Source organism: Triticum urartu, chromosome 4A, assembly GCF_056163025.1.
Source record: "Triticum urartu cultivar PI428250 chromosome 4A, HENAU_Tu73, whole genome shotgun sequence".
NCBI classification, from domain to species: Eukaryota; Viridiplantae; Streptophyta; class Magnoliopsida; order Poales; family Poaceae; genus Triticum; species Triticum urartu.
In genome coordinates this window covers 456,361,323-456,433,411 of record NC_141876.1, presented here as the reverse complement: position 1 = coordinate 456,433,411, position 72,089 = coordinate 456,361,323, and the positions used below count along the sequence as shown (strand labels likewise).

The window sequence follows — 72,089 nt, the reverse complement described above, 5'->3', positions numbered from 1 at the left end:
TGAGCTGTTTTCCGGACGACTCGTACAAGTGTTGAGTTTCTTTTTGTGACAGTGGCCCTTTGCTCTGAGCTGCTTTTCGGACGTCTTAGGGAACTACCACGTTCTTCTTATCAACACGGTCTCATGCTCTGAGCTGATTTTCGGCTGTCTTGAGCCGTGGTTGAGTTACTTCAGCAATGTCCCAGATCTGAGTTGTAAAGACCGTTCTGGTGGCTACTGATTTATTTGCCGATTTCTTGCAAAGGGTTCGGATGATCATTTTCCTACGGTCAGAACTGGAGAGGTGCTGAACCTGCCAGTTAAACAATATTACCATGTCAGAAGATGCGGATAAGAGTACGCCTGTCAGAATATTGCACCCATGGTCACACGGAGAAACCATATGACCCTGCTCCTTCAACCAAGGATCCAGACAAGAAAAACAGTAACGGAGTAGCAAGACCGGTAATGCAGGTATGAAAATGGTTGCAAGACCCACATGGTGTAGATACCCGAACAGTCTGAGTCAGTATGGATCACCATGGATATTCACCTAAGGGGGTCTACTCAATTTTGGTAAGGAACCCATATCCAGACAACCCGCTCAATCAACAGCATATGCTCAGAATTGTCAGTACCGAATATCTGAGTCTGTCAAGTCGGACTAAGGATCCATTCAACAGTTTGGCCCTGGCAACTATGATTAAGCATCACACAGCCTACCGTCCCCAATATGAGTGCTCAGTATGTGGAATAATAGTCTGGAAGCATGTGCCCTCAACTATGAGAAACACCAAAGGATAGCTTGGCATGAATAAAATTTCGTCTGTCAGACCCACCATCAGTCGAGTCTGCGGATATTATCATATAAGATCATACCCCTTCATGTTGGCCCCGGCAAGCGATAGTCAAATATTTGGAATGGATCTGATACTCCAGAAGGTGGAGCCAGTTAAGATGATTCAGAAACTTTTGTTTTGAGTCAAAATCTGTCAGGAAACGGTTATGCCGCAACTCACAGTGTGGAACCCAAAGGACCTGCATTCAGTGAAGAAACCCAATGCAAGGAGTCAGAGCTTGGGTGTTCATCATGAAAATCTAATCACCACTTCATGGAAGGATGTCAGTGCAGACACAACAATCAGAAATCACTCTCGGGTTTGTGAGACATGCTTATATTGTAGTCATGATAAACTATCACATTCAGCTAAGGCAGTAGATATGAAAATAATTGGAACCTGTATAAGCATGAACAAGCCAGGTAAGAACTGTCAGAATGTGGATACAGTGCGTCAAACCACCGAGAGCCAGTCAGATAAAAATTTAGTGGGAACAACAATAAAGTAAAAAGGATACCCGAGTTGGAAAAGGTTTCCTTAAGTCAGTATATTCATACTTGTTCCCTGAGCAACCAAATCTCGAGGATGAGATTTCTTTAAGGGGGTAAGAGTTGTAACAACCTGGTTTTTGGCCCCTTCTTTTTCTTTTGATTTTCTGAGGTTTTTGCCTGAGTTTTCTTTCTTCATGGTTGTGTGGTCTGGAAATTGAAGAAGATGAACTCTTCTTTGCTTCCAGAGTGGCTTGTCATCCTTAAACCCTTCCCAAGACCTTGCCATTTCCATCTTGGACCAAACCCCAATATTCTTTTCTTTGGGAATATTCCTTTTATATTAAGGAATAACCCAATTTGCCCTAGGTTGTGAAGCAACCTATATTTCCATCACTCCTAAAATTCCCAAATAATTATAATAAATTTTTTGGGTCATATCTTCCCCAAATATGGCCAAATATTTCATTTGACATGTTCCTCATCATGCTCAATTAATTCCTTTACTATTCTGTACTGAATGGCAGCTTGTGAAGCAAGTGCTATTTTCCTTTGCCCAATTGACCTCAAACCCCTTGGACATCTTTTCATGTCCATATCATTGACACCTGCCAAAATGCAACCACATTTGCCTAGTAATTATTTATTTATGATTTTCCAAAGTTTTTGTCCAAACAGGAACTTTGTGAAGGAGGTACAAGCTAGGCATATCCAAATGAGTTGCAATTTTGCGAGGTCCTTCATATTATCAAATCCTCAATCTCCACAAAATTTGAGCCCATGTAACTCATCTATGTGAGCCCAGCTCCAAATCCTAGTTTCTTCTCAGATTTTCAGTTTGTGAAGCAACCATATTTTATCTTGCTTCAGCTGAAAATTTTCCAGGGCATTCTCCTATCCATATAAACACTCTCCACCAAAATTTGGCTCAATCCATTACATCATTTTCCCTGTGCAATTTTTCCAAGTTTCTGTCCAGAGCAAAGCTATATGAAGCAAGTGCTATTTTGGTTCATCCAAATGGTATGAAACTTTTTGGACATCTTCATATCTTCAAATCATTGGGCCATAACTAGTTTTAGCTCATGAAAATCATTTATCTGAGTGCTGCTTCATCATCTCTAATTCTGACCAGTGGAGCCAGTTCTACAGCAACTACCCTCTAGAGAGCTCCTCTTCGTCTGATTCTTGGCCAACACAGTCACCTTGGCATGTGATCAAGCCATGCCAAAGCTCAGCCTCTGCCTCATCCTGTGTTTGTCTCCCCGCAGCACAAACACCTTGCTGTCACAATGTTTTGGCCCCTCCTGCTTTTCTCTTCTTTACCCCTGGACCGAGTAGTTGCCGTCGTTGAACTCAGGGCACTAAGGTCAATGCACTGAACATGGTCGGTTCGTCCAGAACGCACCGAGCATGCCAGCTCACGCGGTGACCACGAGTCATGCCAGCCAAACGCGTGCTCTGGCGCCTCTGTCTCCTCCTCCCATCTGTGCACTCGTCCCCTCATCGCCTCGCCATGTCTAGCATGTTCCCCGCATCGTCGCCGTCCTCCTGGAGCCAACTCCCCCTCCGTTTCCTTCCCCGGTGAGCCGTCACCGTCGCCGCACAGTTCCGGCCCGTGACCACATCGTCTTCCTCGGCCGTGTCCTGTTCCTCCTCGTATCCTCGAGCGCTGCTCGGCTCCGTGAGCTCTGCCACTCGTCCTCTTCCCCCTCGTTGCCTTCACGTGCAACCCCATGCTCGCTGGCCGTCTCCAGAGCTTGGCCAGACGTGCACGACGGCACTCGGCTTGAACCGCCTTACCCCACCTATTTAAGCCAGCCCCGACCCCCTCCAAGCTCACCACTCGCCCCACCTCACTCCCAGTGCCCCGCCTAGCTACTTCCTCGAGCTCGAGAAGCTCTCCTAGCCTCTCACCGCCGTCAGGGCCGCCGCCGGTGCCCGGCTAAATTTGGCCGACCCGAGCCCTTCCCCTCCTCCTGGCTGCCACCAGAAGCCCCTCACTCCGGCGACCCTCCCTGCCCCCTCTTCTTCCAGCCGAAGCCTGTGTGACCGCGACCCCACAGATCGGCTGCACCGCCCGAAGCCCTCCTCCGATGCGGCCGATGTCCCTCACGGCTCGGTGCTCCCCGGTGTCTTCTACCACCTGGATGGGATCCGCCTCGCCACCCTGAGCTCGCCAGTAGGTCGCACGCTCCATATGGTGGTCAGGATCACCGGCGAGCATCGTCGGGGTGAGCTCCCCTGCTCGGCCCGATGCGTCCAGGCGGGAGGAAGAAGAAGACCTGCCAGGCAGGCCCCACGTCACCCCCGTCCCCACCAGTCAGCCGCACGGCATTGACCCCGCCCCGCCACGTCACTTAAGTGGAGGCGTATTCCCTGGAAACGTTTTCGGCCAAAAATACGTTTTCACTTCTCAAAAACGTATTCCCTTCTAATGCGCTTTAAACTTTTCTGTCCAGGCCCTGTTTGCAAATATTTTCATTACAGATAGGTCCCTAGCAGAAAACACTTCACAACTTTTTGCTCGAGACTCCGAATGAGGTGAATCCAACACCCACGTCTTTGTCTTGTCGAGCCCATTCCGTTCCCACCATTTTCACTATGGTTTAACATACTAGAAAGTTTTTCCCTTGCCCCTAATCAGCCCCCTCCGAGAGAGAACCCTTTCCAGCGATTCTTTTCGCGGGTTCACTGCACATCTTTCCGGAGCCTTCTTCATCCCCAGGCAAGCCACAACACACACTTGCATGATGGCCATGCAATAGTCATGGTTTTCAACTTGAATATTTAATAAATTTCTGATTGCTTTGATAGGGTTATCGTTGTTTCGGTGATGCCTATGGATTTGTGTTCACTTTCATGATATGCTTTTATGCACCTGGTTATCATGTACTGGTTGCTAGAATTTCTATCGTATGTCATGCTTGGTAGAATTACATGTTGATAATGGCCTTCGGTGCATGACTGTCGTCGGTTCCGAGTACCACTGTTATGCATGCTCCGTTGCATTTAGTTGGTTAAATGATTGCATGGTAGTATTATCGTTATGTTATTGCCATGGTATTTATTTCTGATGCTAGTGGTCATGCTATGCTTATGGTAGAGTTATGCTTGTGTTATTCATGTTTGTTCATGCTCTTTCGGACATATGATTTATGGTTGGAGATTATGTTGCACATCCCTGCTCATGTTGGTATCATGCATTGTAGTTGCATCATGTTATTTTCATATGACTCAGCTAATTAATATGCAAGTTAAACCAAACTGTAATCGAACTTGAACATCTGTTGGTTGAGTCATAGTGCCATCATATCAAGCTGACCAGTGCAGCCACACTTGCCTTTATGGGAGGGTCCTAACTGGGTCTATTGTCATGCCTCTCGCCGGTGCCTCCAATGAGGGAAGGTTATGCGCGGACCTTGGCCGGGTAGAACGGCATAAGCCTTGTGTGACCATGTTTGGTTTTGAGCTCATGTCCCCGTTTGGGACCGTTTTGCCACGATGGTGGCCGTTGATGCCTTTGGTAGGCACCGGGGTACCCATGACTTAGCCCAGAGGGAGTTAGTTGGAGTGGCCGGGAGAGTGTCATGGTAGTAGGATGGTTTTGTCGGAACGCCGTTGGTCCACCCGAATGGGAGTGCGAGTCCATGGGTTCTGTGGTGTGGGTACAGTGTGCTAACCTCTGCAGAGTGTGTGTTAAATCTATCGATAGCCGCGCCTGCGGATATGGGCCCAGTTCGTAGTCGGTCACACTATGGGTCAACAGTAATAATAATGATGATGTGCTTAATAACAACCCTGGTTCTATGATGAAATAAGTTGTTTGATCTTTATGTGATCGTGAGAGGATCACCGTGGTATCGAGGATACCGAGTTGTTGGATATTTGTGGTGTTATGCGAGAATCACAGGTAAAGATCAAGCTCCTTGTGGTCATGTATTGATTACTACGGTATGGTTTATACCAAGCTTGATTTTATCCTGAGATGATCGGGTGATGTCCGAGGATGGTAAGTGATGCATGTGATGGTTACGCAGTAACCCCGAGCAGAGTAAGTTGATGCGTGATAGTGTCATCATGTTACATGTTAGTATCATCATGTTTATATGTTCATGCCATGCTTATATTGTGCTATTGGTATCATGTTGTTCATGCCATGTTGTTTAGATGATATCATGTTAATCCTGGTTAACCTGTAATTGCCATGTTGTTGTTTGTCTTGAATGCTTCTGGTTATTGTGAGCTTGCAAGTACATTTAAAGTACTGGCCTGGCGTGTCATGCTAGCTTGTAGGTCAAGCCAGATTTGATTGCTTGTTTGCCGTGGATTCTTTGTTTGCGAGCTAGGATAAGCGTTCCAGCCAGAGTCCCTGCGGAGTGGAGTTAACCACCCTCTTCGTTGTTCCGCTGCCAGTAGTCATTTCGCTGCTTCGTGTTGTTCTGCTGCTTGCATGGAGCAACCGTGGCACGCGTAGTTTCGCCGTGCCGATGTAACCCCCTTGTACCCATATAGATTGTAATAAAGAGCTGATTTGTTCTATGCTAAGCAGTGTCGTATTCCATAAGACTTCTCTTTGATCTCTGGGCTGGAAAACGGGGCGTTCCGGTTTCTCTGAGCCGGGGTGCCACATTTTTCCACACGATATATGTTGTCGGGTTCAAGGCGAGTCTATCATCCTTGTGCTAGCCCGGCCTCTTTTCTCGTTCCAGTGATGTCGACCACAAACCGGATTAACTCATAATCCTTGTCGCATGGCCATGCTTATCCTAGTCGGATCACACGAGGGGCCCAGAGCATATCTCTCTTGATCGGAGGGGCAAATCCCATCTCGCTCGACCATGTCTCGTAGCATGGGTCTGGACAAGCCCGAAACCTACCTTTGTAACTACCCAGTCACGGAGTAGCATTTGGTTGGCCCAAAGCAAGTCTGTCACCATCCCGAGTACATGCGCCAGCTCAGGTCTTAGGACAAAGAACGTATGTTGTACTAGAGACTCATAGATGACATAGAGTTGTGTCTCTTAGTTGGGTCTGTCCGACTCGGACCTTATCTCAACTCGGATCCGACTACGTCGAATCCGACCAGATCCTTCTGGGTCCATATTATCTGGTTAGCATCCAATGCCCCATGTCTAGCGAAACCAAGCAATCGACCGTGTCATATGCTAGTCAAGTTGGATGCACGTCCACACAACCCTTTCAACTAGGGACCTTTTAGGACAGTCATCATACAATGCATAGTCCCACAAACAAGTCACGTACTTGCTGATACACATCATTGATAATGTCCAAGGACTATCTTTATTCATAAACACATAGGAAATATCATCATACATAATTGCCTCTAGGGCATATCTCCAACAGTCTCCCACTTGCACTAGAGTCAATCAAATAGACATCAAATGCCCATAGCTCTAATGTGCCCCTCATGCTTGGATTGTGGAAGCGGCTTAGTCAACGGATCTGCAACATTTGCATCCGTGTGAATTTTGCATAACTCAACATCACCATTCTTTACGATCTTTCGTATCAGGTGATATTTCCGATCTATGTGTCTGGTCTTATGGTGATCCCTCGGCTCCTTGGCTTGTGCGATGGCACCAGAATTATCACAATAAAGGTCCAATAGTTTTCCCGAGGCTGGGAAAATACCAAGATCATCCAGAAAGTTCCGGATCCAAACACCTTCCTTTGCAGCTTCACAAGCCGCAATGTATTCGGCTTATGTGGTAGAATCGGTCACCGTATCTTGCTTGGAACTCATCCAGCTCACTGCTCCTCCATTCATGACATACACGAATCTGGACTGTGCTCGACAATCATCTCTGTCGGTTTGGAAACTAGCATCGGCATAACCCCTTACGACGAGCTTTTCCTCACATCCATAAACTAGGAACATCTCTTTAGTCCTTTTCAGGTACTTCAAAATAGTCTTTACCGCTGCCCAGTGACTCTCACATGGGTTGGCCTAGTATCTACTTGTTAGGATGATTGCAAAAGCAACATCAGGCCATGTACATATCATGGTATACATGATGGATCCAATTGCCGAGGCATACGGAATTCGACTCATCCTGCTTCGCTCATCAGATGTCGCAGGACTCTAAGTCTTGCTTAGCCTTATACCATGTGAGACAGGCAAGAACCCTTTCTTGGCCTCACTCATGTTGAACCGCTTCAACACTTTATCTATGTACGTGCTTTGGCTCAAGCCGAACAGCCTCCTCGATCTATCTCTATAGATCTTGATGCCTAAAATGTAAAGTGCCTCACCATGGTCCTTCATTGAAAACTTGCCATTCAATGATTCCTTGACCAAGTTCAGCATCGAAACATCATTTCCGATCAGTAGTATGTCATCCACATACAAGATCAAAAACACAATCGAGCTCCCACTTAACTGCTTGTATAAACAAGCATCCTCATCACTTTTGATGAAACCAAGACCAGTGACAACCTCATCAAAACGAATGTTCCAACTCCTAGATGCTTTCCTCAACCCATAAATGGATCTCTTGGGCTTGCATACTTTACTAGTGCTAGTCGGATCGACAAAACCCTCGGGTTGTATCATATACACGTGCTCGGTTAAATTTCCATGAAGGAAAGCCGTTTTGACATCCATTTGCCATATCTCGTAATTGAAATATGCAGCTATAGCTAGTATGATCCTTACCGACTTCAGCTTCGCTACCGGCGAGTAAGTCTCGTCATAGTCAATTCCTTGAACTTGTCCGTATCCTTTAGCGACAAGCCAAGCTTTGTGGATCTGAACATTTCCACCCACATCGGTTTTCTTCTTAAAGACCCATTTGCAGCCAATAGCCTTTACACCAGGCGGCGGATCAACCAAGTCCCAGACTTGATTTTCATCCATGGACTTTAACTCGGATCTCATGGCCTCTAACCATGCCTCGGAATTTGGGCTCACCATCGCTTCCGCATACGTGGCCGGTTCATCACTTTCTAGCAACAATACATCACACACTCTGTGCAATCTTTCCGACCTCCGTGGTTCCGGTGCCGCTTCCACTACGGGTTCCCTGACTGAATCCGGTATGATCTCATCACCCGCTGAGCCATCCCCTAGTGGTACTCGAATTTCTTCGAGTCGGACCTTCCTCCCACTGGCCTCCCGACTGAGAAACTCTTTCTCAAGGAAAACCCCATTCCGAGCAACAAACACTTTGTTCTCTTCCCGGTTGTAGAAGCTATACCCCAAGGTTTCCCTCGGATATCCCACGAATATGCATTTGTTCGACTTGGGTGTAAGCTTGTTTGACATAAGTCGCTTGACAAATGCTTCACAACCCCAAATCTTTAGAAAAGACAGATTAGGACTCTTCCCGGTCCACATCTCATGTGGTGTCTTATCTACGGATTTTGATGGTACCCTGTTAAGTGTGAAAGCTGCAGTTTCTAGAGCGTATCCCCATAATGACAAGGGTAAATCCGATTTGCTCATCATAGATCGAACCATGTCCAACAAGGTACGATTCCTCCGTTCTGATACGCCATTTCTCGGTGGCGTACCCGGAGGTGTGAGCTGAGGTACTATACCTCGGTTTTCATATGATCATCAAACTCCTGGCTCATGTAGTCACCTCCATGATATGATTGTAGAAGTTCTATAGTCTTTCCAAGCTGATTCTCAACCTTGTTCTGAAAATCTTTAAACTTTTCAAAAGTTTCCAACTTGTGCCGCATCAAATAGATATATCCATATCTACTCAAGTCGTCGGTAAAAGTCATGAAGTACTGATAGCCACCTCTGGCAGCTGTGCTCATTGGTCCACACACATCACTGTGTATTAGTTCCAACAGCTAGGACGCCCTCTCGGAACTCTTCGCGAAAGGAGACTTAGTCATGTTGCCGAGCAAGCATGATTTGCATGTCTCGGACAAATCAAAGTCGGACGAAGTTAGGAGCCCGTCATCATGGAGCTTCTTCATGCGTTTCAGACTAATGTGTCCAAGCCGGCAATGCCAGAAGTATGTCGGATTTATCTCATTAGGCTTATGCCTCTTGACATTCATGTTATAGACCTGTTCCTGTTCTAGATTCAGTTTAAATAGCCCATCAACAATGGGTGCATAGCCGTGGAACATACCATTCAAATAAATCAAACAACCATTGTCCTTTAAATTGAATTCATAACCCTGACTCATCAAGCAAGAGGCAGAAATAATGTTCCAACTAAGTGCGGGAATGTAATAACAATTATTCAATTCCAAAATAAATCTAGAAGGAAGCTGGAGCTGCATCATGCCGACCTCCAACGCAGCAACTATTGCTTTGTTGTCAACGCTGATGTCAATCTCCCCTTGTGCCACACGCCTAGTTCTTACCAGCCCCTGCATCGAGTTGCAAATATGAACAACCGATCTAATATCAAATACCCAAGAGCTACTAGGTATGTCAGCAAGGTAAATGTCTATAACATATGCAGCAACTGTACCTTTGCCCGAAGAAGCATTTACGGCCTTCTTGCCATGCTCTGCAAGCCACTTGCTATAGTTCCTCTTCCAGTGACCGGTCTCCTTGCAATGATAGCAAATGGTCTTCGAGTCCGGTCCAGACTTCGGTGCAGCGGCGGAGGTTACCGTCTACGTGCCCTTTGTCTTAGCCTTTTTCTTGGACCAACTCTTCTTGAACTTAGTTGATTTCTACACCATCAACACTTGATGTGTGCCTTTCTTAATATCCTGCTCTGCCATTCTGAGCATCCCATGCAATTCAGTGAGCTTCTTATCCATGCCATGCATATGATAGTTCGAGATGAACGTCCCATAGTTGGGCGGAAGAGAACCCAGAACTTCATCGGTAGCCAGCTCATCCAAGAGTGAGAAGCCCAAACGATCCAAAGCTTGCACATATCCGATCATCTTGATCACATGTGGGCTCAGTGGATCACCTTCCTTCAGCTTGCAATCCATCAAGGATCGCCAGACGTTGAACCCTTCGGTCCTAGCCTATGTCTGAAACATGCTCTTGAGACTCTCGATCATATCGTAAGCCTCAACATTTTCGAAATGTTGTTGCAAATCGGGCTCCATACAAGCCAGCATCAGACAACAAATCTCCGTTGATTCATCAACGAGTTTCTGGTAGGCATTCTTAGCTGTGGACTAGCATTATCGGCAGGTTCCTCTCGAAGTGGACCCTCTAGAACTTGTTCCTTTTTATCATGCTTGAGAACAATTCTCAGATTTCTATACCAGGTGGTAAAGTTTATTCCATTCAGTTTATCCTTTTCCAGAATTGATTTCAATGCAAAGTTGGGTTGAGCAGGTGGTGCCATTGATCTACAACAGAAAATATGCAAACACTAAGCAATGTGTTTATGTAGAGTAATTCAAGCCTTAAATTTAAATACTCCCACTGAAGTTGGCATCCCTCTGCAAACTCTCAGTGATTCAGGATCCGACTAGCACATGCGACTAGTGAGCTTTAGCATCACTGCTAGACAACATGCCTATCCGGTAAGCAACTCCTTGCTAATCGTATCTCTATACGACTCCTGTCGGTCGGGAAGGTATCTCATACCCCGGACCCCAACCTTCTTTCCCACAAGGCCCAAAACCGTTTTGATAGCCTTGTCAAGTTAACCTGATGCAGTGCATGTCCGTGTCCGACACGAACCCTTCAGTTCAAGGACACCTAGCAGCACCCCAATTTTATGAGCCCACTACTAGACGTACTTGACGTGCGAAGGTGCAACATCGGGAATGGCAATTTATTTGATATTCATGAGGGATCTTTCTACCATTCAAACATGCATAGAAAGTAAGAAGCATAACAATCACAAATAAACATATATTATGAAATAGTATGGCTTCTTCATGGCAGTTCTTCCAGGTCGGTTCTGACTCCAATGACCATCTAGGAACTCCATCTTGTTCGTCACGTTGGGACGCCAAGCTACCAACCTGATCTCTATAATCCAACTACTACAACTAGTAATGAATTTTACATAGAGTCACAAGTTGACACTCAGGTCGTTATACATTATAATGACAGCACTTTGGCTCCTGCCGGCTGACAAACATGACACGCAGGCCATGTATAAATGACGCACATGCATCACATACACGAGCCATACTATTCACATCAAACCTTCAAAACAAAGTTACTCGCATTCAACCGGTTTGAGTGATCGTGTAGGAAATACAAGGCGCTACGCACACGGCGGTCCGATTCGGACTTACCCTTCACTGTTAACCCCGATGGCGGATACCGACCGGTAGGGGTAGGTTGTGTCACGACCTCATCGATTTCGATTGACAGAAAACATAGCCACATCGATCCCCATGTACAGTTGATCTCATCAACCGTGCACATAGCCGATCTTATCAACGACGACAGATCTCATGTGCCGCCTCCACATATCTAATATGCATACGATCTGAATCCAAATCCTATAGCAGAGGCTCTGATACCATTGTTGGCTTCTATGGTAGGGTGCATCGACTGCAAATTAAAATTTCCTACGCGCAGAACAGCCAAGAACATGCTATGGGAGATGGATCACAGTTCGTTACCACTAGATGCGCAGTGTTTGAAGGAAATATGCCCTAGAGGCAATAATAAAGTTATTATTTATTTCCTCATATCATGATAAATGTTTATTATTCATGCTAGAATTTTATTAACCGGAAACATAATACATGCGTGAATACATAGACAAACATAGTGTCACTAGTATGCCTCTACTTTACTAGCTCATTGATCAAAGATGGTTGAGTTTCCTAGCCATAGACATGAGTTGTAATTTGATTAACGGGATCACATCATTAGGAGAATGATGTGATTGACATGACCCATTCCATTAGTTTAGCACTTAATCGTTTTAGTTTACTGCTATTGCTTTCTTCATGACTTATACATGTTCCTCAAACTATGAGATTATGCAACTCCCGAATACCAGAGGAACACTTTGTGTGCTACCAAACGTCACAACGTAACTGGGTGATTATAAAGGTGCTCTACAGGTGTCTCCGATGGTGTTTGTTGAGTTGGCATAGATCGAGATTAGGATTTGTCACTCCGATTGTCGGAGAGGTATCTCTGGGCCCTCTCGGTAATGCACATCAATATAAGCCTTGAAAGCAATGTGACTAATGATTTAGTTGCGGGATGATGCATTACGGAATGAGTAAAGAAACTTTCCGATAACGAGATTGAACTAGGTATTGAGATACCGACGATCGAATCTCGGGCAACTAACATACCGATGACAAAGGGAACAATGTATATCATTATGCGGTTTGATCGATAAAGATCTTCGTAGAATATGTGGGAGCCAATATGAACATCCAGGTTCCGCTATTGGTTATTGACCGGAGACATGTCTCGGTCATGTCTACATAGTTCTCGAACCCGTAGGGTCCGCAGACTTAACGTTCTATGACGATTTGTATTATGAGTTATGTGATTTGATGACCGAAGTTTGTTCGGAGTCCCGGATGAGATCGGGGACATGACGAGGAGTCTTGAAATGGTCGAGACGTAATGATCGATATATTGGAAGGCTATATTCGTACATTGGAAAGTTTCCGAGTGATTCTGGTATTTTTCGGAGTACCGGAGAGTTACAGGAATTCATATTGGGCCTTAATGGGCTATACGGGAAAGGAGAGAAAGGCCTAAAGGGTGGCCGCTCCCCTTCGCCATGGACTGGTCCGAATTGGACTAGGGAAAGGGGGCGCCCCCTTCCTTCCTTCTCCTTCTCCCTTCCCTTTTTCCTATTCCATGTGGGAGGTGGAATCCTACTAGGACTAGGGAGTCCTAGTAGGACTCCACACTTTGGGCGCGCCCTATGAGGGCCGGCCTCCTCCCTCCATCCTTTACATACGTGGCCAGGGGCACCCCATAGACACACAAGTTGATTGTTTCTAGCCGTGTGTGGTGCCCTCCTCCACCATAATCCACCTCGATCATATCATAGCGGTGCTTAGGTGAAGCCTTGTTTCGGTAGCATCATCATCAGCGTCATCACGCCGTCGTGCTGACGAAGCTCTCCCTCGACACTCTGCTGGATCATGAGTTCGTGGGACGTCACCGAGCCGAATGTGTGCAGATCACAGAGGTGCCGTACTTTTGGTACTAGGATCGGTCGATCGTGAAGACGTACGACTACATCAACCGCGTTGTCATAACGCTTCCGCTTACGGTCTACAAGGGTACGTAGACAACACTCTCCCCTCTCGTTGCTATGCATCACCATGATCTTGCATGTGCATATGATTTTTTTTGAAATTACTACGTTCCCCAAAAGTGGCATCCGAGCAAGGTTTATGCGTAGATGTTATATGCACGAGTAGAACACAAAGGAGTTGTGGGCGTGGGTATATACATATTATTTGCCGTCACTAGTTGATTCTTGATTCAGTGGCATTGTTGGATGAAGCGGCCCAGACCGACATTACACGTAAGCTTACGCGAGACTGGTTCTACCACCGTGCTTCGCACACAGGTGGCTAGTGGGTGTTTGTTTCTCCAACTTTAGTTGAATCTGTTTCAATGAACAGGGTTCTTTCTGGAGATCAAAAAGCAATCACTATACTACGTTGTGGTTTTTGATGCTTAGGTAAGAACGGTTCTTGCTCAGCCCATAGCAGCCACGTAAAACTTGCAACTATAAAGTAGAGGACGTCTAACTTGTTTTTGCAGGGCATGTTGTGATGTGATATGGTTAAGACGTGATGAGATATAAATTGTTGTATGAGATGATCATGTTTTGTTGAAGTTATTGGCAACTAGCATAAGCCTTATGGTTGTGTCTTTATTGCATAAGATGCAAGCGCCAAATAATTTCTTTACTTTATCGCTATGCGATAGCAATAGTTGCAAGAGCAATAGTTGGCGAGATGACCATGTGACGACACGTTGATAGAGATCAAGATGATGGAGATCATGGTGTCATGCCGGTGGCGATAGAGATCATGACGGTACTTTGGAGATGGAGATCAAAGGCGCAAGATGATCATGGCCATATCATGTCACATATTTTGATTGCATGTGATGTTTATCCTTTATGCATCTTATTTTCCTTAGTTCGGCGGTAGCATTATAAGATGATATCTCACTAAATTTCAAGGTACAAGTGTTCTCCCTGAGTATGCACCGTTGCCAAAGTTCGTCGTGCCAAGACACCACGTGATGATCGGGTGTGATAAGCTTTAAGTTCACATGCAACGGGTTCAAGCCAGTTTTGCACATGTAGACATACTCGGGTTAAACTTGACGAGCCTAGCATATGCAGATATGGCCTCGGAACAATGAGACCGAAAGGTCGAGCGTGAATCATATAGTAGATATGATCAACATAGTGATGTTCACCATTGAAACTACTCCATCTCGCGTGATGATCGGACATGGTTTAGTTGATATGGATCGCGTGATCACTTAGATGATTAGAGGGATGTCTATATAAGTGGGAGTTCTTTAGTGATATGATTAGATTGAACTTTAATTTATCATGAACTTAGTCCTAATAGTATTTGCATATCTATGTTGTAGATCAATTTCTTGCGATGTAGCTCCCTGTTTATTTTTAATATGTTCCTAGAGAAAAATAAGTTGAAAGATGTTAGTAGCAATGATACAGACTAGCTCCATGATTTGAGGGTTATCCTCATTGCTGCACAGAAGTATTATGTCTTTGATGCACCGCTAGGTGACGGACCTATTGCAGAAGCAGATACAGACGTTACGAACATTTGACAAAGCTCGGTATGATGACTACTTGATAGTTTAGTGCACCATGCTTTACGGCTTAGAACCGAGACGTCAAAAACGTTTTGAACGCCACGGAGCATATAAGATGTTCCAAGAGCTGAAATTGGTATTTCAGACTCATGCCTGAGTCGAGAGGTATGAGACCTCTGACAAGTACTTTGCCTACAAGATGGAGGAGAATAGCTCAACCAGTGAGCATGTGCTCAGATTGTCTGAGTACTACAATCACTTGAATCAAGTGGGAGTTAATCTTCCAGATAAGATAGTGATTGACAGAGTTCTCTAGTCACTGTTACCAAGTTACTAGAACTTCGTGATGAACTATAATATGCAAGGGATAACGGAAACGATTCCCAAGCTCTTCGTGATGCTAAAATCGACGAAGGTAGAAATCAAGAAAAGCATCAAGTTTTGATGGTTGAAAAGACCACTAGTTTCAAGTAAAAGGGCAAGGGAAAGAAAGGGAACTTCAAGAATAATGGCAAGCAAGTTGCCACTCCCATGAAGAAGCCCAAAGCTAGACCCAAGCCTGAAACTGAGTGCTTCTACTGCAAAGGAAATGGTCACTGGAAGTGGAACTACCCTAGATACTTGGCGGATAAGAAGGATGGCAAAGTGAACAAAGGTATATTTGATATACATGATGCGTACTTTACTAGTGTTTATAGCAACCCCCTCGGTATTTGATACTGGTTCAGTTTCTAAAAGTAGTAAATCAAAACGGGAGTTGCAAAATAAACAAAAGACTAGTTGAGGGCGAGGTGACGATGTGTTTTGGAAGTAATTCCAAAGGTTGATAAGATCACCATCGCACACTCTCTTTCCCTTCGGGATTAGTTTTGAACCTAAAATAAATGTTATTTGGTGTTTGCGTTGAGCATAATATGATTGGATCATGTTTATTGCAATACGTTATTCATTTAAGTCAAAGAATAATTTTTATTCTGTTTACATGAATAAAACCTTCTGTGGTCATACACCCAAGGTGAATGGTTTATTGAATCTCGATCGTAGTGATACACATATTTATAATATTGAAGCCAAAAGATGCAAAGTTAATAATGATAGTATTTGTGGCACTGTCGTTTAAGTCATATTGGTGTAAAGCGCATGAAGAAACTCCATGTTGATGGGCTTTTGGAATCGCTTGATTATGAATCACTTGATGCTTGCGAACCATGCCTCATGGGAAAGATGACTAAGACTCCATTCTCCGGAATAATGGAGCGAGCAACTGACTTATTGGAAATAATACATACTGATGTATGGGGTCCGATGAGTGTTGAGGCTCGCGGCGGGTATCGTTATTTTCTGACCTTCACAGATGATTTGAGCTGATATGGGTATATCTACTTGATGAAACATAAGTCTAAAACATTTGAAAAGTTCAAAGAATTTTAGAGTGAAGTGGAAAATCATCGTAACAAGAAAATAAAGTTTCTACGATTTGATCATGGAGGAGAATATTTAAGTTATGAGTTTGGTCTTCATTTGAAACAATGTGGAATAGTTTCGCAACTCACGCCACCTGGAACACCACAGTGTAATGGTGTGTCCAAACATCGTAATCACACTTTACTAGATATGGTGCGATCAATGATGTCTCTTACTGATTTACTGTTATCATTTTGGGGTTACGCATTAGAGACAGCTGCATTCACGTTAAATAGGGCACCATCTAAATCCGTTGAGATGACACCGTATGAACTATGGTTTGGCAAGAAACCAAAGCTGTCATTTCTTAAAGTTTGGAGTTGCGATGCTTATGTGAGAAGGTCAAATGATAAGCTCAAACCCAAATCGGAGTAGTGCATCTTCATAGGGTACCCAAAAGGAAACTGTTGGGTACACCTTCTATCACAGATCTGAAGGCAAGATATTTTGTTGCTAAGAATGGATCCTTTCTAGAGAAGAAGTTTCTCTCGAAAGAAGTGAGTGGGAGGAATGTAGAACTTGATAAGGTAATTGTACCTTCTCCCGAACTGGAAAGTAGTTCATCACAGAGTTCCGTTCTAGTGATCTCTACACCAATTAGTGAGGAAGATAATGATGATGATCATGAAACTTCAAATCAAGTTACTACCGAACCTCATAGGACAACCAGAGTATGGTCCGCACCAGAGTGGTACGGTAATCCTTTCTGGAAGTCATGTTACTAGACCATAACGAACCTACGAACTACGAGGAAGCGATGATGAGCCCAGATTCCGCGAAATGGCTTGAGGCCATGAAATCTAAGATGGGATCCATGTATGAGAACAAAGAATGGTATTTGATTGACTTGCCCGATGATCGGTGAGTCATTAAGAATAAATGGATCTTCAAGAGGAAGACGAACGCTGATAGTAGTGTTACTATCTACAAAGCTCGAAATGTCGCAAAAATGTTTTCGACAAGTTCAAGGTGTTGACTACAATGAGATTTTCTCACTCGTATTGATGCTTAAAAGTCTGTACGAATCATGTTAGCAGTTGCCGCATTTTGTGAAATCTAGCAAATGGATGTCAAAACTATATTCCTTAATGGATTTCTTAAGGAAGAGTTGTATATGATGCAACCAGAAGGTTTTGTCAATCCTAAAGGTGCTAACAAAGTGTGCAAGCTCCATTGATCCATCTATGGACTGGTGCAAGCATCTCGGAGTTGGAATATATAATTTGATAAAGTGATCAAAGCATATGGTTTTATACAGACTTGCGGTGAAGCCTGTATTTACAAGAAAGTGAGTGGGAGCACTACAGCATTCCTGACAAGTATATGTAAATGACATATTGTTGATCGGAAATAAGGTAGAATTTTCTGGAAAGCATAAAGGAGTGTTTGAAAGGAGTTTTTCAAAGAAATACCTCGGGGAAGATACTTACATATTGAGCATCAAGATCTATAGAGATAGATCAAGACGCTTGATATATTTTCAATGAGTACATACCTTGACAAGATTTTGAAGTAGTTCAAAATGGAACAGTCAAAGAAGGAGTTCTTGCCTATGTTGCAAGGTGTGAAGTTGAGTAAAGACTCAAAACCCGACCACGACAGAAAATAGAAAGAGAATGAAAAGTCATTCCCTATGCCTCAGTCATAGGTTCTATAAAGTATGTCATGCTATGTACCAGACCTATTGTATGCCCTGCCCTGAGTTTGGCAAAGGAGTACGATAGTGATCTAGGAGTAGATCACTCGACAACAGTAAAAATTATCCTTAAAGGACTAAGGAAATATTTCTCGGTTCTGGAGGTGATAAAAGAGTTCGTCGTAAATAGTTACGTCGATGCAAGCTTTTTACATCGATCTAGATGACTCTAAGTCTCGATCTGGATACATATTGAAAGTGGGTGAAATTAGCTAGAGTAGCTTCGTGCAAAGCATTGTAGACATAGAAAATTTGCAAAATACATACGGCTCTGAATGTGGCAGACCCGTTGACTAAATTTCTCTCACAAGAAAAACATGATCACTCTTTGGGTGTTAATCACATAGCGATGTGAACTAGATTATTGACTCTAGTAAACCCTTTGGGAGTTAGTCACATGGAGATGTGAACTAATTACATAAATATGTGAACTATATTATTGACTCTAGTTCAAGTGGGAGACGGAAGGAAATATGCCCTAGAAGCAATAATAAAGTTATTATTTATTTCCTCATATCATGATTAATGTTTATTATTCATGCTAGAATAGTATTAACCGGAAACGTAATACATGTGTGAATACATAGACAAACATAGTGTCACTAGTATGCCTCTACTTGACTAGCTCATTGATCAAAGATGGTTGAGTTTCCTAGCCATAGACATGAGTTGTCATTTGATTAACAAGATCACATCATTAGGAGAATGATGTGATTGACATGACCCATTCCATTAGCTTAGCACTTGATCGTTTTAGTTTACTGCTATTGCTTTCTTCATGACTTATACATGTTCCTCAAACTATGAGATTATTCAACTCCCGAATACCAGAGGAACACTTTGTGTGCTACCAAACGTCACAACGTAACTGGGTGATTATAAAGGTGCTCTACAGGTGTCTCCGATGGTGTTTGTTGAGTTGGCATAGATCGAGATTAGGATTTGTCACTCCAATTGTTGGAGAGGTATCTCTGGGCCCTCTCGGTAATGCACATCAATATAAGCCTTGGAAGCATTGTGACTAATGAGTTAGTTGCGGGATGACGCATTACGGAATGAGTAAAGAGACTTGCCGGTAACGAGATTGAACTAGGTATTGAGATACCGACGATCGAATCTCGGGCAAGTAACATACCGATGACAAAGGGAACAATGTATATCGTTATGCGGTTTGACCGATAAAGATCTTCGTAGAATATGTGGGAGCCAATATGAACATCCAGGTTCCGCTATTGGTTATTGACTGGAGACATGTCTCGGTCATGTCTACATAGTTCTCGAACCCGTAGGGTCCGCACGCTTAACGTTCTATGACGATTTGTATTATGAGTTATGTGATTTGATGACCAAAGTTTGTTCGGAGTCCCGGATGAGATCGGGGACATGACGAGGAGTCTCAAAATGGTCGAGACTTAATGATCGATATATTGGAAAGCTATATTCATACATCGGAAAGGTTCCGAGTGATTCGGGTATTTTTTGGAGTACCGGAGAGTTACGGGAATTCATATTGGGCCCTAATGGGATATATGGGAAAGGAGAGAAAGGCCTCAAGGGTGGGCGCGCCCATTCCCCATGGACTGGTCCGAATTGGACTAGGGAAAGGGGGCGCCCCCTTCCTTCCTTCTCCTTCTCCCTTCCCTTTTTCCTATTCCATGTGGGAGGTGGAATCCTACTAGGACTAGGGAGTCCTAGTAGGACTCCACACTTTGGGCGCGCCCTATGAGGGCCGGCCTCCTCCTCCCTCCATCCTTTATATACGTGGCCAGGGGCACTCCGTAGACACACAAGTTGATTGTTTCCAGCCGTCTGCGGTGCCCCCCTCCACCATAATCCACCTCGATCATATCATAGCGGTGCTTAGGCGAAGCCCTGTTCCGGTAGCATCATCATCAGCGTCATCACGCCGTCGTGCTGACGAAGCTCTCCCTCAACACTCTGCTGGATCATGAGTTCGTGGGATGTCACCGAGCCGAACGTGTGCAGATCACGGAGGTGTCGTACTTTCGGTACTAGGATCAGTCTATCGTGAAGACGTACGACTACATCAACCGCGTTGTCATAACGCTTCCGCTTACGGTCTACAAGGGTACGTAGACAACACTCTCCCCTCTCGTTGCTATGCATCACCATGATCTTGCGTGTGCGTAGTATTTTTTTTGAAATTACTACATTCCCCAACAGTGTCGTGCAGCGGAAGAAGAGTTGGGGCAGCGCGTCCGCATGGATCGTCTCCTCCTCGTCCGATCTCCCTCGAACAACCGGTCGTCAGTTGCCACGTACAGGTTCATCGGAGCGGCGCAAGTGCACCGCCTCTAACGGTATCCGTGCGTGCAGGAGGAACGTCGTGTGGCGGACTGCTAGGTCCGATCACACAACCGACGGCGAGTGGAGGTGCCTATTCACAACACATGCAAACCCTAGTGACAGTGCTAAAGCAATCAACCGCATGAGTGTGCCGCACCTCACTTTATATAGGCGTCCGTCGGGGGCTCAACACTTGGGCCTCGCACAGACCCTAAAGTCCGTAAGTCTACTCGGCCACAATCCGAATACAACTCGGATCACATCCGACCAGTGTCCCCGGATCTGACCTCGTAGGTTCATTCCCTTAAGCGCGTGACCCCTTAGGTTCAAGCCGGCTTGGTCGCAGTTCAGATCACCTCCGAACTGCATGGTTGGTAGCGGCTCCTAGCAAGGCATGTCGAACACCAAGCAGACTATGAAGCTGGTTAGGCAAACCTGTACATCATACTTCCATTCCTTTTGCCACACGATATATGTTGTCGGGCTCAAGGCGAGTTTGTCATCCTTGTGCTAGCCCAGCCTCTTTCTCATTCCAGTGATGCCGACCACAAACCGAATTATCTCATAATCCTTGTCGCATGGCCATGCTTATCCTGGTCGGATCGCACGAGGGGCCCAGAGCATATCTCTCCTTATCGGAGGGGCAAATCCCATCTTGCTCGACCATGTCTCACAGCATGGGTCTAGACAAGTCCGAAACCTACCTTTGTAACTACCCAGTCACAGAGTAGCGTTTGGTTGGCCCAAAGCAAGTCTGTCACCATCCCGAGTACATGCGCCAGCTCAGGTCTTAGGACATAGAACGTATGTTGTACTAGAGACTCACAGATGACATATCGCTGCGTCTCATAGTTGGGTCTGTCCGACTCGGACCTTATCTCAACTCGGATCCGACTACATCAAATCCGACCAGATCCTTCTGAGTCCATATTATCCGGTTAGCATCCAATGCCCCATGGCTAGTGAGACTAAGCCATCGACCGTGTCATATGCTAGTCTAGTTTGTTGCACGTCCACACAACCCTTTCGACTAGGGACCTTTTAGGGCAGTCATCATACAATGCATAGTCCCACAAACAAGTCACGTACTTGTTGATACACATCATTGATAATGTCCAAGGACTATCTTCATTCATAAACACATAGGAAATATCATCATACATGATTGCCTCTAGTGCATATCTCCAACAGTCCTGCCCTCAGCTTTGGCCTCCATGAGCTTCAACTTCAGGCCGTGCTCATTGGCAAGATCTGCGCGAGGCTTCGCCCCCCTACGGTCGACCTCTCCCGGGTCCCGGCTTTGCGCACGTCGACGGCATCCTCAGCCAGGGCCACATGGTGCTCCCTCGTCTCCAACCGTTCGAGCTCGAGGCTGCGCTTCGAGGCCTCTAGCAACATCGCCTCCTCATGCTTCAAGATCTCCTTCTCTTTGGAAGGCACCCCCCCATCAACGCCAAGACAGTCCTGCACGCCTCGACCTGCTGCTCCAAGGCAGTGTTCAGGGCCTGGAGCTCCCGTTCGCACTCCTCGACGGCTCGCGGCGGTGGTCAGCCTCCTTGGCCTCTTCCAAGGCCCGGGCGCTGGCTTCGCGCGAGGTCGCAAGGGATGCCTCGGCTTTCACGCTGGCGCGCTCGCATTGGAGGCGCCCGAGGTTGATGGCCACCTTCAGTTGATGCCATTCGTCCGCCAGCCAAAGGCCCTCCGTCTCAAGGCGGGCGTCAACATCCACAAGCTCTTCCTCGAGCCGGCTCAGCGCACCCATCGCCTCCCAGAAGAGCTCGTGACAGACAGCGACGCGCACGTGCGCAAGATCAAACACGCAGCCGGGTCCGTCCTCCGCACCAGGGATCGTTGAGGAAGCTCGAGGTGATTCGCCTGCTCCTAGCAGGGGGCGGAGGCTGGCGCCTTCCCCGCTGCCTTCCGGGCCTCGGCGGAGGCCCTATGGGGTGGGGCCTCGTTGCTCAAGGACGAGGCCAAGGCCGAGGCCACCCAGCTGCGGGCAATGACCAGTGGAGGGGCCCTTGGCACAACTTCGGTACCCCAGGCAGGATCGCGAAGGAGGGACAACAAAAATGCAGGGTCAGGACGCATGGTCCGCACGTCCACCTCCTCGCCAGGCCCCGTACCGCGCGCAGCAGTCCGGCAGGGGGTACTCAGGGCCAGCAGAGAGTTTGGAGGGAGTGGAGGTCGCTTCTCAGGATAATTCACCGCTCCAGCCAAGGGGACCCTAAAGAGTTGCAGTCATGAGGAGATGCAACACTCAGCAAATTACGAAGATAAGGTACTCACTCGTCTATGGCAATGTACTTCCTATGCTTCAATGGCCGGTACGCGTCATCACTGCAGCTCGGAGACCCCTTCCTCTTGCGGAGAGCTTCGAAGTTCAGGCGAAGCTGGCCGAAGCCCTGGGTGCGATCATCAGTGCCAGGGCGGCTGGTGTGGCCCCTGAGGAAACGGCCTCAGGAGCATCGGACTGCGTCAGCCTCCTGGTCGCCTCCTCAGGGCGGCTCACCCGAGCCCCAGGGGTCGTCACTTCAGGAGCCCCGAGCAACGTCGTTTCTTCAGCAGCTGCGTCGCTGGCGTTCGACGGCAGTCGCCCCTCTACGCCCACTTCCGGGGTGAGCATCGCGCGGGCGACGGGCAAGGGAACCACAAAGACAGGGCTCTCGTGCGGCCCTTCAAGGTCGACCGGGCGCAATCCCCATTCGTCGAATGCGGGCATCTGCCTCACGAACTCCACCTTGTTCGAGTAGCAGTACAGGAGGCAGCCCTCCTCCGACAGGTTGGCTGGCATCGGGTCACCTGTCAGGAGCTTGAGCACAGTCCGTTGCACCTCAGGAGGAAGCTCGGGCGCGTGAAGCCTTATGGGATCCTTGCTGCCGAAGAAGGTCCACATCAATCGAGAGTGGCGCTGGAGCGGAGCAATGCGGCACCGGATGAACTCCTTTACCACCATGGGCGCTGTCACCCCGAGATCCTTCAGCCTGGTCAGCCGATGCCAGACATGGGCGAGCCGTGGGTCAGCGAGCCTCGCGTGCCCCCAGCCAGATTTGGGAGCAGCTGGTGCCATTGGAAGCAAGAGCAGGGGGTTGAGCACACCGGCGTCCACAAACACCCACCACTTTCGAAATCCGCTCACAACCGGTGAGAGCTCGAAGTCGATCCCCGAGCCAGCCGTCATCATGTAATCGTCATCATCAACCATCCTCCATCACCAATTTCATGATGCTCACCGCCGTGCGTGAGTAATCCCATCGTAGGCTTGCTGGACGGTGATGGGTTGGATGAGATTTACCATGTAATCGAGCCGCATGAGCGAGTATCCGAGAGGACCACCAATGCATGCATGTGGCCGGAACATGTATGTATGGAAGGGTTGTGTAATGCTTTAAATAACCAATTCATGACTTTGATGTGCCATATGTACACGACTCAAAGAATGATCAATAAGCCCACGTCACGGAGGCTCGCGGCTAGTAGTGTACTCATGCCCCCCCCCACACACAAACACATATCCCGCACCACCACCTGCACTCAGAGGCATTCCAAACTTTTTCTGCAATGAACATGTGACCAAGGGAGTGTCGTGTTAAAGTTAAAAAAACAGAGATCATTCGACCCGTTTTATACATTGATTGATTTCCTAGGGATTTAATGTGCAAAAATTAAATTTGAGCTACATGTGCACCAAAATGTATTGCAAAATCATATGTGTGTCCCTCGGTGCATGTTTCCCCGTGAAAGAAATTTCAAAGCATTGAGAATATAGATTTTTAAAATTCAGTAAATCCAAAACTTAGTTGAAATTCATGAAACTTATCGTGGTGTCATATATGGACACCAGTAGACTATGATATTGTATGTTTTCATCAAACTTGAGACAAGTTTTGATATAATCTACTTACAAATGGGTGATTGTTAATAACTGGCAACCAATATCTCATACGAAATATTTATTTGGACCATGTGCGTTAGACCGTTCCAGGCTTCGGTTAAGCAGTAAAGCGGTAGAATGAATCATCAAAAAAACATGCCACGCGCCCTGTGTGGCGTGCGAGCAGGCGTGAATTGGTGAGACACATGCGAGCAGTCCGCCGCGCAGGCAGACCGGGAGGCGTGCGTGCAAGCGTGTGAATTGACGGGGGGTGTTTTTTCTGCGCGGTGTCATCGGGAGGCGTGCGAGTACCTGTGTGAAATGATGGTATAGGAATGCGTGAAGTCCGCCGCACAGGCTCACCGAGAAGCGGGACAGCCTTTGACCGCCGCCCGCCTCACTCCCACTAGTCCATACTAATGGCATTGCCGAGCGGCCGCACACCCCATCCTCGCCACACTCACAATCCTATCTCTCTCCGCCCGCATCCTCGACGCTGCTCTCAGTTCTCGAAGCCGTCAGTGTATGATGATGCCGCCGAAGCGCCCCATCGGAGGGAGTGGCGACGCCGGGGCTGCTGAAGCACCGAAGCATGGCGTGAATATGGAGACAGGGGTTTCCGTCACCGCCGATGAGGTGGAGAACAAGGCTGCCAACAAGCGGAGGCGGGGCGAGAAAGAACTGCAAGCGACTCCAGCAAGCCTAGACATCATCAGCAGCCTCCCCGATGATATGTTGAAAGTCATCATATCCCTCCTCCCAATCAAATATGGGGCGAGGACAACCGCTTGTCCGGGCGGTGGCGCCCCCTGTGGCTCTCCACCCCTCTCGACCTCCTCGACGCCCACGAGCTCTGCCATGGCTATTGCAAAAGCTTGGATGCATTCTCCCAGATCCTCGGCAGTCACCATCACGGGCAAGTTCCATTCCAACGGCAAGGACAGAGCCAAGCTTGACGAGTGGTTCCGATCCCCTTCCCTAGATCAGCTTGAGGAGCTCAGTTTTAATGATGGGCATATGTGCTCGCTGCCAATGTCCGCGCTCCGCTTCGCGCCCACGTCGCGCCTCGCTAAGTTCATGAACTACCATTCCCCCCACCCTTAATGACGTGCCTGCTCTTTTTCTACCATGACTGAAGCACCTTGAGCTCGTCGCCGTCTGCATCCCAAAGGATGACATGCAGCGCCTGCTCTGCGGTTGTACTGCACTTGAGTTCCTTCATCTTCAGGCGATGAATTGGTCGAGTAGCTTACACATCACCTCCATGACTCTCCGGACTATTTATGTGTGTTGTTGGTTGATACGTCTCCAACGTATCTATAATTTATGAAGTATTCATGCTATTATATTATCAACCTTGGATGTTTTTATGCATTTATATGCTATTTTATATGATTTTTGGGACTAACCTATTAACCTAGTGCCCAGTGCCAGTTTCTGTTTTTTCCTTGTTTTTGAGTTTTACAGAAAAGAAATATCAAACGGAGTCCAATTAACGTGCCAATTTTTGACGATTTTTTATGGACCAAAAGAAGACCCCGGAGTAAAAGAGTTGGACCAGGAGAGTCCCGAGGCATCCATGAGGGTGGGGCGCCCCCCCCCCCCAGGCGTGTGGTCTTGCCTTGTGGATGCCTCGAGCACCTCCTTGACGTGAGACCAACGCCAAAAATTCCTATAGATACAGAAACCTTGGAAAATTAACCTAGATCAGGAGTTCCACTGCCAGAAGCCTCCGTAGCCACCGAAAACCAATCTAGGCCCTCTCTGGCACCCTGCCGAAGGGGGCCATCATCACCGGAGGGCATGGAGGAGGGTCCCGGAGGGGCCATCATCACCATGAAGGCCAAGGACCAAAGGGGGAACCTCTCCCCATCTAGGGGGGAGGCCATGGAGGAGGAAGCACAAGGGGGAGAACCTCTCCTCCTCTCTCTCGGTGGCACCGGAGTGCCATTGGGAGGGGAATCATCGCCGTGGTGATCGTCTTCATCAACATCACCATCATCATCACCATCCTCATCTCTTTTACACGGTCCACTCTCCCGCACCCCACTGTAACCCCTACTTAAACATGGTGCTTTATGCCACATATTATGATCCAATGATGTGTTGCCATCCTATGATGTTTTGAGTAGATATCCTTTGTCTTTGGGTTGATTGATGATCTAGATTGGTATGAGTTGTATGTTTTACTTTGGTGCTGTCCTATGGTGCCCTCCGTGTCGCGCAAGCGTGAGGGATTCCCGATGTAGGGTGTTGCAATACGTTTATGATTCGCTTATAGTGGGTTGCGTGAGTGACTGAAACACAAACCCGAGTAAGGGGGTTGTTGCGTATGGGATAAAGAGGACTTGATGCTTTAATGCTATGGTTGGGTTTTACCTTAATGATCTTTAGTAGTTGCGGATGCTTGCTAGAGTTCCAATCATAAGTGCATATGATCCAAGTAGAGAAAGTATGTTAACTTATGCCTCTCCCTCATATGAAACTGCAATAGTGATTACCAGTCTTGTTAACGATTTCCTAGGACAATTCCGCACACCGATCCACCATTACTCCACACTCGCTATTTATAATATTTAGTAATATATTCTAAATTCATGATAACAACACCTATTTTTATATTTTAGCTCTCTGATATCATACAAAGTTATCCTCTTCATACCCACAACATAGTTTTATTTCTCGTTGCTAGTTGGAAGCAAACGTTCGGTGTACGTAGAGTCGTATCAGTGGCAGATAGGGCTTGAGAGAATATTGATCTTACCTTTAGCTCCTTGTGGGTTCGGCACTCCATACTTATCACTTCCACCTTTGGAAATTGCTACGATGATTCCTTGCACTTGGGGATTATCATTGGTGCTGCAACAAGAGATCACAAAAGGTGGACCACAATATGGTCACTAAGGACACACCTTTACTTGAGAGATTACTTGTAGTTGATCAACAGGGTCCAACAAGAATCAATGTCATTTCTGCGCCGAAATTGACAATGGTGGGCTACTCGTTTGTCAAATACTCCAAACTTGTTATTGGATCCACACCCGTTCAGGTACAACATTCGCCTTCTACCTCTCCTTCTTGATATCAACATTATTTCTAATTTTGAAGATGTATGTTCGTCTATCATCCAGAAAATCTTGACCCAGATTCTACGCACAATGAAGGTGTTGGCACTAGAATCTATCGGCCCCAACCTGCACGAAGTTATCAGTTTCCTAAGATGCTTTCCATGCGTGAAGAAGTTGTATATCAAGGTGATATTCCTTTCCTGTTAAATGTTAACCATAAGGGAGTTCAATTTTTGGCACCTTTTCCCAAGTTTACAATGACAATGTACTACAATTTCTGAAGGAATTTTGAAGGATTTCAGGACATACATCCCCCACCCCATATTGGTTGCTTGATTCATATGATTACAATCCATAAGAATTTCTCCTTTGGATTCATCCGTACTAGTTTTCTGGGAATTTCTCATCCACTCCAACCTCTTGTGAAGAAGGCTTCATTTTTTAGATTGTAATCAAATGCCCATGTTAATCATATCAAATCGAAGATGGCACGTTGGTGCATTTTACAAATCCTGCAAACCAAATAGGCCTGTAGTAGTGTTCAAAACTACATGTAGGCACTAACATGTTCTCTTCTTTTGCAGATAATAATAGGCCCAGTGGTGGATAATGTGATACAATATAACGACAATCACATCGAATGCCTAGATTTGCATCTCTCAAAAAATTACTTTGAACTCCTACCGAGGGACCTTACTGGAGATTATATTCGCCGGGTTCTTTGTTGTTAGAGTAAGGGTGCTGAAGGTAATGAGGTTGAACATGCATTTATATAGAAAATATGAATGGTTTGTTGGTCAGAGCCGGCAGCTACTGCAAAATGGAAGAGGCTCCAAAAAAGCTAAACTTCGTATTGGAACTACATATGACAGAGTAATTGGAATTCATTGTGTCAACCCCATACATGACTTGTTAGCAGCTGATCCCTTTGCAGAAATCACGAGGTTTCGGAATCAGCCTTACTATTTGTATTTTTAGTTTGAACCTCTCTTATATCCATGTTGAGCTAATTAATCAGCACGGACGTTTGCAGCTGAATGAGCTGAATTTCATTTCTAATATCAGTTTGAACCTTATAATCTTCGAATTTGAGCCATGTAACTCTGGAATTTGAACCTTGTAATATTTCAAGCTCTTGTGGTATAATCGTTGACATGATATCGTATGAGACTCGTATATTGGTAGTACTATTTTGACCTTAATATGAAATAGACTTAGATTTTATTAACCATTCATGACCAGGAATCCAGCCGGAAGCACAGCAATGGCAAACCGTCGCAACAACATGTAGATGATTAGATGCTCGTTTCTCCTAGTTTAGTATGCATGCAATTGCTTACTTTGGTGTGTGGAAATGTTATATGCATAGTCACTTATGCAATTGCATGCTTAATTTGGTTATGCAATGTTGTTCTTATAAGTATATATATATACATATATATATATATATATATTGTATACTAGCAAGCGTTTTCCCACAACACACATGGCTTATTTCATCACAAACAGTTCGGATGGATCAACTATATGCCACGTATCGCATACACAACTCTAATCTGATACTTGCTTGATGTCTCCGACATCGCTCGCATAGTTCATCTTATTTGTCACGTATCACTGTGCCAGCCTCTGCTCGCATCCCTTGGCGCGCTCTGCTCGCCATCAGACGTCGCGGCACGCTCTGCTCGCGTACCTCCACGCGCTCGGCATGTGGACAACTTTTTCTTGTGTGTTCAGCTGCTATATCATATATATGGTTGCTCACCGTTGAGGCGACCGCGAAGCGCTCTGCTTGTGTCCCTGCACGCACGCTCTGCCAGCGGTTGGGGCCTGCACATGATCACGTTGCGGCCCCATATGCATGCGGTTGCACCGTGCGCGTCGCTACGATGCAGTTACATGTGGCATGATGGAGTTACGCGCAGCAAATTAGAACTGCCATCCGGGGGTGCGAATATTCCAAGTCGTCCGGCTTCCCCATTAATTCCCGCGACCATTATAACCTTAGTTTCTTCAACCTTTCGATCTCGCCCCACAACACAACAAGCACACCCACGAAGACGAGATAATTGCATCTATAGTCCTCATACTTGTTGGCCACGTCAACTCAGTCGTGGAACTTGCGTATTGCTTCAATACGGTCCCGGTACATGAAAATACGTGATTAATACGGTCCCTGAGGTTGAAACGCAAGTCCTGGCTCTACACGCCACATTGTATCTCGTATTTCTGTAGTAAATGCCACGTCTGTATGCGGCCCACATGTCAGTGGGCCAAGTGGGCTGAGAAATAAAATGAAAAAAAAGACAAAGCGGGGATTCGAACCCACGAGATCTGTCCAACCACTGCCCGAGCCGGCCACCAAGCCAAGTGCATGTTCTTGTTTGACATGGGGATGCACCATATATTATAAGCATATCACTGTTTCTTTAAAAAATTATACGTGAATTTTAAATTAATCATGAGTTTTTATTTTAAAAAACATTCATCGATTCACAAAATGTTCATGATTATAAAGAAAAACGTTGTGTCTACAACAAATGTATGTAATTTTTTTAAAATAATCAACACCATGCTTGGGAATTTTAAAAATATAATTCCAAGATTTTAAAAAATGTTCACTGATTCAAAAATGTATTGATGGATTCAAAAATGTTCGTCACAAAAAAATGTATCTGACTTTCAAAAGTTTTTCAAGAATTTCAAGAAATATTTTGCCTATGAAATAAAACTTGTTGACGAGTTCCAAAAAACATGTGCGTAGTTTCAAAAAAATTCACTAACTTGTAAGGAGTTCATGAATTTAGAAAATGTTCACAACTTCAAAAATATGGTGAATATTTTGGGAGTGCATCTCCTCACATATATATAGGGAGTGCAACCTAGAAAACTCCAAAAACATGTTCACAACTTGTACAATAGACTAAATATATATGCATCTATATCGCACACACACACTTAGCATTCATGAATTGATTTTTATACGTTCATTGATTCAAAAAATGCTCATGATTCAAAAGTAAAAGTTTGTATATACAAAAAAATTCCTTGAATTTATGAAAATATTCAAGAAAATGCTTGGGATTTAGAAAAATAGATTTCGTAAATTTTGAAAAAAAATGTTCACTGATTCAAAAAAATATTGATGAATTAAAAAAATGTTCATCACAGACAGAATGTTTCTTAATTTCAAAATCTATTCAGGAATTAAACAAAAATGTTCGCCTATGCAAAAAAAACTTGATCACAAGTTCCAAAAAACATGTAAGCCATTTCAAAAAGTATTCACGAATTTGTTAAAATTTCATGAATTAAGAAGTTTTTCGTAACTTCAAAAATATGGTGAACATTTTTTCAATTCAATAAACAAATTTAAATTCGAAAAACTTTCAGCGCAATTTTTAAAAAGGTGGACCGCCTTTGGAAAAATATTCGCAATTTCAAAACTTCTGTATGCAAGACTGCAAAAAAAATGAACACAAACAAAAAACCAGAACACACAAAAGACAGCTGGGCCTTAGCTATAAAACAAAAGAAACAGGCCCGTACAGCCCAAAGAAATACTGTGAATACCTAATTATATTTCTTCTAAAAAAACATAAATATATTTCTTATAAAAATGACTACATATATAGGGTCTGCATCTCCTCATAAGTTGTGCGCACACATTCGGTCTGGTGGCTAGCGCTCGCTTCTACGGCCCACGTGTTGGGACCGTATTGACCACGTATTTTTGTGTACCGGAACTGTATTGAAGCAATACGCAAGTTCCAGAACTGAGTTGGACGTTGCCAGCGAGTACGAGGACTATACATACAATTATCTCAACAAACATTTATCATGATATAAGGAAATATAAATAACAACTTTATTATTGCCTCTAGGGCATATTTCCTTCAGCCGGATAGTCGGCCTCGTAGAGGAGGCACGCCTCCTCCTCGTGGAGATGGCGGCGGCCGAAGCCATTTGCCGCCGCGGCATCGCCGGGTACCTCTCAGCCATTGCTCGTCGGCGGGAAGAGGGGGAAGTGTTGCTTTGTGTGGCGATACGAGGCGAGGTGTGGCGAATGTGGCGTTCACCGGCGGGGAGATCGGCTTTTATAGCCGAAGCGGGGCAGTGAGAGCCTGCATGCCGCGCGACGTGTGGCGGGAGCGGGCGGGACGTGCGTTGGTGGCGCCTTCACTGCGCTGCCCGTGAGGCATCAATGGAGGCTGACCGGCGCGGCAACCTTGGCATTGATTTCCGCAGGAACCGAGACGATGAGGACGACAAAGCGGCGTCTCGCTGACTCGGCAGACTCATCCCCGTTCGCGCCAAAAACGCATTCCCCAGCGCGCCCAGGTGACCCTCGCCCGTCTTGCCCTTCGGAGTAGTGGTCCAGCCGCGCGCCAACACTCTTGTGGATTACCGTCCAACGGTGCCCTTTGGCAGTCTACCCTCCACCCAGTGGCCAAATTGTCTTCGAGACCGGAGTACCGAGCTAGGGTTTGGGTGCGCCGCGCAAGCGCCCATTCCCATCACCCCGAGTTTCTCGTCCCGTCCACTTCCACCGTCCCGTCTCATCGTTCTGACGTATAGTGGGGCGGAATTTTTAAGTCCAGATGTAAATGCTCTTACAACGCAGCGGAAGTACACACGTGCGCACAAATTGTAAAATCGTCTGCATCAACGGCAATAGAAAGGGACGGAGACTTTGCTAAATCTGACTTGAGTGAGATGTAACAAAACCGTATTAAAATTCGTTCACTTGGTGCCACATTTGTTTCGATCCACTGAAAATGTCCATATACCCCGGCCCGTATACAATCTTCTCCCAACTCGAAGTCAAGCTGCAACTCCTTGCAGCTCGCATGCTCAAGAAGTGCCCATGAAACACCGACAATACCATTGGAAATACGGAGTAAGAGGCACCAAAGCATTGTAGCAATACCATGTGCCGTGCGTGGTCGATCAAAGCACGTAACCGGAGAACGATAAAAATATTTTGCCGCCGGTGGGGGCAAACTGCGTCAAGCCGTCCGAGCGCGACCGCGAGAGGCTCAGGCATCGCCGCCGGCATGGCGCGATAGGATATTCGGCGCGTCCGCGTCAGGTTCACACGATGCTCCGCCGCGCGGCCATTACTCCCTGTCGCGTCTGCGCGGGCGCCTTTGATGCGGTAGGTGAAGATGCTCCCGCACCGACGAGGTACGCTTGGCCGCCGGGTCGGACAAGGTCCCGTGGCTCGCCTAAACGGTCAATGCCCTTTCTCCGATTCCCCAGCTTTTGTGTTTTTCCTTATTCCCTGGCCAGCGCTTTTCCCCCCTTGATTCCCTGCTTTAGTGCTTTTTACCATCTTCCGAGCCAGAAAGGACGCGAATTTGATTGACATGGTTATTATTCGTTTTCCTTTGGTGGTCATCGGTTGATTGCTGCAGTAGTGCACTATCTCGTACTATCTTTCTTTGATAATGAACCACTTGTCCTGTAGTATTCTCTGTTTTGTTTAGTCGTAGGTGAACTGTTTAGTTACTGCACACTGATAACTGAAGCTTAGGGAGCAGGGCTTTCGCACTGTCTGGCCTTAGAGTAAGATCACGTATAAGTACGTGAAGTGCATTTTCCCGCCCGTTTTACGGCATGAACCAAAAAAGGCCTGAGCTAGGCCTGGCCCGTAAAACTTTTACAGACGACCCGTAAACCGCCCTATATTTCTCCATGTATGCGGATGCCGACGTATTTTAGGGTTCCCATCCCGCAATCACCATATCCACCTCCGCCGCGAAATCCATTCTTGACGACAAATCCCTACATCTCCGTCGACGTTTTGCGACACATCTGACCACCGGGTCTTGCCGGAGATGGCGTCCGCGGGATCCGGGTGTGGCAACGGCGGGGGGGGGGGGGGGGGGGGGGGGGTGGGGTCGCGGCGTCGGGGGGAGGGGGGGGAGGGGGGGTTCGGGTGTCACGGGGGGTTTGGGGACCGCAAACGACAAAACGACAACGAGGCTAGAAGCTCCTCCCTCTGCCCTCCAGTATCGGAAAGGCATAGGGAGCTGCCCTCCAGTGTCGGAAAGGCGTAGGGAGCAGGCGCGCCGGTGTGGGTGACTTTCCGTCATCCCAGGCGGCCGAGCAGTCGTGGTGGGAGGCAAAGAAGGCCGTCGCCGCCGGAGATGCAGTTGCGGCCGTGCGCGTGCCGATGCTCTGGAAGGAGTACCAACTCGCCTCGACCCTCTCCGGCACACTGATCTACCACACCCTCCACGGCAACGAGCCCCCGCCCCGCGAGAACGACTCGGACGAGGAGTAGATGCTAGTATGAACTATCTATCGGTGTGCTATTTGTCTAGTAGTTTAATTTGATTGTATGTATGAACTATTGCTTGTGGAACCACGATGATGACTATCGCACAAACCAGATGTTTCAAATCGAGTGCAAAATCCGATGACATTTAACGGGATCTATTCTGCCAAGGAGGCCGCCGTCTCGCAAATTTTATTTATGAGATATTGTAAACGAAACCTACAGGACGACCGTAATACCAAATCCGCTAGAGATGCTCTTACCAAACCTCTTGCCTGCAGGCTCTCTGCCTGACCAAGTCTCGAAGGGGTTTTCAGTCTCACACCGTCACCATGCTCTGTTTAAGTGATCGGCATACGAGTTTTTTCAGTGATCGGCAGACAAAGGAAGGCCAACGCGATCAACGTCATAGCATTAAACGTCTTGTACTGCTATCGTAGGGAAGGAACCAGCGGCTGCGACGGAGAGACGGGACAGATCAGGCCAAGCTTCACAATGAGAAACGGATCCACCAAGAGGCATCATTCATCTGCATGCTATATGGGCAAATGAAGATGAAAAATTAGACCAAACCTCTCGTGATGCGAAACGGACCGGTCGCAGTACACATTGCTGATCGTTCATAGTTCGCCAAAGACGACGGCACGCATGCACCGGCAGTCTTCTGAGTTCTGACGCTCACATGCACTAATCTGCACACAAGAGAAAAAGAAAAAGGAAATAGAAATAGAAACTTTACACTAGGGGTGAAAACTGAAACGAAATTGCTTCTTTTTTTTAGACAATGAAACGAAATTGCTGGGAAGCCGACGCGGATGGATGAGGCCAGGCACACTTCCCGAGCAAGGCTGGGCCGGGAACAGCGGGAGAGCGTGCGTTACCGGAGGCACCAATGACGGACCCGGGTCCACTCCAGCCGCGCCCGCACCAACCGGCTCATGCCACGTGTCCCACCAGCCCGTGAAGCCGTGAACCGTCGCCGCTACTCGCAGACGAAGACCGCGGGTCTCCCAGCGAAATGACCAAAACAGCCGCACCACCTTCCTCCCTTCGCCGCAAAGCAGGGAGAAAACCGTAACTGCACGGCCGATTCCCTCCTACCCCCCACTCGGCCATCACTACTCGCGTGCCTATCACGCGCGTCCAAATGGACCGCCGCCCCCACCGCCGGATCGCCCAAGATCGACGGCCGAGAGGCGCCCTCCCAGAACCTTCCCTTGATCCCTGCGCCGGCGATATAAACCCCCCGGGGAGCGTGGCTTCCATTCGCCCCATCCACCTCGCTGTCTTCTTCTTCTTCAGTTCCGCCTTCCCATCCCCGCCTGATCGGAGTCTCAGCCGCGGCAGCCATGGCGAAGACCTACCCCGTCGTCAGCGCCGAGTACCAGGAGGCCGTCGAGAAGGCCAGGCAGAAGCTCCGCGCCCTCATCGCCGAGAAGAATTGCTCCCCGCTCATGCTCCGCCTCGCGTAAGCGCCTACCCCCCTCTCCTCCCCGCGCGCGTGCCGAGTGTTTTTATTTTTCGTCATGGCCTGATCTGTCGCGTCATGCGGTCGTCGCGCAGGTGGCACTCGGCCGGGACCTTCGACGTGTCGTCCAAGACAGGCGGCCCGTTCGGGACGATGAAGAAGCCGGCGGAGCAGGCGCACGCCGCCAACGCGGGCCTGGACATCGCCGTGCGGATGCTCGAGCCCATCAAGGAGGAGATCCCCACCATCTCCTACGCCGATCTCTACCAGGTTCGGCGCCAGTTTTGGTTAGATCTGGTTGGCAGTCCCGATTCGGTCGACTGGGTGTGGTTTCTGATGATTCATTTCTCCTGCGTGTAGCTTGCGGGAGTTGTCGCCGTGGAGGTCTCCGGTGGGCCCGTGATCCCCTTCCACCCAGGGAGGGAGGTGAGATTTCTTAACCTTGGTTAACTTTGCAGTTTCCTCAGGGTTTTAGGCAGGGGACAGTGTGGGTAGGTTGGTGATGCCGAGTTTAAGGCTTTTAACTACTGGCAGTACTCATGTCATGATGTGCGTACGTCTTTGGGTTGGTGGCTCTTGGAACAAGCGACTACATTAGTCTATGCCCGGCGGCTTATTTGTTTGACACCACCTATGTTTTTTATTATTTCGTGGAACACCACGGAGTTGTCTGATACAGTAGTAGTACTAGCGTATGTGTTGGTCATGACGCGCGGCCTAATAAGTGGTTTTGGTGGGCGGCAATGTTTGTGCTGTCTTGACTTGATGTGCTTGCTATCTCACATTTAGAGCTATAATATCCTCTTACGATGATTAATTAGTTACTCTAATGTTTATTGTCCATCACCTATTGTGGCATTCGGTTATCATTTGGTATATGCAATCTTTCTAGTCTAGGTATTAGTTCTTGTTGGCTCAGATTTTTGTCAAGCATTCACCAAAATCGTAGTAGAATTATGCTGTTAGAGCTTCCTGCCACGAATAACTCTAGAAGGATGTGGTTGCTATGTTCCTGATGGTAATGCCATTACAGACTTAAATGAAATAGAAAGGGCCAAGCAAACAAAATTAATCTTATTTTTATTCTAGTTAGAACTTTTTTGCGTGCAGTCGGGAAGACCATGCAGTAAAGTTAATTTTTGCGCCTAGCAGTTTTGATACTTTTGCTGTGATATGTGATAATCGATGAGCCCTGAGTGCATTGGTTATAGTTTCTTGTTGTAATTGTTTAGCTGAGCACATTTTAAACTTAACATGTGCCTTTTACAGGACAAGCCTCAGCCCCCACCTGAGGGTCGCCTCCCTGATGCTACCAAGGGTACCATTCTAACCCTCACAACATTTTTCTAACTTTAGAAAAGACGTACTATGGAACAAATATTTGTAATTAATACTGTTGTGAAACGATTGTAAATGGAAATCTTGCTTTGATTGCTTACTTATTTCCAATATCTGTTTGCTCACTAAAGAAGGCTTCTTCCTTAAACTACACAGTTGAACATATTCTATTTCACACATATGTGAAGTATTAGTTATGTAGTACATGTATACAATTTGCGCAGTCCAGTCTATGCTAGTCTTCCCCTTTAGCAATTGTGACATGGTGTGTATGTGCATGAAAGTACCTTTTCCATCTCTATACTGTTTGGTTATATGGAGGCAGCTGATGGTGAACTTATGAAATTTTATTGTGTTGATTATTCTGTTGGCTCAAGTTGCAAGAAATCACTTATTACTTTCACTAATGATTTCCATTCCTTACCGTTCACCCAGGTTCTGACCACCTAAGGCAAGTCTTTGGCAAGCAGATGGGCTTGAGTGATCAGGATATTGTTGCCCTCTCTGGTGGCCACACCCTGGTTAGTTTGCATATTTGCTCAATCTGCTTTCATGTTATATACCTGGATCGTTGTATGCATGCATTGACATTGTTCTCTTGCGTTTCTCTTTTTCTATAGGGAAGGTGCCACAAGGAGAGGTCTGGCTTTGAGGGACCCTGGACAAGGAACCCTTTGAAGTTTGACAACTCTTACTTCACGTAAGTGGTTCTCTAGTACCTTGATTTCCCCCAACTGGGCGCATGCCATTTGTTGGTGATTACATAGTGAATCTGTATTTATGTTACCACAGGGAGCTTCTGAGTGGTGATAAAGAGGGACTTCTTCAGCTTCCAAGTGACAAAACCCTGCTGACTGACCCTGTCTTCCGCCCTCTTGTGGAGAAATATGCTGCGGTATGTCTCCCATCAGGGTCCACTTCACTGGTTGTAGTACATATAAGCAGCACCAGGATGCTGATTATTGTTTTCCTGTTAATTCTGGTAGGATGAGAAGGCTTTCTTTGAGGACTACAAGGAGGCACACCTCAGGCTCTCCGAACTGGGGTGAGTGGCCGTCGTGTATTCTCTTGGGCATTGATAGTATCTTTCGTCAACGCCACTGTCTTATCGGTTACCATTGTGAACTGTGAATACAGGTACGCCGAAGCGTAAGAGGTGTCTACTACTGCTGCTACTATGTGCGACCAGGGTGATCTTGTTCTGCTTCTAGACTAGGGGTCAGTGTGAACCAGCAGACTTTTAAGTAATCATCTCTGTAATAATGTCCGTTGGCTTGAGGCCATACCTTGTACGCTGTCAGTGGTTTGGTGTGCCGTTGCACTCGGATCTATCGTATGAAATGCAGCAGTGACTTATCATGGTACCTTGCGCATGATCTTTATGTGCATTTTATTTTTGAGATGCCCTTGATTTCAGTAGCAATACTGCTTAGGTTTCGTTACAGGATCAAAGATACTGAAAACTGCATGGTTGGGATAGCTATTGTTGTTTGCCGACTTTTCACATTGTAAGCAACCCAATTTGATGGCTTTGAAGTTGTGTCTAGCTTGCTGGTCGAGACCGTCTCGTCTCAACCATCCCCAGCCCCCCTGGGTCGCTCGCACGAGCGACTCTGGAGACCACCCTGCCACCACCTACAAAGCTTGCCACCGCCGCCGGAGAAGCCATCGGTGTTGACGATGACTGTGGCTTCCCTTGCTATCCCTTTGTTCCCTCCCCATCACCGATGGGTGACTAACACCTCGTCGATTTGCAGCGCACTCGCCAGCTCCGCCTCTGCTGTGGCGTTGACTTGGTTTGCGGCGATGGGCCTGCAGCGTTGGGCATGATTACATCTCTCTATGGTGCCGGCCTTGCCGGGCTCCATCTCTAGCCATGGTCGTGTGTGTGGAGTTAGCTAGAGCGTCTGGATCCGTGCAAGGGCCATAGGTCGCGACCACCCAACAGTGGTCTGTAAAGGCCGCAATGGTCCGGGGCATGGTTTTGGTGAATAGGATTCGATCAAGGCAAGTGACATGAGAAGCAATCTATGGACCTGAAGGATATGGTTGTGCGGCAACGGCAACGGGGGAGGGACTTCTGACCCAATACATGTAGCTGCGGGAATTTTGGAAAAATGGTGGCGACAACAGATTGACTTCGATGTGGTGATGCTTCTCAAGTACCGGTTATCAAGCTCCGGGGTGAAACCCTAGGTCTGACCCGTGTTGGTTATACTCGACAATGTCGATGCTTTTGTTTTGGTACCTTGTTGAAGCATTGCTCGGATATGTTCAGACTTGTTCAAAACCTAGAATTTGTCCTTTGATGGTGGATCCAGTGACGGCGGAGCTTGAGTGTCGTTTACTTTTCAGGCGTTGCTATCGAAGAACTTTGTTGTCTTTATGGTGTCAAGAGATCATTGGTGCGGAAGATGGTTGTTGATGTAGCTTGTTGATCTTTCCTTTTCCTCACTATCTAGATTTGGTCTTATATGACTTTGCTATCTGTCGGCGTGTTTATTTATGAGTGTGCGTTGATGTTGGTTGTATGCATTCTAACTATGCAAAAGTCGGGTGTGTATTTATTGTGTCTGTATCCGCTTCATGCTCTATTTTAAGTTAATAAAATCCACTTTTTTATTAAGAAAGGCTCTGCTTGCCGATGACTTTATTATTCTTGGAGGTTTTGAATAGCCGTAGTGCCCACAAGAAGGGGTGAGCCACATGCATGACTATTTTTGGCTGCTGGACCATCAATACTTCATTCTTGGACTTCACTAATATTTTGACTCTTCCATGCTGTGTCTTAGGAACCTCTTCAATATGGTCCGGATTGCTAGCTCTCTTCATAGTTCTGCTGCAGACGATACACGTCTGTCTAGAACTCAGTGACTGAGACTTCATGAAATTTCAATTGAGTGACGTCGGCGTAGTTGTGGTGCTGCAAGCGGAATGGCTGAATGCTATTAGACTTAGAGATATTTGATTGTAATCTTACCTACTTATCTCTCCCTCTCCCGTGTAACCTCCTATCCTTATCCTGCCGCATCCTAGTGATCGGTATGTTCCTTGTAAACCACGGCAGGGGTTATTCCTGCCCTCAATCAATAAATACTCGCGGCTCCTCTACGGAGGAGTAGGAACGCTTCCATCAAATCAATCTTACATGGTATATAGAGCCAAGTCTCTTCCTATCATCTAGCGAAACCAAAACCCTAACACCCTTCCATCGCCATGGCTACGAGCTCTAGCGCCGTCGGCCTCAACCTAGGTGCTCCACCATCAGAGAAGCTCGCAAGGGGAAACTACCTCCTATGGAAGGCGCAGGTCATGCCGGCACTGCGAGGCGCGCAAGTGACCGGTCTCCTCGACGGCAGTGACGCTGCACCACCGAAGACAACAGAAATTACCAAGGCGAATAAAACCACGGCCATATAGCCCAATCCTCTGTATGGCCCGTGGTTGTCGAAGGATCAGCAGGTTCTGAGCTATCTACTGAACTCTCTCACCCAGGGAATCCTTGCGCAGGTCATCGGTAAGGACATCACCTTTGATCTATGGACTGCTCTTACCACATTATTCGTTGCGCAGTCACAATCCCGCATAACCAATCTGCGGATGGCCCAACACCAAGAAAGGCAACATGTCAAGCAACGCCTTCATCGCCAAGATGAAAAACCTCGGGGGCGAGCTGGCTGCGGCTGGGCATCTGGTAACCGATCCGGAGATGGTGGACTACATCCTTGCTGGCATTGATCAGGACTATGATCCCATCGTGGCGGTGGTCGGCGCCATCAAGAACTCCATCACCGTCAACGACCTCTTCGCGCAGATCTCTGCGTTTGATCAGCGGATGGAGATGCTGGGGGACGGACCAGCAGGCTTCCGCTCCTCTGCCAACGCCGTCTACATGGGGCGTGGGCAGTCCCGTGGCAGGGGAGGCCGTGGCCGAAGAAACAGAGGAGGACGCAGTCGAGGGAACCGCTCCTCTTCTTCTCCTGGTCGCGGTGGTGGTGGCGGCGATCATCAGCAACGCTTTCGCCCTCAACCACAACAACAGCAACAACAAGAAGGCGACTATCATGAGTGCTAGATCTGCTACAAGTTCCATGCTGGTGGGGCGAGTGCCTGCTGGCATCGGTATGATGATGATCATGAAGAGAAGAAAGCAGCCAACCTCGTCACCAACAACTACGACATCGACACCAACTGGTATGCAGACTCTGGTGCCACTGAGCATATCACGGGAGAACTCGATAAGCTGACGATGCCGGAAAGGTACCACGGCGGTGATCAGATACACACGACAAGTGGAACTGGTATGGACATTACTCATGTTGGAAAATCAATTGTTAAAACTCTTGTAAAAGATTTACATCTTAACAATGTCTTACATGTTCCGCATGCTTCCAAGAATCTTGTTTCTGTTCATCGTTTTGCCCTTGACAACAATATTCTCATAATATTTTATCCCTACTCTTTTGTGATCAAGGACTTGGCAATGAGGAGAGTCATCCTTAGAGGAAAGTGTGAGGGAGGCCTATATCCACTCATATCATCTTCATCCTCATCATGGTTGAATAAACAAGTGTGGAGTGTCACCAAACCTTCCTCGACAAAGTGGCATAGTCGTCTGGGTCATCCCTCTTCAGTTATAGTTCAGCATGTCCTTAGCAAGAATAATCTTCCCTATGAGTCTAGCGTTGAGTCCATTTGTGATGCTTGCCAGCAAGCTAAGAGTCATCAATTACCCTATCCCATATCTACAAGTGTATCCACTGCTCCATTGCAGCTCATTTTTTCAGATGTATGGGGACCAGCTCCCACATCAGTTGGTAGATTTTCTTATTATGTTAGTTTCATTGATGATTATAGAAAGTTCACTTGGATCTATTTGCTAAAGAAACGATCTGATGTTTTCCAAGTTTTCACCAACTTCCAAAACCTCGTTGAACGCCAACTAAACTAAAAAAATCTTGCTATGCAAATCGATTGGGGTGGTGAGTATGAGAAACTAAATTCTTTTTTCCAAAAAATGGAATCTCTCACCATGTTTCTTGTCCCCATGCTCACTAGCAAAACGGGTCGGCTGAACGCAAAATCGTCATGTTGTTGAAGCAGGACTGGCATTGCTAGCCAATGCTTCCATGCCTCTCAAATTCTGGGATGAAGCTTTTCTTACCGCCACATATCTCATAAATATTCGACCAAGTAAAGTTATCAAATTCGAAAGTCCCATCACACGTTTGTTTGGAGTAAAACCAGATTTCAAATCTATCCGAGTCTTTGTTTGTGCATGTTGGCCGAACCTAAGACCATACAACACATGAAAACTTGTGTTTCGTTCAAAAAATGTGTGTTTTGGGGCTATAGTCCTATGCATAAAGGAGTTAAGTGTTTAGATGTTCCCACAGGCAGAATTTATATATCTCGAGATGTTGTGTTTGATGAATCAGTTTTCCCTTTTGAGTCTCTTCATCCTAATGCCGACGCCCTTCTCCATCAAGAGATTCTTCTCCTTCCATCTACACTTCGAGATTTTGATCATGGGGGAAACAATTGCACTAACCAACATGATGATAATATTCCTGCTGGAACCAGTTCTTGTCTTCTGTGTGTGCAGGTCCCTGAAGAAAACGGAGTTCAAAACAATCAAAATGATCAAAATCCAGTCCAAAACGGAGCTATATTTCATGTGGAAGAAGAAGACGAAGCTGGCGCGACGTCCGAGGATGATTTGGCGGCGCCTACCACCCTTGTGCGTCAATCCTCCTCGGATCGGGCGCAGACATTTGCTCCGGATCACGAGCCGGTCAGTCTGGACAACCAGGCTCGGGCAAGCCGCTCCGCAGCTGCCACGTCCCCATGCAGAGAATCCCCCTTGACTGTCCCGCACATGCAGCCAATCGCTGCGAGGCGCGGCTCGCACATGCGGTCAACAAGCCTACCTGGCGCGGTTGGTGTGGGATCGGCCGCGACAACGGATGGTGCGGCCATGGACGAACAGGCCACATCCGTGGCCACCGGATCTGATGCGGCAACTCCTGGCTCCTCTCCGGGATCTTCTGCAACCAGCGAATCTGTGCGCCCCCGTGTACATCAACCACAACCAGCTACATCCAGAGTTACAACTCGGCTACAAAAAGGTATAAAGAACCCAAAAATAAGAACTGGTGGCACTATATCGTATGGTATGTTGTGTATCTCAGATGAGCCAACAAAACTAGATGATGCCCTTGGAGATCAAAAGTGGAAAAAGGCTATGGATGAGGAATATACAACTTTGATGAAAAACAAAACATGGCATTTGGTACCAAACCGGAAAGGTAGAAACATCATTGACTGTAAGTGGGTGTATAGGATCAAGAAAAAGGCAGATGGCTCCATTGACAGGTATAAAGCACGTGTTGTTGTTAATGGTTTTAAGCAGTGTTATGGTATTGATTATGAGGATAAATTTAGTCCAGTGGTAAAAGCTGCAACCATAAGACTTGTGCTAGCTATTGTTGTGTCTAGGGGATGGAGCTTAAGATAGCTAGATGTACAGAACACATTTTTGCATGGTGTTCTGGAAGAGGAGGTCTACATGAGGCAACCACCAGGTTATGAAAACAAACAAAAACCCCATTATGTATGCAAACTTGACAAGGCTCTCTATGGTTTGAAACAAGCACCTAGAGCATGGTACTCCAGGTTGAGTATGCAGTTGAAACGTCTTGGCTTTATTGCATCAAAAGCTGACACATCTCTCTTCATATATAATGAGGCAAATACTATTATCTTTGTGCTCATATATGTTGATTATATTATAGTTACAAGTTCTTCTCAGAATGTTACTGATGCTCTCTTGCGTGATCTAAGCTTAGAATTTGCTTTAAAGGATCTTGGTGATTTGAGTTTCTTCTTAGGCATTGAAGTTAAGAAGATTCATGATGGTATAGTGTTGAAACAGGAAAAATATGCCACTGAACTCTTGGCTCGGATGGGAATGAAGGACTGCAAGCCCTCACCCACATCATTATCCTCATCAGAACAATTGTCAGCATATGAAGGGGAGCCACTTAAGGAGGAGGAAAGCACTAGATACATAAGTGCTGTTAGAGCCTTGCAATACTTAACCTTGACACGACCAGATATTTCATTTGCTGTTAACAAAGTATGTCAATACTTACATGCTCCTACTTCTGCTCATTGGACAGCTGTCAAAAGGATCATACGGTATGTCAAGCATACTGTAGACTTGGGACTATATTTCAAGCATTCCAATTATACACTTGTTAGTGCTTTCTCTGATGCAGATTGGGTAGGCTGCAGTGATGATAGAAAATCCATAGGTGGTTTTGCTGTTTTCTTTGGTTCTAACCTTATTTCTGTTGGGGAACATAGTAATTTCAAAAAATTTCCTACGCACATGCAAGATCATGGTGATGCATAGAAACGAGAGGGGGAGAGTGTGATCTATGTTCCCTTGTAGATCGACAACGGAAGCGTTAACTTGGTCGATGTAGTCGTACGTCTTCACGGCCCGACCGATCAAGCACCGAAACTACGGCACCTCCGAGTTCTAGCACACGTTCATCTCGATGACGATCCCCGGACTCCGATCCAGCAAAGTGTCGGGGAAGAGTTCCGTCAGCACGACGGCGTGGTGACGATCTTGATGTACTACCGTCGCAGGGCTTCGCCTAAGCACCGCTACAATATTATCGAGGACTATGGTGGAAGGGGGCACTGCACACGGTTAAGAATATGATCACGTGGATCAACTTGTGTCTCTAGGGGGTGCCCCTGCCTCCGTATATAAAGGTTCAAAGGAGGGGGGCCGGCCGGCCATCATAGGGCGCGCAAGGAGGAGTCCTACTCCTTCCGGGAGTAGGACTCCCCCCCTTTCCTAGTTGGAATAGGATTCGCGGAGGGGGGAAAGGAGGAGAGAGAGGAGGAAGGGGAGCCGGCCCCCTGTCCTTGTCCTATTCGGACCAAGGGGGGGAGGGGCGCGCGGCCCATCTCTGGCCACCTCTCCTCTCTTCCACTAAGGCCCATATACCTCCCGGGGGGGTTCCGGTAACCTCCCGGTAATCCGGTAAAATCCCGATTTCACCCGGAACACTTCCGATATCCAAACATAGGCTTCCAATATATCAATCTTTATGTCTCGACCATTTCGAGACTCCTCGTCATGTCTGTGATCACATCCGGGACTCCGAATAACCTTCGGTACATCAAAATGCATAAACTCATAATATAACTGTCATCGTAACCTTAAGCGTGCGGACCCTACGGGTTCGAGAACAATGTAGACATGACCGAGACACGTCTCCGGTCAATAACCAATAGCGGGACCTGGATGCCCATATTGGTTCCTACATATTCTACGAAGATCTTTTATCGGTCAGACCGCATAACAACATACGTTGTTCCCTTTGTCATCGGTATGTCACTTGCCCGAGATTCGATCGTCGGTATCCCATACCTAGTTCAATCTCGTTACCGGCAAGTCTCTTTACTCGTTCCGTAATACATCATCCCGCAACTAACTTATTAGTTGCAATGCTTGCAAGGCTTCAGTGATGTGCATTACCGAGAGGGCCCAGAGATACCTCTCCGACAATCGGAGTGACAAATCCTAATCTCGAAATACGCCAACCCAACATGTACCTTTGGAGACACCTGTAGAGCTCCTTTATAATCACCCAGTTACGTTGTGACGTTTGGTAGCACACAAAGTGTTCCTCCGGCAAACGGGAGTTGCATAATCTCATAGTCATAGGAACATGTATAAGTCATGAAGAAAGCAATAGCAACATACTAAACAATCGGGTGCTAAGCTAATGGAATGGGTCATGTCAATCAGATCATTCAACTAATGATGTGATCTCGTTAATCAAATAACAACTCTTTGTCCATGTTTAGGAAACATAACCATCTTTGATTAACGAGCTAGTCAAGTAGAGGCATACTAGTGACACTCTGTTTGTCTATGTATTCACACATGTATTATGTTTCCGGTTAACACAATTCTAGCATGAATAATAAACTTTTATCATGATATAAGGAAATAAATAATAACTTTATTATTGCCTCTATGGCATATTTCCTTCAGTCTCCCACTTGCACTAGAGTCAATAATCTAGATTACAAAGTAATGATTCTCACACCCATGGAGCCTTGGTGCTGATCATGTTTTGCTCGTGGAAGAGGCTTAGTCAACGGGTCTGCAACATTCAGATCCGTATGTATCTTGCAAATCTCTATGTCTCCCACCTGGACTAGATCCCGGATGGAATTGAAGCGTCTCTTGATGTGCTTGGTTCTCTTGTGAAATCTGGATTCCTTCGCCAAGACAATTGCACCAGTATTGTCACAAAAGATTTTCATTGGTCCCGATGCATTAGGTATGACACCTAGATCGGATATGAACTCCTTCATCCAGACTCCTTCATTCGCTGCTTCCGAAGCAGCTATGTATTCCGCTTCACACGTAGATCCCGCCACGACGCTCTGTTTAGAACTGCACCAACTGACAGCTCCACCGTTTAATGTAAACACGTATCCGGTTTGTGATTTAGAATCGTCCGGATCAGTGTCAAAGCTTGCATCAACGTAACCGTTTACGATGAGCTCTTTGTCACCTCCATATACGAGAAACATATCCTTAGTCCTTTTCAGGTACTTCAGGATGTTCTTGACCGCTGTCCAGTGATCCACTCCTGGATTACTTTGGTACCTCCCTGCTAGACTTATAGCAAGGCACACATCAGGTCTAGTACACAGCATTGCATACATGATAGAGCCTATGGCCGAAGCATAGGGAACATCTTTCATTTTCTCTCTATCTTCTGCAGTGGTCGGGCATTGAGTCTTACTCAACTTCACACCTTGTAACACAGGCAAGAACCCTTTCTTTGCTTGATCCATTTTGAACTTATTCAAAATTTTGTCAAGGTATGTGCTTTGTGAAAGTCCAATTAAGCGTCTTGATCTATCTCTATAGATCTTAATGCCTAATATGTAAGCAGCTTCACCGAGGTCTTTCATTGAAAAACTCTTATTCAAGTATCCCTTTATGCTATCCAGAAATTCTATATCATTTCCAATTAGTAATATGTCATCCACATATAATATCAGAAATGCTACAGAGCTCCCACTCACTTTCTTGTAAATACAGGCTTCTCCAAAAGTCTGTATAAAACCAAATGCTTTGATCACACTATCAAAGCGTTTATTCCAACTCCGAGAGGCTTGCACCAGTCCATAAATGGATCGCTGGAGCTTGCACACTTTGTTAGCTCCCTTTGGATCGACAAAACCTTCTGGTTGCATCATATACAACTCTTCTTCCAGAAATCCATTCAGGAATGCAGTTTTGACATCCATCTGCCAAATTTCATAATCATAAAATGCGGCGATTGCTAACATGATTCGGACAGACTTAAGCATCGCTACGGGTGAGAAGGTCTCATCGTAGTCAATCCCTTGAACTTGACGAAAACCTTTTGCGACAAGTCGAGCTTTGTAGACAGTAATATTACCGTCAGCGTCAGTCTTCTTATTGAAGATCCATTTATTCTCTATTGCTTGCCGATCATCGGGCAAGTCAACCAAAGTCCATACTTTGTTCTCATACATGGATCCCATCTCAGATTTCATGGCTTCAAGCCATTTTGTGGAATCTGGGCTCACCATCGCTTCTTCATAGTTCGTAGGTTCATCATGATCTAGTAGCATGATTTCCAGAACAGGATTACCGTACCACTCTGGCGCGGATCTCACTCTGGTTGATCTACGAGGTTCAGTAGTATCTTGTTCTGAAGTTTCATGATCATCATCATTAGCTTCCTCACTGACTGGTGTAGGTGTCACAGAAACAGTTTTCTGTGATGCACTACTTTCTAATAAGGGAGCAGGTACAGTTACCTCATCAAGTTCTACTTTCCTCCCACTCACTTCTTTCAAGAGAAACTCCTTCTCCAGAAAGTTTTCCGAACTTAGCAACAAAAGTCTTGCCTTCGGATCTGTGATAGAAGGTGTATCCAATAGTCTCCTTTGGATATCCTATGAAGACACATTTCTCCGATTTGGGTTTGAGCTTATCAGGTTGAAGCTTTTTCACATAAGCATCGCAGCCCCAAACTTTCAGAAACGACAACTTTGGTTTCTTGCCAAACCATAGTTCATAAGGCGTCGTCTCAACGGATCTTGATGGTGCCCTATTTAACGTGAATGCGGCCGTCTCCAAAGCATAACCCCAAAACGATAGCGGTAAATCAGTAAGAGACATCATAGATCGCACCATATCTAGTAAAGTATGATTACAACGTTCGGACACACCATTACGCTGTGGTGTTCCGGGTGGCGTGAGTTGCGAAACTATTCCGCATTGTTTCAAATGTACACCGAACTCGTAACTCAAATATTCTCCTCCACGATCAGATCGTAGAAACTTTATTTTCTTGTTACAATGATTTTCAACTTCACTCTGAAATTCTTTGAACTTTTCAAACGTTTCAGACTTATGTTTCATTAAGTAGATATACCCATATCTTCTTAAGTCATCTGTGAAGGTGAGAAAATAATGATATCCGCCACGAGCCTCAATATTCATCGGACCACATACATCAGTATGTATGATTTCCAACAAATCTGTTGCTCTCTCCATCGTACCGGAGAACGACGTTTTAGTCATCTTGCCCATGAGGCACGGTTCGCAAGTACCAAGTGATTCATAATCAAGTGGTTCCAAAAGTCCATCAGTATGGAGTTTCTTCATGCGCTTTACACCAATATGACCTAAACGGCAGTGCCACAAATAAGTTGCACTATCATTATCAACTCTGCATCTTTTGGCTTCAACATTATGAATATGTGTGTCACTACTATCGAGATTCAATAAGAATAGACCATTCTTCAAGGGTGCATGACCATAAAAGATATTACTCATATAAATAGAACAACCATTATTCTCTGATTTAAATGAATAACCGTCTCGCATCAAACAAGATCCAGATATAATGTTCATGCTCAATGCTGGCACCAAATAACAATTATTTAGGTCTAATATTAATCCAGAAGGTAGATGTAGAGGTAGCGCGCCGACTGCGATCACATCGACTTTGGAACCGTTTCCCACGCGCATCGTCACCTCGTCCTTAGCCAATCTTCGCTTAATCCGTAGTCCCTGTTTCGAGTTGCAAATATTAGCAACAGAACCAGTATCAAATACCCAGGTGCTACTGCGAGCATTAGTAAGGTACACATCAATAACATGTATATCACATATACCTTTGTTCACCTTGCCATCCTTCTTATCCGCCAAATACTTGGGGCAGTTCCGCTTCCAGTGTCCAGTCTGCTTGCAGTAGAAGCACTCAGTTTCAGGCTTCGGTCCAAACTTGGGTTTCTTCTCTCGAGCAGCAACTTGCTTGCTGTTCTTCTTGAAGTTCCCCTTCTTCTTCCCTTTGCCCTTTTTCTTGAAACTAGTGGTCTTGTTGACCATCAACACTTGATGCTCCTTTTTGATTTCTACCTCCGCAGCTTTCAACATTGCAAAGAGCTCGGGAATAGTCTTATTCATCCCTTGCATATTATAGTTCATCACGAAGCTCTTGTAGCTTGGTGGCAGTGATTGGAGAATTCTGTCAATGGCGCAATCATCCGGAAGATTAACTCCCATTTGAATCAAGTGATTATTATACCCAGACATTTTGAGTATATGCTCACTGACAGAACTGTTCTCCTCCATCTTGCAGCTATAGAACTTATTGGAGACTTCATATCTCTCAATCCGGGCATTTGCTTGAAATATTAACTTCAACTCCTGGAACATCTCATATGCTCCATGACGTTCAAAACGTCGTTGAAGTCTCGGTTCTAAGCCGTAAAGCATGGCACATTGAACTATCGAGTAGTCATCAGCTTTGCTCTGCCAAACGTTCACAACATCTGGTGTTGCTCCAGCAGCAGGCCTGGCACCCAGCGGTGCTTCCAGGATGTAATTCTTCTGTGCAGCAATGAGGATAATCCTCAAGTTACGGACCCAGTCCGTGTAATTGCTACCATCATCTTTCAACTTTGCTTTCTCAAGGAACGCATTAAAATTCAACGGAACAACAGCACGGGCCATCTATCTACAATCAAACATACATAAGCAAGATACTATCAGGTACTAAGTTCATGATAAATTTAGGTTCAATTAATCATATTACTTAAAGAACTCCCACTTAGATAGACATCCCTCTAATCCTCTAAGTGATTACGTGATCCAAGTCAACTAAACCATGTCCGATCATCACGTGAGATGGAGTAGTTTCATTGGTGAACATCACTATGTTGATCATATCTACTATATGATTCATGCTCGACCTTTCGGTCTCCGTGTTCCGAGGCCATATCTGTATATGCTTGGCTCGTCAAGTATAACCTGAGTATTCCGCGTGTGCAACTGTTTTGCACCCGTTGTATTTGAACGTAGAGCCTATCACACCCGATCATCACGTGGTGTCTCAGCACGAAGAACTTTCGCAACGGTGCATACTCAGGGAGAACACTTCTTGATAATTAGTGAGAGATCATCTTATAATGCTACCGTCAATCAAAGCAAGATAAGATGCATAAAAGATAAACATCACATGCAATCAATATAAGTGATATGATATGGCCATCATCATCTTGTGCTTGTGATCTCCATCTCCGAAGCACCATCAAGATCACCATCGTCACCGGCGCGACACCTTGATCTCCATCGTAGCATCGTTGTTGCCTCGCCAATCTTATGCTTCCACGACTATCGCTACCGCTTAGTGATAAAGTAAAGCATTACAACGCGATTGCATTGCATACAATAAAGCGACAACCATATGGCTCCTGCCAGTTGCCGATAACTCGGTTACAAAACATGATCATCTCATACAATAAAATTTAGCATTATGTCTTGACCATATCACATCACAACATGCCCTGCAAAAACAAGTTAGACGTCCTCTACTTTGTTGTTGCAAGTTTTACGTGGCTGCTACGGGCTTAAGCAAGAACCAATCTTACCTACACATCAAAACCACAACGATAGTTTGTCAAGTTGGTGCTGTTTTAACCTTCGCAAGGACCGGGCGTAGCCACACTCGGTTCAACTAAAGTTGGAGAAACTGTCACCCGCAAGCCACCTATGTGCAAAGCACGTCGGGAGACCCGGTCTCGCGTAAGCGTACGCGTAATGTCGGTCCGGGCCGCTTCGTCCAACAATACCGCCGAACCAAAGTATGACATGCTGGTAAGCAGTATGACTTATATCGCCCACAACTCACTTGTGTTCTACTCGTGCATATAACATCAACATATAAAACCTAGGCTCGGATGCCACTGTTGGGGAACGTAGTAATTTCGAAAAATTTCCTACGCACACGCAAGATCATGGTGATGCATAGCAACAAGAGGGGGAGAGTGTGATCTACGTACCCTTGTAGATCGACAACGGAAGCGTTAACTTGGTTGATGTAGTCGTACGTCTTCACGGCCCGACCGATCAAGCACCGAAACTACGACACCTCCGAGTTCTAGCACACGTTCAGCTCGATGATGATCCCCGAACTCCGATCCAGCAAAGTGTCGGGGAAGAGTTCCGTCAGCACGACGGCGTGGTGACGATCTTGATGTACTACCGTCGCAGGGCTTCGCCTAAGCACCGCTACAATATTATCGAGGACTATGGTGGAAGGGGGCATCGCACACGGTTAAGAATATGATCACGTGGATCAACTTGTGTCTCTAGGGGGTGCCCCTGCCTCCGTATATAAAGGTTCAAAGGAGGGGGGCTGGCCGGCCATCATAGGGCGCGCCAGGAGGAGTCCTACTCCTTCCTGGAGTAGAACTCCCCCCTTTCCTAGTTGGAATAGGATTCGAAGAGGGGGGAAAGGAGGAGAGAGAGGAGGAAGGGGGGCCGGCCCCCTCTCCTTGTCCTATTCGGACCAAGGGGGGGAGGGGCGCGCGGCCCATCTCTGGCCACCTCTCCTCTCTTCCACTAAGGCCCACTAAGGCCCATATACCTCCCGGGGGGTTCCGGTAACCTCCCAGTAATCCGGTAAAATCCCGATTTCACCCGGAACACTTCCGATATCCAAACATAGGCTTCCAATATATCAATCTTTATGTCTCGACCATTTCGAGACTCCTCGTCATGTCTGTGATCACATCCGGGACTCCGAACAACCTTCGGTACATCAAAATGCATAAACTCATAATATAACTGTCATCGTAACCTTAAGCGTGCGGACCCTACGGGTTCGAGAACAATGTAGACATGACCGAGACACGTCTCCGGTCAATAACCAATAGCGGGACCTGGATGCCCATATTGGTTCCTACATATTCTACGAAGATCTTTTATCGGTCAGACCGCATAACAACATACGTTGTTCCCTTTGTCATCGGTATGTCACTTGCCCGAGATTCGATCGTCGGTATCCCATACCTAGTTCAATCTCGTTACCGGCAAGTCTCTTTACTCGTTCCGTAATACATCATCCCGCAACTAACTTATTAGTTGCAATGCTTGCAAGGCTTCAGTGATGTGCATTACCGAGAGGGCCCAGAGATACCTCTCCGACAATCGGAGTGACAAATCCTAATCTTGAAATACGCCAACCCAACATGTACCTTTGGAGACACCTGTAGAGCTCCTTTATAATCACCCAGTTACGTTGTGACATTTGGTAGCACACAAAGTGTTCCTCCGGCAAACGGGAGTTGCATAATCTCATAGTCATAGGAACATGTATAAGTCATGAAGAAAGCAATAGCAACATACTAAACGATCGGGTGCTAAGCTAATGGAATGGGTTATGTCAATCAAATCATTCAACTAATGATGTGATCCCGTTAATCAAATAACAACTCTTTGTCCATGGTTAGGAAACATAACCATCTTTGATTAACGAGCTAGTCAAGTAGAGGCATACTAGTGACACTCTGTTTGTCTATGTATTCACACATGTATTATGTTTCCGGTTAATACAATTCTAGCATGAATAATAAACTTTTATCATGATATAAGGAAATAAATAATAACTTTATTATTGCCTCTAGGGCATATTTCCTTCAATTTCATGGAGTGCCAGGAAACAAGCAATAATATCAAGGTCAAGTAGTGAAGCTGAGTACAAATCACTGGCAAATGCTACTGCGGAAATCATTTGGCTTGAATCTTTGCTTGAGGAATTGGGTGTGAAGCAACATCGTACTTCATGTATGTGGTGTGATAATTTGGGTGCTACTTATTTAAGTGCCAATCCTGTCTTTCATGCCAGAACCAAGCACATTGAGATAGATTTTCACTTTGTACGAGAAAGAGTTGCAGAGAAGAAGTTGGAGATACGCTTTATTCCTTCCAAAGATCAAGTAGCGGATGGATTCACTAAAGCTCTACCATACAAGCCATTTGAAGCATTCAAGAACAATCTTAATATAGGATAGGTAGTTCAGATTAAGGGAGGGTGTTAGACTTAGAGATATTTGATTGCAATCTTAACTACTTATCTCTCCCTCTGTCGTGTAACCTCCTATCCTTATCCTGCCACATCCTAGCGATTGGTATGTTCCTTGTAAACCACGACAGTGGTAATTCCTGCCCTCAATCAATAAATACTCGTGGATCCTCTATGGAGGAGTAGGAACGCTTCCATCAAACCAATCTTACAAATGCTGCAAACAACAATGAAAAATGTTGCGACAGTACTGCAAGCAATGACAACATATGCTACGATCATTCTGACTAAAAATGCACAACGTCAAAGGAGGATGCTGCAACCGATGAGATGACGTGCTACAATCGATGAGGGACGACATGCTACAACCAGCAAGACAAATGTTGCAACTGGAGGGAAGAAATGTTGCAAACAATGGGACAAAATGCTGCAAGGTCGACTGAGACTTCGTTAAATCTCAGTCAACTGAGTTTTGCATGCCCGGTACGAATAACCTAGGATGAGATATGAGAAACCAAAACATCACTAGCTTCGTGACATTGGCCGCGAAGGCCATACTACACGGGGATGGAGCTGGGAGGTCGTTATTCTGCACGATGTCACCTGTACCATCAAGATGCTATCACTACCGCCCATCCCCTGCCCCCCTTCCCAGGGGTGAGAAGATCACGGGAGATGTGGGGAGCCAACATAGATAGTGGTAGAAGATAATGGCTGCTCTTTGGGGTTTCTCTAAGTCCAAATTCCGAGCCAACCAAAGTACTTCCTCTGTAAAGAAATATAAGAGCGTTTAGCAGGGGGAGTATTTGTCATCTTGACGAACACCCGCGCTTAGAGGGTGGGAGTATCTTTCTCTGCTTTATGCATAACCATTTTTCATTTAATTGACAATAGTAAAATTATGTAGCACTTGCAGGAGACACGTTAAGGGATATGTCAAAACAGGCTGAGGCTAGTGGAAACAGAAACCTAATGTGTTCATTTTAGGCTACGTTCGGTGCACAGGAACTCTGCAGGCCCAGTTTCCACAGGAATTTTTGCCAGTAAGTCTGTTCGCTCTGCAGGAATAAGGTGTGTCCATTCCACGGGAAAACACCATGGACCTGTACTTTTCATGGGAAAAATAACATCTACTCAGATCAAAGGAAATGCCCTGTTGAAGACCTATGGTTGCACTGTTCACCCAACATCACATCCTGTACCTTTTTCCATTCCATTGTTTTGCCCTCCTCCAGTCCGAACGCAGCCTTAGCGTCTAATTTGTACTAGATGCTAGGTTCATCTTAGTCTAATTTGTACATTCTAGGGATGTGTATGTGAAGGAAATATGCCCTAGAGGCAATAATAAAGTTATTATTTATTTCCTTATTTCATGATAAATGTTTATTATTCATGCTAGAATTGTATTAACCAGAAACGTAATACATGTGTGAATACATAGACAAACAGAGTGTCACTAGTATGCCTCTACTTGACTAGCTCGTTAATCAAAGATGGTTATGTTTCCTAACCATGGAAAAAGAGTTGTTATTTGATTAACGGGATCACATCATTAGGTGAATGATCTGATTGACATGACCCATTCCATTAGCTTAGCACCCGATCGTTTAGTATGTTGCTATTGCTTTCTTCATGACTTATACATGTTCCTATGACTATGAGATTATGCAACTCCCGTTTGCCGGAGGAACACTTAGTGTGCTACCAAACGTCACAACGTAACTGGGTGATTATAAAGGTGCTCTACAGGTGTCTCCAAAGGTACATGTTGGGTTGGCGTATTTCGAGATTAGGATTTGTCACTCCGATTGTCGGAGAGGTATCTCTGGGCCCTCTCGGTAATGCACATCACATAAGCCTTGCAAGCATTGCAACTAATGAGTTAGTTGTGAGATGATGTATTACGCAATGAGTAAAGAGACTTGCCGGTAATGAGATTGAACTAGGTATTGAGATACCGACGATCGAATCTCGGGCAAGTAACATACCGATGACAAAGGGAACAACGTATGTTGTTATGCGGTCTGACTGATAAAAGATCTTCGTAGAATATGTAGGAGCCAATATGAGCATCCAGGTTCCGCTATTGGTTATTGACCGGAGACGTGTCTCGGTCATGTCTACATTGTTCTCGAACCCGTAGGGTCCGCACGCTTAAGGTTTCGATGATAGTTATATTATGAGTTTATGCATTTTGATGTACCGAAGTTTGTTCGGAGTCCCGGATGTGATCACGGACATGATGAGGAGTCTCGAAATGGTCGAGACATAAAGATTGATATATTGGAAGCCTATATTTGGATATCGGAAGTGTTCCGGGTGAAATCGGGATTTTACCGGAGTACCGGGAGGTTACCGGAACCCCCCGGGAGGTATATGGGCCTTAGTGGGCCTTAGTGGAAGAGAGGACATGTGGCCAGGGCTGGGCCGCGCGCCCCTCCCCCCCTAGTCCGAATAGGACAAGGAGAGGGGGCCGGCGCCCCCCTTCCTTCTCTCTCTCCTCTTTCCCCCTCCCGAATCCTATTCCAACTAGGAAAGGGGGGGAATCCTACTCCCGGAGGGAGTAGGACTCCTCCTGGCGCGCCCTCTCCTGGCCGGCCGCACCCCCCTTTGATCCTTTATATACGGGGGCAGGGGGCACCCCTAGACACACAAGTTGATCCAGGTGATCATATTCTTAGCCGTGTGCGGTGCCCCCTTCCACCATAGACCTCGATAATATTGTAGCGGTGCTTAGGCGAAGCCCTGCGACGGTAGTACATCAAGATCTTCACCACGCCGTCGTGCTGACGGAACTCTTCCCCGACACTTTGCTGGATCGGAGTCCGAGGATCGTCATCGAGCTGAACGTGTGCTAGAACTCGAAGGTGCCGTAGTTTCGGTGCTTGATCGGTCGGGCCGTGAAGACGTACGACTACATCAACCACGTTGTGCTAACGCTTCCGCTGTCGGTCTACAAGGGTACGTAGATCACACTCTCCCTCTCGTTGCTATGCATCACCATGATCTTGCGTGTGCGTAGGAATTTTTTTGAAATTACTACGTTCCCCAACAGTGGCATCCGAGCCTAGGTTTTATGTGTTGATGTTATATGCACGAGTAGAACACAAGTGAGTTGTGGGCGATATAAGTCATACTGCTTACCAGCATGTCATACTTTGGTTCAGCGGTATTGTTGGACGAAGCGGCCCGGACCGACATTACGCGTACGCTTACGCGAGACCGGTTCTCCCGACGTGCTTTGCACAAAGGTGGCTAGCGGGTGACAGTTTCTCCAACTTTAGTTGAACCGAGTGTGGCTACGCCCGGTCCTTGCGAAGGTTAAAACAGCACCAACTTGACAAACTATCGTTGTGGTTTTGATGCGTAGGTTAGATTGGTTCTTGCTTAAGCCCGTAGCAGCCACGTAAAACTTGCAACAACAAAGTAGAGGACGTCTAACTTGTTTTTGAAGGGCATGTTGTGATGTGATATGGTCAAGACATGATGCTAAATTTTATTGTATGAGATGATCATGTTTTGTAACCGAGTTATCGGCAACTGGCAGGAGCCATATGGTTGTCGCTTTATTGTATGCAATGCAATCGCGCTGTAATGCTTTACTTTATCACTAAGCGGTAGCGATAGTCATGGAAGCATAAGATTGGCGAGACGACAACGATGCTACGATGGAGATCAAGGTGTCGCGCTGGTGACGATGGTGATCACGACGGTGCTTCAAATATGGAGATCACAAGCACAAGATGATGATGGCCATATCATATCACTTATATTGATTGCATGTGATGTTTATCTTTTATACATCTTATTTTTGCTTAGTTTGACGGTAGCATTTTAAGATGATCTCTCACTAATTATCAAGAAGTGTTCTCCCTGAGTATGCACCGTTGCGAAAGTTCTTCGTGCTGAGACACCACGTGATGATCTGGTGTGATAGGCTCTACGTTCAAATACAACGGGTGCAAAACAGTTGCACACATGGAATACTCAGGTTATACTTGACGAGCCAAGCATATACAGAGATGGCCTCGGAACACGGAGACCGAAAGGTCGAGCGTGAATCATATAGTAGATATGATCAACATAGTGATGTTCACCAATGAAACTGCTCCATCTCACGTGATGATCGGACATGGTTTAGTTGATTTGGATCACGTGATCACTTAGAGGATTAGAGGGATGTCTATCTAAGTGGGAGTTCTTAAGTAATATGATTAATTGAACTTAAATTTATCATGAACTTAGTCCTGGTAGTATTTTGCAAATTATGTTGTAGATCAATAGCTCGCGTTGTTGCTTCCCCGTGTTTATTTTGATATGTTCCTAGAGAAAATTGTGTTGAAAGATGTTAGTAGCAAAGATGCGGATTGGATCCGTGATCTGAGGTTTATCCTCATTGCTGCACAGAAGAATTATGTTCTTGATGCACCGCTAGGTGACGGACCTATTGCAGGAGCAGATGCAGACGTTATGAACGTTTGGCTAGCTCAATATGATGACTATTTGATAGTTTAGTGCACCATGCTTAACGGCTTAGAATCGGGACTTCAAAGACGTTTTGAACGTCATGGACCATATGAGATGTTCCAGGAGTTGAAGTTAATATTTCAAGCAAATACCCGAGTTGAGAGATATGAAGTCTCCAACAAGTTCTATAGCTAAAAGATGGAGGAGAATCGCTCAACTAGTGAGCATGTGCTTAGATTGTCTGGGTACTACAATCGCTTGAATCAAGTGGGAGTTAATCTTCCAGATAAGATAGTGATTGACAGAATTCTCTAGTCACCATCACCAAGTTAGTAGAACTTCGTGATGAACTATAGTATGCAAGGGATGACGAAACGACTCCCGAGCTTTTCATGATGATGAAATCGATGAAGGTAGAAATCAAGAAAGAGCATCAAGTGTTGATGGTAGACAAGACCAATAGTTTCAATAAAAGGGCAAAGGGAAGAAGGGGAACTTCAAGAAGAACGGCAAGCAAGTTGCTGCTCAAGTGAAGAAGCCCAAGTCTGGTCCTAAGTCTGAGACTAAGTGCTTCTACTGCAAAGGGACTGGTCACTGGAAGCGGAACTACCCCAAGTATTTGGCGGATAAGAAGGATGGCAAAGTGAACAAAGGTATATTTGATATACAGATTATTAATGTGTATTTTACTAGTGTTCATAGCAACCCCTCGGCATTTGATACTGGTTCAGTTGCTAAGAGTAGTAACTCGAAACGGGAGTTGCAGAATGAACAGAAACTAGTTAAGGGTGAAGTGACGATGTGTGTTGGAAGTAGTTCCAAGATTGATATGATCATCATCGCACACTCCCTATACTTTCGGGATTAGTGTTGAACCTAAATAAGTGTTATTTGGTGTTTGCGTTGAGCATGAATATGATTTGATCATGTTTATTGCAATACGGTTATTCATTTAAGTTAGAGAATAATTGTTGTTCTGTTTACATGAATAAAACCTTATATGGTAACACACCCAATGAAAATGGTTCATTGGATCTCGATCGTAGTGATACACATATTCATAATATTGAAGACAAAAGATGCAAAGTTAATAATGATAGTGCAACTTATTTGTGGCACTGCCGTTTAGGTCATATTGGTGTAAAGCGCATGAAGAAACTCCATGCTGATGAGATTTTGGAATCACTTGATTATGAATCACTTGATGCTTGCGAACCATGCCTTATGGGCAAGATGACTAAGACTCCGTTCTCCGGAACAATGGAGCGAGCAACTGACTTATTGGAAATAATACATACTAATGTATGTGATCCGATGAGTGTTGAGGCTTGCGGCGGGTATTGTTATTTTCTGACATTCACAGATGATTTGAGCAAGATATGGGTATATCTACTTGATGAAACACAAGTCTGAAACATTTGAAAAGTTCAAAGAATTTCAGAGTGAAGTGAAGAATAATCGTAACAAGAAAATAAGAATTTCTACGATATGATCGCAGAGGTAAAATATTTGAAGTCACGAGTTTGGCCTTCAGTTAAAACAATGTGAAATAGTTTCACTACTCACGCCACCCGGAGCACCACAATGTAATGGTGTGTCCGAATGTCATAACTGTACTTTATTAGATATTGTGCGATCTATGATGTTTCTTACCGATTTACCACTATAGTTTTGGGGTTATGCATAGAGACAACTGCATTCACGTTAAATAGGGCACCATATAAATCCGTTGAGACGACATCTTATGAACTGTGGTTTGGTAAGAAACCAAAGTTGTTGTTTCTTAAAGTTTGGAGTTGCAATGCTTATGTGAAAATGTTTCAACCTGATAAGCTCGAACCCAAATCGGAGAAATGCGTCTTCATAGGATACCCAAAGAAGACTATTGGGTACACCTTCTAATCACATATCCAAAGGCAAAATATTCGTTGCTAAGAATGGATCCTTTCTAGAGAAGGAGTTTCTCTCGAAAGAAGTGAGCGGGAGGAAAGTAGAACTTGATGAGGTAACTGTACCTTCTCCCTTATTGGAAAGTAGTTCATCACAGAAATCTGTTCCTGTGACTACTACACCAATTAGTGAGGAAGCTAACGATGATGATCATGTAACTTCAGATCAAGTTACTACCGAATCTCGTAGGTCAACCAGAGTAAGATCCGCACCAGAGTGGTACGGTAATCCTGTTCTGGAAGTTATGTTACTAGACCATGACGAACCTGCGAACTATGAGGAAGCGATGATGAGCCCAGATTCCGTAAAATGGCTTGAGGCCATGAAATCCGAGATGAGATCCATGTATGAGAACAAAGTATGGACTTTGGTTGACTTGCCCGATGATCGGCAAGCCATTGAGATTAAATGGATCTTCAAGAGGAAGACAGACGCTGATAGTAGTGTTACTATCTACAAAGCTAGACTTGTCGAAAAAGGTTTTTGACAAAGTTCAAGGTGTTGACTACGATGAGATTTTCTCACTCGTATCGATGCTTAAAGTCTGTCCGAATCATGTTAGCAATTGCCGCATTTTATGAAATCTGGCAAATGGATAACAAAACTGCGATCCTTAATGGATTTCTTAAAGAAGAGTTGTATATGATGCAACCAGAAAGTTTTGTCAATCCTAAAGGTATTAACAAAATGTGCAAGCTCCAACGATCCATCTATGGACTGGTGCAAGCATCTCAGAGTTGGAATACATGCTTTGATGAGTTGATCAAAGCATATAGTTTTATACAGACTTGCGGTGAAGCCTGTATTTACAAGAAAGTGAGTGGGAGCACTACAACATTTCTGATAAGTATATGTGAATGACATATTGTTGATCGGAAATAATGTACAATTATTCTGCAAAGCATAAAGGAGTGTTTGAAAGGAGTTTTTCAAAGAAAGACCTCGGTGAAGCTGCTTACATATTGAGCATCAAGATCTATAGAGATAGATCAAGAAGCTTGATAAGTTTTTTCAATGAGTACATACCTTGACAAGATTTTGAAGTAGTTCAAAATGGAACAGTCAGAGAAAGGGTTCTTACCTGTGTTACAAGGTATGAAATTGAGTAAGACTCAAAACCCGACCACGGCAGAAGATAGAAAGAGAATGAAAGTCATTCCCTATGCCTCAGCCATAGGTTCTATAAAGTATGTCATGCTGTGTACCAGATCTATTGTATACCCTACACTGATTTTGGCAAGGGAGTACAATAGTGATCTAGGAGTAGATCATTGGACAGCGGTCAAAATTATCATTAGTGGAATAAGGATATGTTTCTCGATTATGGAGGTGACAAAAGGTTCGTCGTAAAGAGTTACGTCGATGCAAGTTTTGACACTGATCTAGATAACTTTAAGTCTCAATCTGGATACATATTGAAAGTGGGAGCAATTAGCTAGAGTAGCTCCGTGCAGAGCATTGTTGACATAGATATTTGCAAAATACATACGGATCTGAATATGGCAGACCCGTTGACTAAGATTCTCTCACAAGCAAAACATGATCACACCTAAGTACTCTTTGGGTGTTAATCACATAGCGATGTGAACTAGATTACTGAATCTAGTAAACCCTTTGGGTGTTGGTCACATGGCGATGTGAACTATGGGTGTTAATCACATGATGATGTGAACTATCGATGTTAATCACATGGTGATGTGATCTAGATTATTGACTCTAGTGCAAGTGGGAGACTGAAGGAAATATGCCCTAGAGGCAATAATAAAGTTATTATTTATTTCCTTATTTCATGATAAATGTTTATTATTCATGCTAGAATTGTATTAACCGGAAACGTAATACATGTGTGAATACATAGACAAACAGAGTGTCACTAGTATGCCTCTACTTGACTAGCTCGTTAATCAAAGATGGTTATGTTTCCTAACCATGGACAAAGAGTTGTTATTTGATTAACGGGATCACATCATTAGGTGAATGATCTGATTGACATGACCCATTCCATTAGCTTAGCACCCGATCGTTTAGTATGTTGCTATTGCTTTCTTCATGACTTATACATGTTCCTATGACTATGAGATTATGCAACTCCCGTTTGCCGGAGGAACACTTTGTGTGCTACCAAACGTCACAACGCAACTGGGTGATTATAAAGGTGCTCTACAGGTGTCTCCAAAGGTACATGTTGGGTTGGCGTATTTCGAGATTAGGATTTGTCACTCCGATTGTCGGAGAGGTATCTCTGGGCCCTCTCGGTAATGCACATCACATAAGCCTTGCAAGCATTGCAACTAATGAGTTAGTTGTGAGATGATGTATTACGGAATGAGTAAAGAGACTTGCCGGTAACGAGATTGAACTAGGTATTGAGATATTGATGATCGAATCTCGGGCAAGTAACATACCGATGACAAAGGGAACAACGTATGTTGTTATGCGGTCTGACCGATAAAAGATCTTCGTAGAATATGTAGGAGCCAATATGAGCATCCAGGTTCCGCTATTGGTTATTGACCGGAGACGTGTCTCGGTCATGTCTACATTGTTCTCGAACCCGTGGGGTCCGCACGCTTAAGGTTTCGATGACAGTTATATTATGAGTTTATGCATTTTGATGTACCGAAGTTTGTTCGGAGTCCCGGATGTGATCACGGACATGACGAGGAGTCTCGAAATGGTCGAGACATAAAGATTGATATATTGGAAGCCTATATTTGGATATCGGAAGTGTTCCGGATGAAATCGGGATTTTACCGGAGTACCGGGAGGTTACCGGAACCCCCCGGGAGGTATATGGGCCTTAGTGGGCTTTAGTGGAAGAGAGGAGAGGTGGCCAGGGCTGGGCCGCGCGCCCCTCCCCCCTAGTCCGAATAGGACAAGGAGAGGGGGCCGGCGCCCCCTTCCTTCTCTCTCTCCTCTTTCCCCCTCCCGAATCCTATTCCAACTAGGAAAGGGGGGGAATCCTACTCCCGGAGGGAGTAGGACTCCTCCTGGCGCGCCCTCTCCTGGTCGGCCGCACCCCCCCTTTGATCCTTTATATACGGGGGCAGGGGGCACCCCTAGACACACAAGTTGATCCAGGTGATCATATTCTTAGCCGTGTGCGGTGCCCCCTTCCACCATAGACCTCGATAATATTGTAGCGGTGCTTAGGCGAAGCCCTGCGACGGTAGTACATCAAGATCGTCACCACGCCGTCATGCTGACGGAACTCTTCCCCGACACTTTGCTGGATCGGAGTCCGGGGATCGTCATCGAGCTGAACGTGTGCTAGAACTCGGAGGTGCCGTGGTTTCGGTGCTTGATCGGTCGGGCCGTGAAGACGTACGACTACATCAACCGCGTTGTGCTAACGCTTCCGCTGTCGGTCTACAAGGGTATGTAGATCACACTCTCCCCTCTCGTTGCTATGCATCACCATGATCTTGCGTGTGCGTAGGAATTTTTTTGAAATTACTACGTTCCCCAACAGTATGCACTGACGTTGAGATTCCTGTAAGAATACTATGATCAAAATGGTACTCCAAGGTCCTATAAGAAACATAGTAAATCCTAAATACTGCTGCTTTTCATATATATAGACATATAAACTGCATTCTCAATATCAGGTGAGCATCCACCTTTTTTTGAAAAGGGGGAACTCCCCGGCCTCTGCATCAGAACGATGCATACGACCACCTTTATAGATAAATAAAGAGGTTCAACAAGGTCTTACAGTCTGAAATCAAAATAACGGCAAGCTCACGAAGAGCCACAACGCCAAACACAAATGCCAATAGGCCACAACCGGCTAGCATAACAAAGATAGGTAAACTAATCGCCTATCCTATTACATGACCGCCAGTCAAATCGGTTGAAGATATCCCGAGCTACCATCTCCCAGCGGATAGACCCAGTAACCAAACGCTCCCTGGCCTCCGTCGGAGTCAGTAACAACCACATACGGATCAGCGTAGTGGCTCGGAAAATAACCTGCAAAAAATGAATATTTGTTGTTCTGTTAAAAGCCAAATCATTTTTGCAGTTCCAAATTGCCCACCACAAAGCACATACTCCTACGCGAATGTGTCTAGCTGTTTCGGACTCTATCCCAACAAGCCACGTTCCAAATAACGTACTGCCAGAATTCGGAGGAGAGATGTTAAAGGCAATGTGCACCGTGTGCCACAACACTTTGGCCAACGGGAAATCAAAGAATAAGTGCTTGATAGTTTCATCCCGATCACAGAAAGTACACCTAGTAGATCTTGTCCAGTTGCGCTTTACCAAGTTATTCTTTGTTAGAATGACTTGTTTATGTACAAACCACATAAACACTTTAATTTTCAAAGGAACTTTGACTTTCCAAACATATTTGGAACTAGGAATGACACTAGAGTTAATGACATCGATATACATCGATTTAACTGTGAACTCTCCAGACCTAGTAAGTTTCCAGCACAACTGATCGGACTGATGAGATAGCTGAACCTCCATCAGTCTACTCACCAAATGGAGCCACGCTTCCCACTGGTTGCCAACAAGCGTCCTCCTAAACTGAATATTAAGGGGAATGCACTGCAAAATCGTTGCAACAAAAGCATCACGTCGTCGAACAATACTATACAGGGACGGATACTGAAGCGCCAGCGACGTTTCACCAAGCCAAGTATCCTCCCAGAAGCGAGTGGTGGTGCCATTACCGACTATAAACTTTGTCTTATTAAAGAAGGCCGCTTTGACTCTCATAAGTCCCTTCCAAAAAGGCGAGTCAGTCGGTCTCACTGTCACCTGGGATAAAGTCTTGGACTGCAGATACTTACTACGTAGAATTTGCGCCCACGTGGCCTCAGTCTCAACTGATAATATATACAGCCACTTACTAAGAAGACATCTGTTTTTGACTTCAAGATTCTCAATACCAAGACCCCCCTGGTCCTTTGGTCGACAGATGATATCCCATTTGGCAAGTCTGTATTTTCTCTTTAGTTCATCACTTTGCCAGAAGAATCGGGATCGATAGAAGTCCAACCTTTTCCTAACACCAACTGGGACTTCGAAAAAAGATAAGAGAAACATTGGCATACTCGTGAGCACCGAATTAATCAGAATCAATCGGCCTCCATATGACATGAGTTTGCCCTTCCAGCAACTCAGTTTCTTCTCAAACCGATCCTCGATACACTTCCATTCTCTGTTTGTCAGCTTACGATGGTGAATGGATACCTGATTAATAAAAACCATTTCTTCATAAACTAGAGAATGATTTGCCCTCAAATCATGCTCCAAACTTTTTATTCGCACAGCTGAGGGACAAAGGTTTGAAGAAGCAGCAACAACTTACACAGAATAAACAAACAAATGCAGTGCGCAATCTAGCATGTTCTTTGATCTTACTCCTATTTACAAACAGTTTTATACCGAAATCATACTGTTGAGGGTTGGGTAACTAGGAATGAATCATCTAGTATCGGAAGTTGGGGTTCAACTCCAGGGCTTCGTTGAATATGAGTTGCTTCATCTGGTCTTCCGTCAGAGGGTGCTGCTCGAAGTCGAAGGAGAAGGGGTCCGTGCAGATGGGCTCGTCGGCGACGTCGTGAAGCCGCTCTAGGTACGGGTGCTCCAACGCCTCTTCAACTGCATCACAATAGCAAATTCAGTAAGAATCCACACCAGTAAGACACTAATTAACTGATGAGACATAACTTTCTACCTGACAAGAGCTCTCATACTCCTTATTCAATGAAAATGGCAAAAAAAATTGCCTTGTTTCAAAAAACAAAAAAACTTTCTACGTGACAAGAGCAATTTCAGTGAGAATGCATACTAAGACATCAAGTATAACCGAAGAAAAATAAAATGTACTCCCTCCGTCCTGTAGTGTCAAAAACACTATTATGAGACTGGGGGACTATATAATGACAAAAACACTTCTATATTATGAGACGGACGGTTTGCTTCCTAGCCTTCTTTTCACTAGAATTGTCTGGTCGACGTCTCAAAAAGCTACTTTTATTATTGCTGTTGTGAAACAGATACAGGAATCTAGCCTTTGAGAGTAGCTGCAGCAGATCTCTTCCATCCATATCTGTTGCCAAAAACAGATACGTTTTCTTCTAAAAAAAAGTGTGATTCTGCACTACACGCACAGCCCTTGTCGTCTACAGGAGATACTACTAGCTCCAAAGATAGGCAAAGAAAGATCTTTTCTTAATCAAGTGGGCAGCACACATGGTTTTTGTCTAAAAAGGGAGCACATGTCCACATGCAGTAAACTTAAATATACGGGCCGAAGTGGCTGCAGATTGCATCTACTCCTACTTATACCCAGCACAAAGATGTTTTTAGCACTGACACTGACCCCAACGCTGGCCGTACAAAGCCAGTCAACAAAGCACGGCGCTCTAACAGCAGCAGCATTGCGTGCAGTGCGGTGCGGCGCTACGAAATTCACACGTGAAGATCAAAGCAGAGTGACGCGGACGTGGGACGCAACGCACCTGTGATCCTCTGCAGCGGGTTAAAGGTGAGCATCCTCTCGATGAGGTCCAGCGCGGCGGGCTGCACCTTGGGGAACTGGCCCGGGAAGGACCGGCGAGGGAACTGCGGCAGGTGCCTCATGTACCTCCTGGCGTCCTCGTTCCGGATGAATCCCAGGTCGTCGTCGGTGGGGGTGCCGATCACCTCCGTGATGAGCCGCATCTGGTGCATGTGGTCCCTCCCCGGGAAGAGCGGCGCGCGGTTGATGAGCTCCATGAAGATGCAGCCGACGGACCAGACGTCGATGGCCGCGGAGTAGTCGGTGGAGTTGAGCAGCAGCTCCGGGGCCCGGTACCACCGCGTGACCACGTACTCCGTCATCATGTCGCTCTCCGATGACGGCCGCGCCAGGCCGAAGTCGCAGATCTTGAGGTCACAGTTGGCGTTCAGCAGCAGGTTGCTCGGCTTGAGGTCGCGGTGGATCACGTTCGCCGAGTGGATGTACTTGAGGCCGCGCAGCAGCTGGTACAGGAAGTACTGGAAGCCACCCAAGAACACCATGGTGCATGAATATACGGATCAAATTGTCACAAACATGAACAAAATCGATGGCTTATTTCTCTTCTCTTTACTACCTGGCAGTGTTCTTCCGAGAGTTCTTGGTTGGAGCGGATGATGTGGTGGAGGTCCGTGTCCATGAGCTCAGTGGCGATGTAGACGTCGTTGAAGGACTGCGGGATCGCCGGCGGGATCACATCTCGGAGGCCTACTATCTGCATCCATGTAGAGTAACAGGTTAGCGCCTGAATTGCCGAATTCAGTCAGATACATACACACATCTGAAGCGGAAGAGATAGATGCTGATTACGTTCTCGTGGTCGAGGTGCCTGAGGAGCTTGATCTCCCGGAGCGTGCGCTTGGCGTCCATGTTGTTGTCGAAGGCGTTGGCGATCTTCTTGATTGCCACCATCTCCCTCGTCTCGAAGTTCATCACCGAGCTGCGCCCACGCAACCACAAGTGGAATTTCAGGACAAGATTAAGCACCACCAACCGCAGAGCACTAACAGATTACTAACATATTTGCTCAACTGATAAAAATATAGTGCGACTAAACTAGTGTTGTTCAGAGAAAGGAGTGAATTGGCCTAATCCCATCTTTCCCCATGGCCAGAGGCCCAGAGCCAATCCCCCCTCTGTTTTCCGATCAGAGCCGCAACGGCTTGACCAAACCTGGCAAGAAATCGATGGTGATTGAGGAGCAATTAAGACGGGCGGAACGTACGTACCAGACGATCCCGTAGGCGCCGCGGCCGATGGGCATGATCGGCGGCTGGTACTTGGCCGTGATCTCGAACTGGTTGCCGAATATGTTGTAGAGGAGGAAGCGGCCGCCGTGCGTCATCGTCGGCCGGAACTCGGCCACCGGAGCGCCGTCCATTCTCAAGCACAGCCAAGAAACTCTCAAAACCCAATCACAGGAGCGAGGCAACACGCACGCACGCACGCGCAACGGGATGAGGCTGAGGCTGAGCTGATGATTGACTTTATCCCGGCTCTCGATTCTTGTAGGGGCGAGGAGGAGAGAATTATAAATAGAAAAGGGCGGCTCCGCTAATGCTCTCGGCCCAGCTGAGGAAGGTAGCGAGAAAGCGAGCGGGAGCACACCACAGCTGCTGTGCTGTGCTGGTGCGCGCGGTCTCTGGCTCTTTTCTGTGCGTATCGCCCGGGAATTGAGGGGCCGGGACGGACGGCCTGATGGAGGCCGCCTCGTGGCAGCGCGCTCATCGGACGGCTCGGAGGGTTCAACGGTCAACCGGCAGCAGCTGCTGCTCTCTTGTATGGACGCGCGCTGCACGCACCAACCGGGTCGGGCTGGACCGGGAGCGGCGTGGCTGGCGGGTGGGGCCGCGCTTGTCAGTTTGTGTGGATTGCGCGTGTCGCAGGGTGTCGAGGTTGAGGGCGTGGAAATCCAGGGGCCGATGGGGACGGAGCGGATGGAAGGTAGTAGCAGCCGACGCGTTATTGTTTTGCTTGGCGAGTCTGCTGGGTGTGGTGCCATTTGACCCACCGGTCGCCTGGTTTTTTTCTCTGGCTTTTCTTGGGCACCGTGGAAACGCTCCGGTTCGGAAGTCTACGCTCCAAATCTGGAGACTGGGCAATCCTGCGTCCCGGTCAAGAGGGGTAAGAGTCGTGGAATCACATACCCACTACGTCCCATACATGAGAAGTTTTTTTTTTTTACTCTACTGCAATGTCAAAAATTGTCTTATGTCAAAAAAAGTCTTACATTATGGGACGGAGGGAGTAGTATTTCTCTTGAGACGCGTACCATGAGTGATTCGTTATTCTCTTTTTTTGCTATATCAAAGTAGGGATGCAAGCATGTGAGCTGGGCAGATCCTCCAAGGGCTTCAAGCTGTGTCGGTTAGTGATACTTGGCAGCATGGCGCTGCGGTGTATCAGTGGCGATCACGACGTGTTCAGCTGTTTGCGCGCAGGGAGGAGGTGCCGTTGGGCGCCATGGTGGCGTCGACAATAGCTGGACCGAGTAAGGTTGATGCATCAGTACAATTCTGAAGATGGAGCGATAGCAGTTGGCAGCGGCGGCCTCTGAGAGCACGCCGGACCAGTGTGTGCCCCAGACCCGGCAAGTGGCTATGTTGGGGTCTCAGGTCTTAGATGTTAGGCTTGGCTGCGATGTCTGTTTGGTATTAGGCTCAGGCTATGTGCGCCCCTTCATCAACTGGATAGGTGCAGTGACAGTTTGTTGCTTAGAAGACGGCTTTAGTCTTACTATTGTATGACTTTGTAAGGTCTTGTGAGAATAATTAATAAAGTGGCCGTATGCATCGCCCAGATGCAGAGGCCGGGGGTCATTCTCCTTTTAAAAAAAAGGTGAGCTGGGAGACCACATCACACTATAATGTAGGCTACGAGGTTTTGTAGGTTGTTCTACCGTGGAAAGATACCTTTGTTGGAGGAAATTATCCAAGTGACAACACTATCATTTCATGCTCTTCACATCGTAAGCAATCTTCATTGTGTCACCTCTAGTTGAAAGGTTTGGGATAGAGGCCACAAATCGTCGATGAATAGGCCTCGTGATGCTGAGAAGCGCAGCGCTGCACGCAGCGGCATCGACGACGCGCAGTTCTTCGCAATTCACACCAGGATAACATGCTAGTTAGAGTATAGTGGGCGTTGGAGTTTGGTTTGCAGTGTATATAAAGTTGAAAGCTAACTGTACGTTCTGGCAGAATGCATTGTATCATGGGACTTTTGGCTCGAACTTGCAGGGTCACAGACCACTTTTGGTTGTAGGAGAACCAGTACACGTTCTCGGAGATCGTGTAGACCGACGCATGAACGCCAGGGGCTGGATCTGGCCATTTTCTGAACATGGCGTCGCCTGGAGAAGGGCCGCCTCCACTCAAACAACAACCACCAACACCGCTCAAAAAATTTGAATCACTGAGTAGCGAACAGGAGGGGACGAATTAGACAACCGAACACCATGGAAAAAAGAACAGAAGCAAACTGGGAGGAGACGAAGCAGGGAGGGAATCACTCACCCGTCAGCCATGGCGGCTGCCGCCTCCTCTCCAATCGCCGGAACAAGCTCCACTCGGGACTTCGTATCCGTGTCTGAAGTAAGTTAAGTTATTGTCTTTGAATCGGTATATCGGGTATGGATGTGCATGCCTGCACATAAGGTACACACCACCCCCTAGCTAGTATGGCAGAGAGAGAGATGACTTTTTGCGGACCATTTCTCACCTTTATACTTTTTGTGGACCATCCTCCTCTGCTAGGATAGGCTCCCTGTACGTCCTAGCCCTGTATTTCCTCTTGTATCTTGATTAAATTAGACCAACAATGGATATGCGCAGATCACCATGATAAAAGCGTGTGGTTAGATTGCAGTGTCCAGATGCCGCTGCGTCCAGAACGTCCACTCTCCCGTGATGCTTCTTTAGTTTAGGAGATCAAATCTCTGATCAAGAGTGAGATGAAGATAGAGATTATAGCTATCCGGCGTCAGACGAATAATGTTAGCCATGAACTTGCTAGGATTGGCTGTATGGTGGTTAAAACAACAGTCTGGTTGCGTTCAGGATCGAATGGGGTTGTAAAACAAAGTCAGGTCCTTCTAATCTAGATTGATGAAAGGATCGAGAAGAGGTGTCTAGAGAGAGGGGGGGATTAGACACTAAGTGCCAAAAGTTGCAGTTTTTAATTTTTCTTAAGTTGAAGTGGAGTTTAGGCACAAGTTTAACAAACACAATACATATCAAGCAAGCATGCAAAGAGTATATGAGCAGCGAAAAGTAAAGCATGCAACTTGCAAGAATGTAAAGGGAAGGGTTTGGAGAATTCAAACGCAATTGGAGACACAGATGTTTTTGTCGTGGTTCTGATAGGTGGTGCTATCGTACATCCACGTTGATGGAGACTTCAACCCACGGAGGGTAACGGTTGCGCGAGTCCACGGAGGGCTCCACCCACGAAGGGTCCACGAAGAAGCAACCTTGTCTATCCCATCATGGCCATCGCCCACGAAGAACTTGCCTCACTAGCGGTAGATCTTCACGAAGTAGGCGATCTCCTTGCCCTTACAAACTCCTTGGTTCAACTCCACAATCTTTGTCGGAGGCTCCCAAGTGACACCTAGTGTCGGTGTCAAAACCGGCGGATCTCGGGTAGGGGGTCCCGAACTGTGCGTCTAGGCCGGATGGTAACAGGAGGCAAGGGACACGAAGTTTTACCCAGGTTCGGGCCCTCTCGATGGAGGTAAAACCCTATGTCCTGCTTGATTAATATTGATGATATGGGTAGTACAAGAGTAGATCTACCACGAGATCAGAGAGGCTAAACCCTAGAAGCTAGCCTATGGTATGATTGTTGATGTGTATGTTGTTCTACGGACTAAAACCCTCCGGTTTATATAGACACCGAAGAAGGTTAGGATTACATAGAGTCGATTACAATGGTAGGAGATCTGAACATCCGTATCGCCAAGCTTTCCTTCCACGCCAAGGAAAGTCCCCTCCGGACACGGGACATAGTCTTCAATCTTGTATCTTCATAGTCCAGGAGTCCGGCTGAAGGTATAGTTCGGCTATCCGAACACCCCTAATCCAGGACTCCCTTAGTAGCCCCCGAACCAGGCTTCAATGACGATGAGTCCGGCGCGCAGATTGTCTTCGGCATTGCAAGGCGGGTTCTCCTCCAAATTCCGTGTACCTATTTGAATAAAGTCCGGTTTCTTGTAGATGTTGCGCTCCTTGGCTTCTACGCTCAATAATGGCCGTCTCCCACGTGTCAAACGAATATGAGAAGTCTGAGTGTTTTTACATTCACACCCCTAGCCGCGTAAATGAGCTGCCCTACTTAAGGGGACGAGGATTTAGATCCAATCCACACCTTCTCCCATCCACGAGTGTTCATCAGAGCGCATCCGACAAAGGTCCATTCCACCATGGCCAGCCGCCGCAACTCCTCCGCTTGCCCTTCTAGCCCTAAGCCTGGATATTGGGAGAGATGTTCTACTCCGCATAGCGAGCTAGTGACGCTCCAGACCAAGGGATTTCTCCCCCGGCCTATATGGTCCCGGTTCGAGCTGGTCTTGCCATCTACAACGGCGGAGAGCAAGCAGAGAATGCCCCTAATCCATCCAAAGGAGAGCGGGTGTGCCTTGTCCCTTACTTAATAAGGAGGCTCGGATTTCCCATCCACCCATTTCTCCGGGGGCTGCTGGAGTTCTACGGCCTCCAGCTACATCATCTCACGCCTGCCTTAGTATTGCATATCGCGGGCTTTGTAGCCCTCTACGAGCTGTTCTTGGGTATTGAAGCTCATTTCGGACTATGGAAGGATCTATTTTGCCTCGTGCCCCGTTCCAAGAAAGGGTCAATGTATCAAGTGGGCGGAACCGAAGTATGGCGCATCGCCGGGACCGGATATCTGTCCGGAACCCCAAAGAAGGCGTCCGAAGATTGGCCCTCGGAATGGTTCTATATAGAAGACGTCCCGCTGCCGGATCCTGTCCGGATCGGCCTCCCAGAATTCGATAGTGCTCCCTTAAAGAAGCGCCTAAGCTGGCGTCCATGGAGCCCTCAAAGGGAAAGTGACAGGGACATCGTTTACCTGATGGGCCGAATAAGATTGTTGGCCCATTCCGGACTAACCATGATCAGAGTTATGGCCGAATGCATCATGCGGGGGGTGCAGCCGCTTCAG

The 72,089-nt window shown here is 46.2% G+C and overlaps 2 protein-coding genes and 1 pseudogene across 3 annotated transcripts; 2 read left to right on the top strand and 1 right to left on the bottom strand.

The window, feature by feature from the left end:
* The first annotated feature begins 34,959 nt into the window (after positions 1-34,959).
* LOC125552029 (L-ascorbate peroxidase 1, cytosolic) lies at positions 34,960-37,882 on the top strand. Of its 2 annotated transcripts, XM_048715479.2 has the most exons (9): positions 34,960-35,180; positions 35,276-35,450; positions 35,541-35,606; positions 36,450-36,498; positions 36,954-37,039; positions 37,139-37,218; positions 37,311-37,413; positions 37,505-37,563; positions 37,656-37,882. In XM_048715479.2, the coding sequence occupies exons 1-9, from the start codon at positions 35,062-35,064 to the stop codon at positions 37,669-37,671; spliced, it is 753 nt and encodes a 250-aa protein (XP_048571436.1). In that variant the 5' UTR covers positions 34,960-35,061; the 3' UTR covers positions 37,672-37,882. The 2 variants fall into 2 exon arrangements, with proteins under 2 accessions (XP_048571436.1, XP_087374698.1); XM_087518572.1 differs by lacking the exon at positions 37,656-37,882 and having other exon boundaries at positions 37,505-37,567.
* A 1,948-nt stretch (positions 37,883-39,830) lies between these two features.
* On the top strand, positions 39,831-40,593 carry LOC147976149 (uncharacterized; annotated as a pseudogene).
* A 24,005-nt stretch (positions 40,594-64,598) lies between these two features.
* LOC125552030 (mitogen-activated protein kinase 5) lies at positions 64,599-67,504 on the bottom strand. Its single transcript, XM_048715480.2, has 5 exons — positions 67,136-67,504; positions 66,717-66,846; positions 66,484-66,621; positions 65,869-66,385; positions 64,599-65,005 (listed from the first exon to the last, which is right to left on the bottom strand). The coding sequence occupies exons 1-5, from the start codon at positions 67,285-67,287 to the stop codon at positions 64,833-64,835; spliced, it is 1,110 nt and encodes a 369-aa protein (XP_048571437.1). The 5' UTR covers positions 67,288-67,504; the 3' UTR covers positions 64,599-64,832.
* Positions 67,505-72,089: the final 4,585 nt, after the last annotated feature.

What these genes read in the sequence shown, in the direction of transcription:
- LOC125552029 (XM_048715479.2), top strand. Translation starts at nt 35,062, where the DNA reads ATGGCGAAGACCTACCCCGTCGTCAGCGCCGAGTACCAGGAGGCCGTC. An exon ending in CCTTCCACCCAGGGAGGGAG is followed by an intron (nt 35,607 to 36,449) that starts GTGAGATTTCTT and finishes TGCCTTTTACAG; the next exon opens with GACAAGCCTCAGCCCCCACC. An exon ending in CCTCCCTGATGCTACCAAGG is followed by an intron (nt 36,499 to 36,953) that starts GTACCATTCTAA and finishes CCGTTCACCCAG; the next exon opens with GTTCTGACCACCTAAGGCAA.
- LOC125552030 (XM_048715480.2), bottom strand. Translation starts at nt 67,287, where the DNA reads ATGGACGGCGCTCCGGTGGCCGAGTTCCGGCCGACGATGACGCACGGC. An exon ending in GGCGCCTACGGGATCGTCTG is followed by an intron (nt 66,847 to 67,135) that starts GTACGTACGTTC and finishes GCGTGGGCGCAG; the next exon opens with CTCGGTGATGAACTTCGAGA. An exon ending in TCTCGGAAGAACACTGCCAG is followed by an intron (nt 66,386 to 66,483) that starts GTAGTAAAGAGA and finishes GGTGGCTTCCAG; the next exon opens with TACTTCCTGTACCAGCTGCT.